Below are 72,089 nucleotides of genomic sequence, written 5' to 3' on the forward strand. Positions count from 1 at the left end.
AATCCCTTCCCAGAGACTATTATCCCCACTTCTACTAGAGGCACCATCTCTCCCTACAATACCTGCTATCCCACAGTCACAGTCCCTTCCCAGAGACTATTATCCCACTGCTAATATAGGCACCATCTCTCCCTACTATACCTGCTATCCCACAAACACAGTCCCTTCCCAGAGACTATTATCCCACTGCTACTATAGACACCATCTCTCCCTACTATACCTGCTATCCCACAAACACAGTCCCTTCCCAGAGACTATTATCCCACTGCTACTATAGACACCATCTCTCCCTACTATACCTGCTATCCCACAGTCACAGACCCTTCCCAGAGACTATTATCCCACTGTTACTATAGGCACCATCTCTCCCTACTATACCTGCTATCCCACAGTCACAGTCCCTTCCCAGAGTCTATTATCCCACTGCTACTACAGGCACCATCTCTCCCTACTATACCTGCTATCCCACAGTCACAGTCCCTTCCCAGAGTCTATTATCCCACTGCTACTACAGGCACCATCTCTCCCTACTATACCTGCTATCCCACAGTCACAGTCCCTTCCCAGAGTCTATTATCCCCACTGCTACTACAGGCACCATCTCTCCCTACTATACCTGCTATCCCACCAGGGGCTATGCGCCAATGAGGCAAGTTGAGAAACTTGCCTCAGTCAGCAGTGCCCCACTAGGTACCAGGGATGGCAAAAATGCCGTTCTTGGTACTTTAAGATCTGAATTTCCATTTTTCAAACTGGAAATTTGTCTCTTCTAGCGCAGAGAGTGCAATTATGCTCTCTGCGCTAGCGTACTGGCCCTCTCCACTACCCTCGTAGACCCACCGGACCCCTTCCGGCACAAATAGGCGAGCACGCGGGGAAGGGGGCGGCAGCAACAGCAAGCTGCCTCAGGCGGAGGAGGGGCCAGGATTCCCCTGCATCCCACAGTAAATAGTGATGGGTGAATTTCTCCCGAAAAATTCACGAAAAATCGTGAAATCGGAAAGTTCGCAAAAAATCGTGAAATTCGAACGTTTCACGAAAAAAACGTGAAATTCAAACTTTTTCACAAATAATCAAGCAATTCGAACGTTTTCACTAAAAAAAATCGATCAATTCGAACGGTTTCATGAAAAAAACGGAAAGTTACACCAGCAAATTTTCACCAGCAAATTTTCGCAGGAGATTCACAAATTTATTTGCCGGCAGTGAAACGCGGAAATTCTCTGCAAATTCATGTCAGGGGAATTTATTCACCCATTGATAAATTTCAATTGAACCGCACTCACTGTTTCTGCCCAAATTATAGTTGGGTGCACGTCATGTAGCCTGTTCACAGGGGCTCCATCAAGACACATGAATTTCCTTCCAATAGACAGCACTCCAGTTTCAATAAAACTGTCTTTATTATTTCTAGGACAGCAGCATGATGCAACGTTTTGTCAAGCAGAAAACACCTCACAAACACCTGACCTTAAATACCATGAGGCACAGTGCCCTCTGGTGTCATCATAGAACAACAGAGAAGTATTCGCACACCCTGGCCTTCCCGAAAAGTAGAGATCCCTGGTGCACAGCAAAATGGAGGAAACGGCAACCCCACGATCCAATGGCGACAAGAAATTCACCGGCACACAGGTAATGCAAGCAGGTTATACCTTGCTAGAAATTTATTTGCAGCATGCTGCAAATAAATTTCTAGCAAGGTATAACCTGCTTGCATTACCTGTGTGCCGGTGAATTTCTTGTCGCCTCTGGTGTCATCACACATTGTAACAAGGTACAAGAAAAAGTATCCAGTTATAGTTGCATAAATGTCATCATATGTCCATATGACTTCCTGAGGTACTTGTCTTCAAATGTAGTAGTTGTTTGTGGCTGGGGGGCTCGGGGGATGGTGTGGGGGGCCCTGTGAGGCTGAAGGCCTGGTGGGCCCTTGGTCTCCCAGTCTGACACTGCTTCAACTTATTTTCCTACTATTAAAGGGCCCAGGGCTGTGACTCTTGTTTGCATCCCATAAAGACTGTTGTGTTCAGACTTACTAATGCCATTGTGAATGTGTAACTAGGGGACCATGGGCCGGGGTGCAAGAACTGCTAAATGTATTGCTTAAGTCCCAAGCTAAAGGGAAACACACACACAACCCTTTCATGAAAGTATTTTATACTTCTCTTGACAGAGAATCTCATCTCTGGGCTCACTGGGAAGACACCTTTCTTCCTTCTCCTTTCTTCCTTCTCCAATAATTTTTAGTATTATTTGCATAATGGACAACTAAAGCTGATTAAGTCCCACATGAAAATGCCCTTCATTCCAATGCTGCTACTGTGTGTCCCATTTCCAGAGTGCACAATATTAGATTAAAAACTCCCTTTCTTCGGGATAGGGGCACCATACCCTGCCAGCCCTATTCCATTCCCTCCACACACCTATGACTTTTGACTTGCTCAGTACCTGGTAATAATTGGTTAGAAGATGGAGGATGTTTAGACTCCTATTCGATGTCCAGTATTCTGATTGTTTGCATTGGTTGTGCATTAAAATATGTTTTGATAACTGTGGGACACTTCATTTAAACAGACCTATTTAGGGGGAGGTAAGCGCCAAGGGTAATATTTGTTCTAGTTACTCATAGCAACCAATCTGATGTTTCCTTTGATTATTTTAGATTTAGCAGCACCCCGGAGAGTGCATCACATTGCCATCAGTGTCCTTAGTAGATAACATAGCTCAAATTGCCCCATGGTGCATCACACATCCTGACATTGCATCACATGATAACATGCATACTGAGTGGCAGGGGCAGGTTGAGCAATTGGGTAGGGACATTCAGACAGGACACTGGGTCATGTAGTATTAATGGCTCTGTTGGTCACTTGTTTAAAAGGAAACATCTTACTGGGTTTATTAAATATATAGGGGTTAGTCCATTGCAGTCCATAATGTTGAATCAGTACAACACATAGCCTACAGTGCCCCTATAATCATCATAGTTCACTGTGTTCTCTCTGGGAATAACATGGCTCAAATTGCCCCAATACTGTATTCCATAGGTTAGTTTGTACTTTTCACTGGTCCAGTCTCTACCTGCAGAACTGCACCACATCGGCCCACTTGTTTTTTGGGGTACCTTCAACCTAGTGGTGTATGGATGTCAGCAACTGATGTTGAAGGGGTTGACCGTGTTGAAAAATGTTTCCCCAGCTGTTCATCAAACTATCCATTAATTTTTCTGAAAATCACTATATATAAGTGCAGAGGAAGTGTTGTGTTTTGCTGCATCCTCTGCACTCTGCTTGCTTACCCAGATATCATTAAAAACCATCCCATCGGTGTTGCCTTAAAGGACCGGAGTATTGCAAAGCCTCTTACATAAACATTTGGAAATTAGGTTAAAATATGAGGAAAGGGCGATTTCTTACATCAAAGAGCAGTGCACATTTAAAACATATGAAGGAATCTCTCAAATGAAAATATTTTGTGTATAAATATCCTATAGTTTTCTGGGCCTTAAATTTTGGTTTTGAAAAGTGGCCAATTATATCCCGCAAAGATCTAAAATGGGCCGTGATGTAAGGATATCTCTGCCTGAGCTCTGTGAGTCAGGGAAAGTGGCAAAGGCAAAGCAATTGAGTGCCAAGCTAGGAGAATACGTCCGACTGGGCTCAGTCAGTGTATCAGAGGGACAGGCAAGGCCAGAGAGTGGCCCTCAGTAAAGCAGTACATCCCAACTATGTCCTTTGGACTTTTCTCATAGTACTTTAGGCTAGTAGGTGTGAACTATTTCTTTGTATTCCAACAAATGGAAGTACAACGGAGGCTGGAGGTCTTAAGGTGCAATTGCGTTCTATGACTAAAGCTAAAGCATCTGCTCCATCAATTGCTTATAACGGATCCCCAACCTTTTTTACCCGTGAGCAACATTCAGATGTAAAAAGAGTTGGGGAGCAACTCAAGCACGAAAAAGTCTTTGGGGTGCCAAATAAGGACTGTTATTGGCTATTTGGTAGCCTCTATGTGGACTTGCAGCCTACGATAGGCTCTGTTTTGCAAAACACCTGGTTTTTATACTAACAAAATTTACATCCAAGCCAGGAATTCAAAAATAAACACCTGCATTGAGGCCAGTGGGAGCAACATCCAGGGGGTTGGTGAGCAACATATTGCTCACGGGCTACTGGTTAGGGATCACTGCTTTATAATCTTCATTTTGTTCCAACACATGGAGGTACAATTGAGGTTGCTGCTCTTAAGATGCAATTGCAGGTTATGGCCTACTCCATCAAAGATATTTACACTTTTATTCCAATGTATGGTGGCAGGGAAGCCATGAGTGTTGTACAAGGGTACTGCAGTCACAGGGGCCCCAGGACACATAAAAATAAAGGGAGGGGTATGCATGGTATCAGTAGAATGGGTGGATGGATGCATCAGAGAATAGTCTGGTGTTCAAAGGGCATTTTTTTTTTTTTTCATTTTTATTGGGGCCCCATTCTGCTTTTTTTTGGCAGCAGCCCAAGGGCCAGGTGACCAATGTGATAATAACTGGGGCACCCTAGTAGTGGGGGAAGGAATCTGCCAACTTTGCTATGGCAACTAGAGAGAGTTCCTGCTCCATCTCCTGCTTTACACAGTGCATCTAGTTTGATGGAGCAGGATCTCTCTCTAGGGGCCATAGACTGCAATTGCATTTTCAGAGCAGCCACCTTTATAGTACCTCTATTTGTTGAAATAAAAGGAAGAGGGTATCTGTAAGAGGGTAACCACACCACATACACATGCATTCTATTACCCCACAACAACACACACATGCATGTTTATGAAACAGCCCACAGAAATGAACAGTGAGAGCAAGGCCTGAGATAATATTATGTGACAATGCCACTTGGGCGATGAATCAGACCCCTGCATGGGATGTATGTCACCATGGTCATGGGCTACTGCACCACCACTTGTAATGTAAATACAGTGATAATCTGGGTTGTGCCAGTGCATTAGTTTCAGTCTAAGTGCCTGTAATTGTGCTGGCGGTTGCTGCAGGCGTCTATTCCTGAGATGCTGCTGTGCTGTATGACAGCTCCAGTCTGTTATTCCTGGCTCAGCCGCCGGGTTCCCAAGCAATATGATACAGTGACAGCTCCCACATCAAGCTGAGAAAATATTACTTCTCAGAAATCTCCCAGCATGCCCCAGAACCTCAACTCCTAGTGCAACAGTGACTGGACCTGAGATCAAGGGCAATCTATGAAATCAAATGTTGCCTGTGTCGTTCTAATCAACTGTCCAGAATATATTCCGTTTAAAATGTCGGTTATTTAAAACCATTAAAATTGAATTAATGCAAATTACATTTCCTTCCATTAGGCAAAATATAATTTTGAGGTTTACATACATGCTTTTAAGGCTGCAGTTTGTGGCTTAAGTCAGTCAACTGAAAAGGCCTATAGAGACCAATGGGAAGCTCTCCAACCAAGCTCTGCACCCTAAATTTGGATTGACTCTGCAGTTCTGCTGAGCCAATGAGCTCCTTTCTAGTTTTACTAAACATATATGTCCCAATAAATACCAGTCCCAAGTATCAACCCATATTCCTCAGTGCTTTCATGTGATATATTACATTACTCTCTTTAATCAGTATATTATCAGGAGCCCCACTGTACCAAGTGATCACCTTTGGGTTCAGATTTACCCTTATTAAGGAAGCTTGTGGGCATAAACTTATAACATTCCTATTGATTCCTTCTGAGAATCTGTGCATTTGCAGTACCAACTGTTAAACAATATGGCAGCTCCTATTCATTCATATCACCAAATCAATTTATTGGGAGGTGGAAAATTATTTGTGTCCAAAAATCTTTGCCTTTAAACCTTTGTTGCCAAGACTGAAATCATGAATGCCAGATGAGAATGGTATGATTTTGTATTATACAGTGTAATGTACATATTGTACGACATAAATTAAAGATACAGGAAAAACCCTTCTTTTTTGGTCTGCTCAGGTAAAAGTGCAGCATATGCTAGTGTGAGATTTAGTGGAATTTACTGCCACCTTCAGGTAGAAGCTGAAATGACCACATCCAAGCCGCATGATAATAACTGTACCATTCTGTGCAGGCAAATCCCATCAAGGCCAGAAGGGGGCAGTGTCTTACTGAAAATGGTGAGATCCCCATAAGAGGGTATATATATATATATATATATATATATATATATATATATATATATATATATATATATATATATATATAGTATATATTTATAAATATATATATTTATATATATATAGTTTTTTTACACCCCAATTAAAATTGTGTTGCATGGTATTTTATCTCTAATTTTAACTGGTCTGCAGTTCCCTGACTCCCAGAAAAACCTAGACAAAGAAGTCACTGCAGTTACTATACTCATACAGGCAGGGCCAAGATCAGAAATAATAGGGCTTCTTACTACTTCCAGGACCAGCCCTTCCACACCAAGTAGCCCAGGTTATTTGCCCACTGGCTGTCTGGGCACCATGCCAACTACACAGGGCCTGTATTTTAAATAAAGTTTAAATAAATAGGATATGCCCCAGTACATATTCTCTAAGTTCCATTATTCCAAAACATGCCACTGCTCGTCTCACAAAATAGACCAATTCTCAGCAAGCTTGGCCCATTTGGTTCTGGTTGTTTCCCTCCCCCCATTGAAGTGATGGGCCCCTGACAGTGCTAAAGAGTAATAGCTCACGCACACCTGTCTGTGTAGATAAATCCAAATTCCCTTGGTGGAAAGCCTTGAGAAAGTCGCAATAGACGAAACGCGTCGGCTGAACAGTGACGTCATCAGAGGGAGACCAGGAGCGCGTGTCCTACCAATAAACGCAAGGCAATTAAAACATCTAGAGTGGAACGCAGGACTTGAGAACCCCAAGACGAACTGTTTTTATGCTTATTCTAAGCACACATATTTGAGTGCAATCTGTATTTTTATATTTTTATTATATTAAAGAAGTTTTTACACGATTTTAGCATATGTTTTTAGAAACCTAAAGCTAACCAGGATTGGGACAAAGAATCTTACTATACACTAGTGGCAAACCTAAACGTTTGTAAGTACCCATTACCCCACACAGGAGGTGGCCACATATATTTATAGAAATCACGGATAAAGGGCACTTGAATCCCTTGGTGGAAGACTTCAAACCACACTATATAGCAATTGCACAAAGGGGTGCATATCTTATTTGAAAATACTACACTATATTGTATTCTTGTTTCTTTTGGTGTCCATCCCTAAGCTTTTAGCGCTGGTATATCTTCGTATGAAGGAAGGGTTTTTCACATTGTGGTCGATCTGAGGGAGAACAGATCCTTTACCAGCAAAGGGAGTGAACTGCAGAACCTTTGGATTTCATTTACCTTCCACACCAAGTAGCCCAGGTTATTTGCCCACTGGCTGTCTGGGCACCATGCCAACTACACAGGGCCTGTATTTTAAATAAAGCTTAAATAAATAGGATATGCCCCAGTCCATATTCTCTAAGTTCCATTATTCCAAAACATGCCACTGCTCGTCTCACAAAATAGACCAATTCTCAGCAAGCTTGGCCCATTTGGTTCTGGTTGTTTCCCTCCCCCCATTGAAGTGATGGGCCCCTGACAGTGCTCCCAACTATCCCCCCTCTGATGGCAGCTCTGTATACAGGGGTGTGTAACTGCCAGCTGCTGGATTCCATAGCGTTTGTCCCTAGATTGGTAGTGGTGGGACCAGGCCTAAGATAGGAACAACCCCACAGTGGTGCCCTGTTGCTTCACACCTGGTTACTGTCTGGCATTCGAATGCTTAAATCCAGATCAATGCCTATGCATACGTCCCTACATTTGAAAAATATAAAGAGGGCAAAAAAGATCTGCCACGCATAGCGTGGCAAAAAAAATTGACTACACCCACATCCCCTAAATACCACATTCGTTTTACAAAATTTGACAGATTATGGAAAGTTTAAACACATTTCTGGGGGTTTTAGGATCAGGTTTTATGTGTTATTATAGTTTTGCTAATGAAGGTGAATTGCCCTTTAAACTGCAAGTCACAGTTTCCCCAAGAGACCTGCTTATCTTAAATAGTTACAATTGCATCTTTGCTTACCTTAAATTGTTACAAATGTATCTAAGCGCAGCTGCCCAGTATTCCGGGTTCTCTGCTAAAAGTCTGTTATTTAATTACATTTCAGAAACTTTGTATCTTTTTCTGGCTTTTCAGTGCATGAGATCAATCCGGGACTGCAGGTCAGGGACATTTGGGAGGTATGGAGTGATCATAGATAAAAACACAAGTAATATAAGATGAAAGTGGACTGTACTACTACAACTTGTAGCAGGAAATAAGAAGCAAATGGTCCAGTCTGCCCAGTTACATAGAAAAAACTTTACCAAAATCCGAATTTGCATAGATATATATATATATATATATATATATATATATATATATACATACACATAACAGCAGATGTATCTTTATTGCTGTAATACACCTTATGTGCCACTATTTTTGCATTACAGCCTGTGGAAAGTGACTCTTACATTGCCAGCTCTGACTCACATGCATGATAACAGATAGTGTATACCAGGGATCCCCAACCTTTTGAACCCGTGAGCAACATTCAGAAGTAAAAGGAGTTGAGGAGCAACACTAGCATGAAAAATGTTCTTGGGGTGCCAAATAAGTGCTGTGATTGGCCATTTGGTAGCCCCTATGTGGATCGTCAACCTACATTGAGGCTCTGGTTGGCAGTGACACTGTTTTTTATGCACCAAAACTTGTCTCCAAGCCTGGAATTCAAAAATAAGCAGCTGCTTTGAGGCCACTGGGAGCAACATCCAAGGGGTTGGGGAGCAACATGTTGCTCACGAGCTACTGGTTGGGGATCACTGGTGTATACCAAATGGTTTGAGCACACAATTAGCTATACCCTCATACTGTACTGCATTTGCCAAAATGTGACTATAGCCCATTAATACAAGTGATTATGGCACTTCTAATTAATAAATTACTATTATAAATGAAATGAGGCCTCTGTGTGTAATTATTAAGCAAATCTTGGGGGGTGCAGTCTGAGGGCTGATTACATACAACTGATTCCACTGCTGATAAAGGATTGTTTGTGGGAGGCAGAGTGTGACCAACAATGGGAACATCATCATCAATTTGTACTAATTAGCATTATAAAGCTGTGACACCAAAACATTGTGAAAGAAATATGACCCCCTACACTGCCCTCCCAACATCTGTGAGAGGACCACCCGTTCCCACAAGCCCCTGTCTCCTAGGCAAGCACAGCATTATTATAGGGGGAGATTCTACTTCTACTCTATGTCAGATGAAATCACAATGGAACCTCACAATCCTATGCGGATATAGGGCAGGGACAGTTTAGAGCGCACAGAATTAGAGGGCAAAAGTCACGATAAAAATGCAAGGTGGAGATTGTATTGTGTAACAATTGTTTGACATTTAGCAACTGTAGGTACAAACGGCTGCATGTAAGGGGCCTTATCGTAAGTAACACAAAGATGTATTATTCCCCCCAATGCCATTAATCTGAAAGGCTGGAGGCTTTAATAACACAAAGATGAGAATAAGTGTCAGGAGGGAAATTTGCCCTGTTGACCTTCTCACTTACCAGTGACCTTTAAAGGGTCTTATAAAGAGATATGCAAATACTGCTCCTGCTACAGTGGAGCCCAGACAGTGGCTGTGGTGGGCCTTGAAATGCTGCCCCCCTCCCTCTACCCCTTGGACATAAATGTGTTAATGTGTCTTTAGAGCCATTTAAGTACAATGACAAATGAGCTGGCTATTGTGGATAAGGGAGTAACAGATGTGTTAAGGAGTGTGTTGGCTTTCAGCCTGGTGAATTGGTAAGTGGGCAGACAAGATCCTCCTTCCCGACTTCTGGCACGCTGGTTCAATGCTGGGGCCGAGCTGGGACACAATTTATGGATAAAGTGATCACAGATGCCAGTGCACTTTCACTTTTCATTATCCTAATTACCTTTAACAGCAGGCAGAATGATGGAGTATAAAGACTGACCCCAATTAGCAAACTGGGAACTTGTGGCTCCCTAGGTGGGACATTAACAGAATGACTTGGAACAAGGCGACCCCTTTGGGTGTAAAATTAGTTCCTTATGCTCAGATCTCATCATTCATGAGGCTGGACCATCATTTGCAAAAGGAGGAGTATACAAATCTGCAAATAAATCTAGGTTTATAGATAACTAGTTTTCCGGGGTTTTCCGGATAATGGATCTTTCCAAAATTAGGACCTTCATACCTTGAGTACTGTCTGTTAGAAAATCATTAAATAAACCCCAATAGGCTCTTTGTGCTTCCAATAAGCATAAGTATATCTTAAGGTGGCCATAGACAAAGATTTGGCGATATTGGCAAAGGAGCGGATCTTTCCCCGATATGCCCACGTTGAAGTGGGAGATATAGGGCTGATCTGATCGTGGGCCCTAAGGCCCAATGATCGGATCATAATGGATGTGATACGGACAGTCAGTTCGCAGGAGAGCATACACGCATAGATTTTTTAACCTGCCAGATCGATATCGATCGGGGAAGCCTGTTGGATGGCCCCACACAAGGGCCAATAAACTGCAGCTTTTATCGGCCCATGTATGGGGGCCTTTAGTTTGTATCAAGTACAAGGTACTTATTATTATTACAGAGCTAAAGGAAATTATTTTTAAAAATTTGGATTATTTGGATAAAATGAAGTCTATAAAAGAAGGCCATACCCTAATTTGGAGCTTTCTGGATAAAAGGTTTCCGGATAACGGATATCATACCTGCCCAATAGCTAATTTTCCCAGTAGGGCTGTAGTAAAACAGTGCCATAGTCCAGTTAGTGCCTTTGATTGATATTTGGAATAACTTTTGAAAAAAGCATAACCAACACATATCGGTTTGGTTGCGATCCTGTTTGTTCTGCCACAATAATTCTGATGCCTCTCATATTAAATGACCAAATAACCAAATACATAATGGCCGGCTAACCTTGATGATGCATATCCTAGAAGGACAGATGACAGGGAAATTATACACAGTAGTAAGCTCCAGTGGGACTGAGCTACATAGTTGATAGATGGCACCCAAACTGGGGCTTCAGCCATAACAACATATAATATCATGAGTAATGCTATCCTAATGCATTTAGGAATAAAGGGCTCCATACAGCTGCCTGGTGACACCCTTGAGTCGAGTCCCTGAAACACAATGGGCCCACTTTGATGGGAAAGCATGGATTGTCCATCAGCAGAGCCATAATGCACAACCCTGGCCATTGAAATGTGGAGGCCCTAGTTCTCTTCTTACATCATTACTCCAATGAGAATCTTGCCCACGCTGTGTGCACCCTGTTCTGGGAACCTATGATGTTGGTAGGAGGGATTCTCATTGGATCGATCATCTTCTTGTGTCCATAATGAGGTTTGAGGCATACAATTATAGAAGGCACACATCCCCATTTATATGTGCTTTCAAATTGTGGCAAGTTCAAATGGGGGGTGGGTGTAGTTAATTACACTGCCAATGTTATATCGATTTTCAAATTTACCTGGAAATTAGGCACCTTGTCCTGACTCTGTAATATATATATATATATATATATATATATATATATATATATAACTGAGTCCTGTACTGGAGCACACATTCAAAAATAGCAACTGCCTGGGTGCTGGTTAGAATCTATAGCATATAAATCAAACATAATAAACCGCACTACACAGGACTTGTGAATGCAAAGAAAGTGAAAATGTTTATTTCGACGTTTCGGTTCAGATACGAGAACCTTCCTCAGGTGGGGTACACAGTGCACGAACAAACAAACTGAATTTAAACCCTAAAATGGCGCCAACCACTCAATCAGTGACGTCATATGGTCATTAGTGAGTCATGGTTAAGTGTGTATAAAGTTAGCCCACTACTCGGGCCACTTTCCCTTATAGTGCCGCAACACATACTTATCGTGAGTACTGCTAAAATACTATCCATATTCACCCATGCATGTGACAGTGCTCATGACTTTAACCTGATTGTGATCGTTCAAAACACCTAGTGTTCAGCAAATAAGTGTCTCGTGTTTAAAAACAAACCTCTCTCTCCCAATCACCACTAACTTCACAGAGTCGCCAGTCGGAGGAACAGTAGGCGGAAACACATCTGTCGCCGTGAGAAGCCGGCATCCTTACCCCTTACGTCGAGTGCGAGGCTCCCCTTAGACACTACCGCAACTGATCAGCCGATACCTCTGTGGGGAAAGCGTGCACACGGGTCAGGTAGGTACGCGAGTCATCTAGGGAACACCACTATTCACAACTCCTTATTGTCTGCTAGGACCACTCCAGAACACGGCCACGAGCCTGCCAGCGCCTCTTCACTCTATCCTGAGCGCACCTCTTACTCAATCGGCTTAGTGTAGGTGGTGTGACCACTTCATAACTCCCGATCATCTATAGTGAGCCCTCCATAGATGATCGGGAGTTATGAAGTGGTCACACCACCTACACTAAGCCGATAGTTAGGAATAGTTAGCTATAGGTGCAGATATGCCTGTACGATGGGTTATGTTCATTTGTGCGGATAAAGTTTGGATAGTCTTGAATCTAGCTGGGCTTAAAGTGGAGAGCATTATGGGAAGAAGAAATCGCTCTTGGAAGAAGCCTATTGGCGAAACGCGTCGAGCGGAGACAGATCGTTTGGAGCTGCAGCGCAAGACTGAGATGCGCAGAGCAAAGTAAAGGACGCTACGGTTTCATTTGAAAAGCGGACTTCACAGATTTTACATGCGATTTTAAAAGAGGCGTTTGTGAGTGTATTTTATATTTTTATTAAACAGCTTTTTTAAACGATACTGCACATGCCGCTCTATTTTCTGCCCAGCTAGAAGGTTGCCGGATGATTATTGGAAGGACACGGCTTGTTCTCTCAAAAGCGCAGATTCACTCACGTCTGTGAGTATAATATACCACCAGATCAGCACCGGGTGAAGATTTCATTTAAAAGAAACTAATTAAGCAATTAAACCAAAACTCTCTATGCTTGCTACCATTTGGTGTCTTTAGAACTAATTTGTTAATATATTAACTATAAGAGGTGTTTGTGAGATAAGGGTATTTTTACACATTATTATCAAAAAAAATTTTTTTTGTGCTTTTTTATTTTTTATTTTATTTTTTCACTGGTAAAAATAATTTTTTCTAGTCACTTATATCATTATTTACACTAATATATAAACTAACAGTGGTGTATATATATATATAAAATAGACACACAGTCGCACAATCGAAGTGTTTTAATTTTGTCACACATTGTTTGCACTTTTATATACGTTAAATCACGCACAGTTAAAGGTGCATTTATACTAATAATAGCAGAAAATACTGCACCATATTACGCATATCTGTTTTTTGTTCCCTTTTCCTTTGCTTTGTCAGGAAATACAGCGATTCCCCTTTACCTATATTTGAATTTCCTACGGGCCTGGGAGAGCCCTTGATAAGGACTCGCTGTAAGTTGGAACTTCACTGCCCAAAAGACTCAAAAACTTTTGCTGTGGACTTTTTGCCAATATTCTAATGACCAAGGAGTTAACTACTTCAGTACCACATGTTCTCGAAATAAGAGCAATAACACTGCAACTAAATATATTATATGATCACATGATTATATCATTAATACTACATCATCATCGTATAATAGCTTTCCTATAAGCAGGATGCTGTCTAGCTTATCACTTTATGGTTTCCTAAACAGGAATAAGCCATGTTTCATAAACATATATTAGCTTATTAGTCAGTACCCAACTGGGCCCCCATATATCCCAGGCCCCCAGCAGTTGAAGAGTCTGTTTCCTCCATAGTCACAGCCCTGACAGAATGATTGTAATGTCTGATGATGATGTTGAAATGGCATGCACCTCCCATTGGAGTCGAAAATGTAATTCTGTTAATTGGAGGTCAGGTGACTCCAGGGAGACCTTAACAATCAATAAAGGGAAAATGAAAATGTACTTTGGGTGATTAAATTCATGTACTCTCTAGATATTTAATTAAATACTCAAGGTGGATGCTAGATAGGAAGGAAGCTGTATGGGAGCCTGAAAACTGACAGCAGAATAAACGGGGGATTATTTCTTTTGTGGGGGGGTCTACTGGACAACGAAGAGACAATTCAGTCTGATCATAGCTCAGATGAACATATGCTGGATAACTGACCATGATGGTTAAAGTCCACAGACAAACTGTTAAATACAGTTTACTTAGACTGTAAGCTCTACAGGGCAGGGACCTCCTTCCTACTGTCTCTTTTACCACGTGGCACTTAAGATCTGTGTGTGCATTTATATATATATAAATTTATTGTAATTATTATACTTTTCATCCCTTGTGTATTGTAAGATTGTACAGCGCTGTATTTCCTTACAGTGCTTTATAAATAAAGTTATACATACATTGATATCCCATCAGTTGGCACTAGAGCCAAATAGACAGATACTGGATGAGCGCAGTATGGCCACCTTTCTATTAATCCATTCAATATGCTTAGTCATCCAAGAAAACTTTGCTGCAACTCCACCCCTGTATGTGATTTGTAGGGCTTAATATGTTTGCTCCATTTAGAGCCCCTAAACTGTCACATGCTTATCAGAGGGACCACAGGGCAGCTGTGTCCAGCCATATTGATAGACAAGTCCTAGTGTCTCAGGGATTATACATTGAAGGCTCACTGTGATAGGCCACATCACAAAATATCACTGTATCACCTTAGCCTTACTATTCCTATCAGTAGTGCTGGTTTTAGCTGACAGCTGACAGGTAGGGAGCTCAGACTGGGCACAGATAAATGGGAGCATTGCTGGGGAAAAGCCTCAGTCATAACATCTTTACAGCACAAGTGGCAATGGAGGATCCCAGAGGTGCACTTGCTGCTGCCCAGTTTGTGGGCTATTTGCTCATATATGTGCTGTAAGTGCTTCAGTTGAAGGTAAATGTGGATTGAAATCCAAAAGTAAAGGCTTCATTAAAATCACAAGAAACTAAAGTAAGAAGACCCTGAATATTATAGACTGGCAAACTGTGGATTCTGGCTAATGCCAGAGGGGCTGCTGTAAGGTGCCATAGAATGTATTTATTGGGTTGGTGAAGGGCTGTTTGGGCATCTCTGTAGTTGGAATGCCAGGGTTTATATTGAATCCCAGTCCAGACCTTGAGATTAAGGTCTGAGATAAAATTATATCTTTGCAAAAGAGATTTTCCCCATTTTCCCCAGATCAGGATTTTAAGATATTTAGCCATTTTTTTCAGAAAGAATTCAAACCTAATGAAATCCCCAACCAACCCAACAGGCACATAAACACACTCAGTATTTTCTGTGCCTGTGTATATACAATGCATAGAGCAATGCCATAGAAATTGCATTGTAGTATTTCAGAAGGCTTCCCACAAAATACATTTTCTTGACTTACACAGGAGTCATTTCAAGCAAAAAAAAAAAATTATCAAAAAAAGATCACACTGACCTGTATATGGAGCAACTATTTAAGAATTGATGGTCCTTCTAAAACTGTCTCTGCAAAGTCAACTGAGAGAATATATTTGTATATATTTTTTATATTGCTGAGGATAAAGAGACATAGAAACAAATATTGCTTTCAGTAGCAATTACATTTGCTTTTGCATATTCATTCACTGTGAAGAAAAAAAAAAGTTTCTCTTTAAAATTAATTTATAACACAGTAACAAGGTAACAGTAGCCAGCAGGAATGTTCCATATGTTAATAAGGATGTACTAAAGCTACACGTACAGCTGAGCCATCTGATAAAGTCTAGAGAAATGGGTACGGATACACTGACCTTTAGGAAGTAAATGGCTGAGTGCGAAGTGCTTATTTCCCTATTATAATAAATTGGTCATCTTAATGAGAAGTCTAACAGGGCAGCCCCAGCATTTAATGGACAACATCTTTATTAGTCCGATTATCTCAGTGCAGTACATGCTGGAGATAAAACACCAAGACATACTGCAGGGCCACCCATGAGCAACATGGCCATCACCCTTGTCTTTGTGCATCAAAGAACCAATGGATCAGTGGGGAAAACTAAACCTCTCCAATTCCTGTAGGATGTCTTGCACAAAATCCCATAATGAGCTTAATTTTTGTTGGCGTTCTTAGGATCCAGTATTACTTTGTTATACTTATATGAGGCCCCAGTTTTTGATAGTCGATATTTTCCAGTGAAAGTGTTATTTCCAGGGAAAACCCTGCAGGTTGCAGATGACCCACTAGGTATTGTTTTACTTTCAACCAGAAGCCTGCAGGAGAGCGTTGGGCATCTGGTAAGCAGTGGAGGGGTTAATGGTCTGGATAACTGACCTTGCAATGAGTTTAAAAACCTGTCAGCTTGTGGTTTAGAAATATCTACTAAATAAACATGAGGCTTAACCAGTTCATCACTTTAATGATTCCCCAGCAGCCTCCCTCCCCTGCCACTCTCCTGATTAACCTGCCACTCACAGCAATGCCGCTGCCTGTTTCCTTCTCCGCTACCTCCCCAGTCTTCTGTGTCTGACGGCACCAACCATAGGCTGAGGATGGGCACTGTGGTTTAAGTAGATATCACTGGGCCCACACCAAATATTTTTTGAGGACCCCAAAATGTGTAGAGGTTTACCTGTTTTACTAATATTTATTGAAATTGAATATGAATTAAGCCCTCATGGGCCCCTATAGCTCCTGGGCCCCCCTGCAGCCGCAGGGTCTGCTTCTTCTATAGTTACATCCCTGGATGGGCACTAAATACACAGTGGTAAAATCTAGTGCAGATCTACTGGGTGAATCACAGTGATCAGTTTGTGTGCCAGATCAGAGCTTTCTGAAAATATGTTTTGGGTGCCTTAAGCCATAAACGTGCCGTGTATATTTCTCTATCTTCATAAATAATTGAACCAAAATCTGTTTTGCCGCACAACTCATAAGGGCTCTTACAGACGAGCGTTTTTACCTGCGCTCCCCTGCGTTCCGTTTTTATGCGTTCAGCCGCAGGGGAGCGCAGGAATAGACGCATTACAGTTTTTCCAATGGGGCTGTACTCACACAGACGCATGTAGGCGCCGAACGCTGGTTGAGACGCAACATGCTGTATTTTTCCTGCGTTCGGCGCCTACACGTGCCTGTGTGAGTACAGCCCCATTGGAAAAAATGTAATGCGTCTATTCCTGCGCTCCCCTGCGGCTGAACGCAGAAAAACGGAACGCAGGGGAACGCAGGTAAAAACGCTCGTCTGTAAGAGGCCTTACTAGTAAAGAGGACAAAGCACAGAATCCCCCTTGATTGTAATTAGCTGTGAAACAGGGGCAAACACACTCCCACCAGGGAGAAGGATGAAGCCAGACATGTTCAGACCAGCAGGTCTGAGCTACAAGGATTCCATGTTAATAATTATCTTACTGGTGAAAAATGAACATTATCTTGTAAATGAGGTGCATTAATTAGACGCCAAGGTCTCCTGGAGCACTTTGATTTATCCATCTGTAGCACATGGGAATTCGACTTGGCAGAAAATGTATCGACTGTATTAACCCCTTGGGCTCTCCCACAGGCTGGACGAGCCCTAGTTATTGTGAAAGGAAGTTTCTGAGGGGAAATCCCAAAACGCTGGCATAATAAACATGCTGTGCCAGTTTGTGTTCTTGCATATTCCAGAAATAAACTGCCTGTGTCTGTTTTATGAATTTGAAAAACCAAGGCATGCCTCTCAGCCATTAACCTCTGCTCCCCACCTTCAGTGCCTCCACTATACTTTGATATGCCTCATGTTGCTGCTTGACAGTGCTAGATTATCGGCCTAACAATAATCTGTCATTGATAGTGCCACCTTTTCTGCCCAGGACTGTGAGTTGCCATGCAGTGGACTCCTAGTCACAATTCTAGCGACACAGATACTGCTGCATAAAAAAGAAAAAATGTGTTGTTGTCCATTCCTGGCCAGGTCATAAAATGTGCTGGGCTTCCTATAGCTAATTCCTACTGCGATGGTGGTTCTGAATAAACCTGCCTAAATACAGCTTTTGGGGACTTCCCATTGGCCGTCCCAACTAAAATCTCCCAGATATCTACTGTATTGGGCAAGTCTACATAAGCCCACAGCACGATCTGAATTTTGACCCTGCAGCCAAATAATATACTAAACTAGAATGTAATATACCGAACATAGTATAAATTATCCAAGTCAATTCTGTTTATGGTCAGCTCAAGACAGGAGTTTGGATGTTGGTATCCTAACCCTATATAAAATATGGTGACTAGGGTCACTTCTAATAAATGACAGTCACTAGCTGGATTTTTTGGGAGTTATCATTGATTTTTTACTTCCAATAACCTTACTATGAATCTTACATGCTGATTGGCCAGTTAGCAATTAGCTGCACATTATATGGCTGCAGCAAACATTAACAAAAGTTGTATTTCTCTTTAGGGGAATGATATCAGAAGCCCATTCTGATGCAGAATAATTCACAAGTAGACATCAGTGACCCAAGAGAGAGCATTGCTCATATCTCCGCTTGGGGTCCTATAATTCTTGCACACAAGCAATGCTCCTTTATCAGCTTTTCCTGGGAACTCGCACACGGATGTGCAATTTGCAGTGGGGCTAGGGATCAGGTGAGAGGAGGATCAATTAGCAGGTGACAAATTGCCTTGTTATCAGTTCACTGCAGCTCATTAACCAGCCATAACAAACCTTCATGGAGCAAGGGTTACACATTCCAGAGTCTGCCACATACTATTTCTAGCAGAAGAAATCCTCCCTTCATTTACTTGCTCTGACTGTTGAGGATAGGAAATTAACTGCTCTGCAGGGAAACTGATCACACTTTCAAACAGCAGGGCACCCCCCCTTACTTCCCAGAACTCGAGTAGCTTAGTTTGTTTCCCTATAAAGCAGCCGGCAACTGTGTAGAGATTTGTATCTGCAGACCCAGTGCAGTCTGCATATTCTGATTATTAATCAGTCTTGCTGTATAGGCTTCTATGGCAGAAATTATTTGACTTGTGCTGTTTTGATAATTTATGATGATCTCTAAGCTTAGCCTCCCAACTGAAGCCCAGACCACACTGAGCATGTGCGTAGTCTTGGTCTCGCAAAGATGTTTAAAGAGATACTGACACCTGAAATTAAACTTTTTTTTACATCTATTATAATATTGGCTTTGCAAGCTACTTCTAACTTTGCCATAAAGTATTTGCATGATGCTTTTACATTACCTGTCTGATCCCCCATGTTCCTGTATGAGGGGGCTGCCATATTTGTGCAGCAGGAGTCCGTTAGCATTAGAAACTGTAACTAACAGGCTGAGATGGGACAGTCAGGTTGGCAAAGTCAGAGTGTCAGAGAGTCAGGCTTAGGAACTTCAACTAACAATTATATGCAAAAACAAACCTCTCAGCAAAAAATGATCACAATGACCTATAGGTAACATTTAATGTACATTCATATGCTAAAATTCATTTTTTAGTGTCAGTATCACTTTAACAAAGTTATAAGATGATGACCTCCTTCTGCCAACTTTGAAATCATAAATCATTTGTTTTATTAGGCTTCTGGTGCAGTAAGTTCATGTTTATATTTAGTATACAAAATACAGCATTTCTAACATTATTCTAATTTAGAATTTAGTTCCCCTTAAAGGCTCTCTACTCATAGGCATTTCAGCTGGTATTTGACCTTACTTTCCCTAGTGCCACCAGCTTGTCCCACTGTTATTATTTTGCTCTACTGTCACCATCTTGCCCTACCAACAATTGGCCCTAGAGTTACTCTCTTGCTCTACTGTCTCCATCTTACTCTACTGCCACCAGCTCGTCCCACTGTTACCATCTTGCTCTACTGTCTTCATCTTGGCCTACTGTTATCATCTTGCCTTACTGTCTACAAAGTGCCCTACGGTCTCCATATTGCCCTGTTCTCTCCACATTGTCCTATTCTCTCCATGTTTTCCTACTGTCTCCATCTTACCCTTCTTTCACCGTCTTTCCCAACTATACATACTATACCTGATCTTTCTGCCAACAACTACCTACAAAAGTCCCACATTCAGATGTGGAAAGGAAGTGCTCGGGGCTCACCTCATGTACAGTATCCCTTTATCACTGCTATTCATGCATACAATCACAATAATAATGTCTGGAGACAGATTTGTGAGTCACTGAGCAATTAGTAGTATTAAAACAGGACATACACCGACAGAATATGAGCAGAATATGAACATGCTGAGCTTATATATATATATATATTATATATATATATATATATATATATATATATATATATATATATATATATATATATATATATACACTGTGCATATATATTGTGTATATATATATATATACACCGACAGAATTTGAGCAGAATATGAACATGCTGAGCTTATATATATATATATATTATATATATATATATATATATATATATATATATATATATATATATATATATATATATATATATATATATATATATATATATATATATATATACACTGTGCATATATATTGTGTATATATATATATATATATATATATATATATATTTCTGACGTAGCTAATGGTATTGTTGGGCAAACATTGGCTTTATGTACAGTCTTGTACCCATCAGCTCTTTCTGAACTACAGACTCAGAAGCCCCCAACAGACTGTGGATGATGAATGTTGGGATTTGTAGGTCAGCACATGCAGAGTATGGACATTTATAGCAATAGAGGCATACTTATGAACAAAACATGGGCCCTCTATATATATAAATAAAAAGTTAAATAGTAGCTGAAGTTGGAAAATGCCTCTTGTCCATCAAGTTCAACTGTTTATTTCTTTGGTTTATCTTTTTCCCCCTCTAGAAGTGAAATGGTTAATACGTAGAAGATTTGTATTTGTTTATTTTTGTCTTTTATTTATTTTTTGTTTGGTTATTTAAAGAGACTTTTCTTTTAAAAATGACTTTTGGGCTGGGAGGAACAGAACTTACACGGCTCAGTCTGATTTCCCCTAAATAAATTGGCTCTATATCAGGCAGCAGACAGGCTATAATAGGCTTTATTAAAGAACGGGGCGTAGCAGAGGGGGCGTTGGGAGAGCGGGCAAAGTAATTACCAGTCTAGTCAGTGGGTGGCCTCTCCATTCTCTTGTTCTGTTCTGTCAGGTACAAACTAATGTCACAAATTCCTTGAATAGAGGGTTTGTTAAAGGGGCAGTACAATGTTGAAATCCCTTAAATAGAGAGTTTGTTATAGGGACGTTGTATTGTTAAATTAACTTTTGTTGTGATGCAGCAGACAAAGACAACTTGCCATTCTTACTGATTTATTTAATATTTTGCGGATTTGAGATTTAAAATTGTATTTGGTTGTTACAGTCCCAGATGCTTGGAAGCGGAATAGGAGCCAATGTTATATTCTCCCCATTACTATCTTTCTTCTGCTGTCTTATTGCTCTTTCTTTAGAACATTTCAATTTCCTCAGGTCTTACCCCATTTTTCACCCCCCCCCCCCCACTTGTTCCATTCAATTTGCTGCTCTTTGCTCTGCTACTGAATCTTCTATTGTTCTTGGTCGGTTTGTAATGAAGAGTTAAAATGTTTAAAGAACATGTAGGACTCAGTTTTACTACTTTACTAACCTTCTATCCCTTTTCTCTTTTTTTCTACTGTCTATTTTAAAAATCTTATATTTACTTGATTTACAGTTTAGTTTCTACTTCTTTCTGAAGTTATATATGTGTGGATAATCGGTAGTGCAATGTATAGGAACCACTACACTCTTAGAAACACTAAGGGGCACATTTACTAAGCTCGAGTGAAGGATTCGATTTAATATACTTAAAATTTCGAAGTATTTTTTTGGGTACTTTGACCATTGAATAGGCTACTACGACCTTCGACTACGACTTCGACTCGAACGATTCCAACTACAAATCGTTCGACCATTCGATAGTCGAAGTACTGTCTCTTTAAAAAAAACTTTGACTACATACTTCGGCAGTTTAAACCTACCGAGGTACAATGTTAGCCTTCCCCATCAGTTTTCTAAGATTATTTTTTATCGAAGAAGAATCCTTCGATCGATCGATTAAAATCCTTTGAATCGTTCGATTTTTACTTCGATCGATCGTAGGATTTGCGGTAAATCCTTCGAATTCGATATTCGAATTTGAAGGAATTTACTTTGAGGGTCGAATTTGAGGGTTTATTAACCCTTGATATTCAACCCTTAGTAAATGTTCCCCTTAGATTGATGTAATGTGTATTTCTTAATGTACCTTGACATCTCGACAATGCTTACTGTCCAATAACTTGTACCTTGCTGTGTTTCAAATAAAAAGAGTTTGGGGGGGGGAAACATCTAGGAGGAGCCATCTCTTCCTTCAATACATTCAAGATGAATCTCTCTTTGGTATTTTACATTCTGTTGAACACGGCTAGGCATCCGCCACGTGTTTCCTGCTTGCACTATCATGTGACTTGGCAACCACCCCTCTGCCAATCATTAGTGGGGCCTCTCTTTTCTTGAGCCCCCTAGCAGGAGTGGAGTTTGCTCCTCTAATAGTTACACCAATGGTGACAGACCTACAAGAAGATGAGACAGCAGGTAAAACAACAGGAGACAGAAAGGTAAGACAGCATCATGAAAGCATGATAACTACAATAGTGCAAGATGAAGACACTAGGGCAAGACATCTATGATATGGAAAAAGATAGAGATAGTAACATTATTAGAACAAATAAAGATTCTAACATGTCTATATTGGCCCACTGTTTGGCCACAAATGTGAATGGCTCAGTTGTGAGAATCCCATTGGCAGGCATAGACAGGGATTATTTCTAATGCACTGATACCCTTATAGGTCTTAACCCTTATCTCCCCCCCTCTCCCACACTTTTTCCATTCAATTTGTTGGACACTTTACTTTATAGACTAGATTTATTTTCAGATTGTAAAAGGGCAACCACTGTGCTATTTTGGACAAGAAATTACTTACTCTAAGATCAGCCCTGATAGGAGACATGGAATGAAGCTGAGAGCAACTGACTACATTACAGTGGGATTTTATATTGATCAATTCAAATGGTTATCATAAATATATTTAATATCCTCATTGGATCTGAGATTATAATTTTGATGTTGTACAAAATCCCTGCCATTTCAGTATCACACAATAGCAATGTCTGCAAGATGTTAGCAAAGAAGCAATACATATGCCCCTATTGCAAACTGTAAGAATATATATGAAGTCACCAAGGTGTTCCATGTCCATATAAAAATGAGATGAGACCACAGTCTGGGTTATTCAGGTCCAGAAATGCCAAGTTTACTTCTTTTTAAGACTCTTGTAGTAACCAGTAACTGCACAAGGCTGCAGACTGAGTTAAAAAAAGGGGGGGGGGGGTTGATCAATGCACATTCCCTGCCCCCCTGTCTCATAAGTAATATAGTATCTATACAAGTGCATATATTTACAAACACAGGGATTTTTAATTACAAAGTTATGATCATAAAAGTGGTGGTCCCTAACTATTTACCTCTGGTCATAGTATTTAAAGGCTGGTACATCAGCCTATAGATGGAGGGATAATACCCCAGTATAAACTATATATATGATTATATATTATATAATCACTAAGAGGTTCTGTTACCATATAAAAGCACTCCATACTGTAATTTAAGGATATTAGAAGTCACTAGGGGGTTATGTGACCCTATAAAGCAGGGGTCCCCAACCTTTTTTACCCATGAGCCACATTAAAATGTAAAAAAAAGTTGGAGAGCAACATGCACAAGAAAAAAGATCCTGGGGGCCGAATATGGGCTATAATTGGCTATTTGGTAGCCCCTTTGTGGGCTTGAAGCCTATAGGAGGCTCTGTTTGGCAGTACACCTGTTTTTTTTTTTTTTTTTTGCAACCAAAACCCTGCTTTAAGGCCACTGGGAGCAACAATCATGAGCAATCATGAGCCACTGGTTGAGGACCATTGCTATAAAGGTACAAGGCTGCAGGCTGAGTTATACAGGGAACTCTGAGTATCACTCATGTATTATAAGGTATAATGTACCCCCCTACTGTAAATTATAAGGATATTAGATGTCACTGAGGCGTCCTGGGATCATATAAAGGCACAAGGCTGCAGGCAGAGTTATACAGGGAACTCTGAGCATCACTCATGTATTATAAGGGATAATGTACCCCCTACTGTAAATTATAAGGATATTAGAAGTCACTGAGGGGTTATGTGACCATATAAAGGCACATGGCTGCAGGCTAATTTATACAGGGAACTCTGAATATCACTCATGTATTATAAGGGATAATGTCCCCCCTACTGTAAATTATATGTCTATTATAACGTTACGTTACTGAGGATTTCTGTGACCATAAAAAGGCACAAGGCTGCAACACAGCTCAGAGATTTACAAAATGAAATTTATATATGAAAACAATAGTACATGATATGCTATTAAACAGAATATTCAGTGAGTCCTATAAGATAAAGAAATTACAGATATTGATGACATCACTAAGCATGATTTATATTAAACAAATCACAGATTATTGGTTCCCTCTATGAAATGATTACTACAAGTAGCTGGAAGGTGGTATTAGATCTGGGGGTAGATTATACACCTCCACCTCTTACCAACAACCAAGAAAAATAAATCTTGCTTCTCCTGTTTCTGTGCCTGTTCTGAGCATAATGACTGGCATGTAGACAGTCTGAATATGTTTACACATTGCTTCCAAACAGCCCTTGTCTTTGTGTGCTTGCATGTGAAAGGATATTATTTTCCATTGTTATTAGCGAGATGGCAGAGAATCATTAAACAGATAGGGTAAGAACAGCTTTTATAGGTCACCCTCTTTTTATGACTTTTTGATCAATAATAATACAAAAGACAACATATAAGCAAAAATCGATTATTAATTATAATATCCAAATCAACGTTTTTAATTTTGTTTATTTAAATGATAGGATTGCTTTGCCCCAACCCTTCACAGGGAAATTGTAACCTATATTTAACTGCCTTTTAATTGCTTTATGGTTTAGAGTATAAATCTGGCAGATGTTTATACCAGGGAAATTTCGTCAGTTAAAATTGATAATAGAGATATATCTAATAGGCTGTGGGGCTTTTAGCGCTCCTTGAACCTGAAACAAAGAGACATTGTAATTATCTAAACAACAGTTAGGGAACTGAGCAATAAACAGATAAAAGGGTTTATACAGCCTGTCTTTTTATAATTAAGTTTTCTTATCTTATTTGTGACATTGCAAAACGGTTTCTTTATTGCCAGTTAAAAGAAAACAGCTCATCCAATCAAAGATTAAACACCTCTTTAAACTGAATCAACACTCTATGCTGCTATAATTAACTCTTATTATACTCTGGGGGAGATTAAGGTATCAATGTCTGCTCGCAAGAGTTTAGCCTTGGATTTGACTTCACATGGAAATAGGAGAGAGGACAAGGATAAAATGAATTGATAGAAGGAGCATAAAATGAATATAAGACTATCTGGGCAAAGAAATGATTTATTGCAGGGCATTCAGCTATAAAAGAAATCAGGCTGCATCGGATTTAGATGGCATATTGGGAAGAGAGGTTACAATTGTACATGAATTAGTTATTTTGCTAAAAAATATAAATGATCGCGGATATAGATATTTCAAATATCGTTTCCCCGGTCATGATTAAAACGAATTCCATTTCACATTTCCCAATACAAATGCAGGAGAAAAAGTAAATGTTTCGTAAGAGCAAAGGAAAAAGATGTATCTAAGGTAAATAAATAAAAATATACAATGTTGCAGCGGAACATGAAAATACCATTTGCTTTGGGAGTAAAGGCAGACGCCGTATAGCTGTGAACATTCGGATAGAGACGAATCGAGCGCTCGAATGAGCAATATAATATAATATAATAGTATACTTAGCTCTACGGATGGTTTAGCATCATACAAAAACTGTCACTTCATTGATACGATTGAGACAATGAAACTATGCAATCGATATAATATAGTCATTTTAGAGTCTATTTCAACTAATTTATCTATCATCTAACTACCCCCTTAACGTACATACCCGTATAGCAATTCATTTTTCGTATTTCGTTATCTAAAAATGCATCTGTGCATTATCTATCGTCTATCCGTTCATATTCATCCTTGTGTTATTTATCCCTCTCTGTCTGTCTACAGTCTATCTGTATAACTGTCTGTCAATCTATCTGAATAAAACTCATAAGTTGTATTCATTTGGGGAAGTATTTGACAGTCTTTGGGCTTTATCTCCCCATCTATAAGCCTGGGATGAGATCAGGACTCGTGGGTAAATGGATAATTCCATAGCCGAATGATTGTGGGGAGGAATGATCAGTGATGGGGCTGGGGGCAGGCTGGAAATCAGAAGCTAATTAGATAATTAGTGAAGTGTAATATTGCCACTTGCCATGGAGAGGGAGGGGGAGTGGTGCAGTGATATTTGGGAACCAATGGGAGAGGAGCCAACAGGGAGAGGGATAGGGTCAGGGAAGGAGAGAGGAACAGAATGGGAGGGTTGGTGAGGGAAGAGATTACACGTTTTGCTCTGATACAGTAACAGGTAGCACTTTGCTGGGACAGTTGAGACAGTTCAGTTCACTAAAATCGGAGTAAATAACCCCAAAAGGGAGTTTTGGTTCACTCAGAGTTGTGGAAGAGAATATTAAGATACACACTGGCCCGGCTGCATTTGTCTGGTTCCAGCAGAAGCATAAGGATCTGGAACACGACCCTGGTGCTGTAACCCTGGTGCTGCTGTAACCTGTCTTTATTAATAATAGTGAAAACATCACCCTGCCCAGCAGCCCACACTGAAGAGGAGCACTCACCTGTGCTGGGAGGAGTAGGAGTTTGTCTGTCACCTTGCAGACAGCTGAGTGACCCTTCAGTGAGTGTCTATACCCGTTGCTCAGGCAGTGGCAATGCAGAAGACAATGGAGAACTCGCAGAAGTTTCGGATAGATGCCCTTCTGGCTGAAGAGCGGCCCCGCCTGTTGCCCCAGGAATACAGGGAGCAACTATTGTCGCAGCCGGTGTCTGTGTCCCAGCTCTTCCCTAAAGCTGCTTTCCTGCCACTGCCCGGGCTCTACCCTGCGACTCCCATGTATCACTTGCCTGCCCTGGGCTCTGCTCATCCAAACTTCCCTTATTCTTGTTTCTCCGCACCTCCTGCACCGGGGCAACAGCACATGAAGGCTTCTCTACCCCTGGAACACTGGCTGAGGGCCGGCCTCCTCCTGCACCGGGGACAGGACCTGCACTGTAAGTAGCTGGGGTGTCTCAGGGCTGCACAATAACATGGGTCAGCTACTAGTAATACCTGCAGGTGGGTGGGGTAAAGCTGGTTACAAAGTGCTGTAAGTTCCCCTGAGAGAGAGGTAAGTGTTCTTACCAGGTGCTATAGAATCCTAACATGTAGCCACTGAGCATCCCCTGTGCCCCTGGGATAATCCTACAGACACAACAGAACAATCAATGTGCAGGGCACTAGCCCTTATGTATAATAATAGCCTCTCATTTGCTGATCTCATAGTAAGGCTCAGAGATAAGAACGTGGTTATACTGACATAGTCCCAACCAAACTCATAGTAGAATATAACTGGAGACTCAAGTTGCCCTGTTAGCCTTCAGCCTTGGCTTCTACAAATATATAAATAGACAGTAGTCTTCACTCCAATACTCAAGCTAATTAGCATTCAGTCTGACCCCACCCATTTCTTAGGGGTCCCAAAGTGGGGAGGTTGCACAATTTAGGAACCTTTACTATGATACACGTTAATTTGACATTCAAAAACAGTCTGCTTTCTCTTTTAATGCCCACAGGCAGTAGCCAAAGATGTTGCTGAACTATTACTCTCAGCTGCTTTGTACTTTAATAACCTTTAAGATCCATTGTTTTCAATAACTAATGGCACCCCTCAGATTCTCTTTAGTCCAGGGACCTTAGACAGTGGGGGTCATTTATCAAGGCTGGGCCCAAAGGGCTGTTTCCTGGTTCAGGCGCATATTTCCAGAGTAGGGCAGCAGTGAAACTGCACTCAGTACAGGGAACTTGGCTCTGATAAGGGCAGGAAACATATAATGACAGGTGGAGTGTAGATAAGGGGAAAGGATTATAACTGGGCAAGGGTAGGGAATTAAAGAGACACTAACTCTGCAATATAGGACCTGGGCTGTCGGTAGGGACTCTTTATAAATGAGGCAACCTGTAGCTCCCCAGCTGTTGTTGAACTGCAATGCCAACCATTTTTATACATGAAAATGATGAAATGTTGAATTATATCTTTGAAACCCTGACCAAATGTACAACCCAACAAATAACTGGTCCCCGTGTGTATCTATATAATGGCCTCTCTTACTCTGACCTCTGTTGAACTATCATCCATAGAATTTACAGTCGTGGCAAGCTGTTTTCTGGGAGTTGTAGTTTAACAACATAGTATAGATCTACACATATGCAGGGTATACATGGGCAACGTTGAAAAAAATAAGTAATTTTATGAAAAAAAATTCTCATTAAATGTAATTAATTATTACTTATTATTATTAAACGGTTCTGCGAAGCTGGTTTTTTTTTTAAACATTTTGGCATTTCTCCTTCAATCAGAAATTACTTAGAAAGCCTATGGGGACCTTCCCCATAGGCTAACATTGGTGCTCGGTAGGTTTTAGGTGGCGAAGTAGGTGGTCGAAGTTTTTTTTAAAGAGACAGTACTTCGACTATCAAATGGTCGAATAGTCGAACGACTTTTAGTTCGAATCATTCGATTCGAAGTCTAAGTCGTAGTCAAAGGTTGAAGTAGCCAATTCAATGGTCGAAGTAGCCAAAAAAAATACTTCGAAATTCAAAGTATTTTTCCTTCTAATCCTTCACTCGAGCTAAGTAAATGTGCCCCTAAATTCTTTAATCAAAAATTACTTTGTATTTGTGCTAAAACTTAAAAATCTTAAATGTTTAGTAAAGTAGGCTAGTTTGGGAGGATTATTTACTAACTTTCAAATCTTATAATCGCTTTGGTTGCATAGTGAATTGCAATTAAATGGTTTATATTATACCTTCTTTAAAAAAAGCTAAAGTTTTGCCCTGCTTTATGGCTGAGAGTCTAGCTATCTTCATAACAAAGAATTCTGTCACAGATCCTATGTGATCCCCATCGTAATCACAGTGGTGTAACTAGTCCCAGGTTTGCTCAGGTACAGGATGAGCACCTGCCCCCCCACTACACATTGTGAGCGGCAATAAAATCTCCCTATGCCCTGCCGCCCCAGATAAAACTTATTGTGGCTCTATCGGGCCACGAGGCAGTGTGGGCCCAGGTGTGATTACACCCCGCGGTAGTTACAACATACAATAATTTAAAAGTTAACTTCCCTTTTTTGCATTTTGGTGTCCAAGCAGGCTTGATATTTGCTGAAGAGAAGCTTTATAAACAAGAGCAAGAGAAAGGAAAGCTTTAGAGTGCAACTCCCTGCATGGAATCCCAGGCTTTGCTTGTGTTTGGATAGGCTTAGAGCCATACCCTTATGCCCAGGTTACTCAGGCCTGGGCTGTGTGAAGCATGTGAAGAAATCAATCTATGATAAATCTGCTGTCATTTCGCCAGTCCCTGTATTATCCGCCTTTTAGGCCTGCTTCAGCCTGGTAAGAGATTTATATGGCCTTTACCTGTATGATACTCATAATAACCAGGATTACATGCTATAATACTGTATGTCTTCTGGACTTGTAGTAACGTAGTTATGTGGTTAATTCCCTTGCACTGATGATTAGTGCCTGAAAATAAATAGCAGGCATTTCCAGGCCATGATTGTAGGTTGTATTATTAATATGTATTTATAAAACGCCTACGTATTCCACAGCGCTGTACAATTGATGAGTGTTAAAGAGGGCCCTGTGCAAAAGATTTTACAATATATAATCTATAATCAATATAAATAAAAAAGCAATGCAAAATGATTGGCATATTAAATGCCCAGTGTCACATAATCCTAAACTTTGTACAAATAGTTTTTTTAATTTCTTTGCAAAAATAATGCAAATGCATTGAAATTGATGCATGAATTGGTGCCACACCTATGTATATAACTAGAATTTGCCGCTGCTGTGTGCCCATAGCCTGTGCACTAATTAGGTGGTGCAATATATCCAATACGCAGCTTTACAGATGCCCTAACGGCTCACATACAGTACCCAGCACTCTACACATGTGAGTATATCACTGGCACAATACTGTGTTACAGCTGTGCCAGTCATTCACCAACATTACTTTATTGATAGCGATACACCAGATACACACAGTTTTACTGGCAGCACTGCAGTTGCCTTAACCAGAACATCATCCAAGCCCACCGATGGACTCATGCTGCAGAATCCAGGGTATCACCACATAGACTATATTGCACATTATCATGATCATCATTTATTATATAATTTAAGAAGGGGGAGCAAAAGAGAGTATGTGCTGATGCAGCTCCAATTAAACACCCACAATAGAATCAGTTTAGGGCCCACATTAAACTTTGTCAACAATAATACCTCCCCCCTTATCCATATGCTGGAAAAGCAATATTATTTTACACTGGGAGCAGACCTGAGACTGCTAGGGGGGTCCTAAGAGGTATAGGGGGGCTCAGTTGGGCCATCAAGCATCCCCGGTTGAGTCCCCCGATACCTCTTGGTCCCCCAGAAGTCCCAAGTTCTGCTTCCAGTGTAAAATAATTGAGCATGCACTGAACCCTATGTTTCAGGATACCAAATCCCAAATTATTCTCTTTTTGATCCAGACGAATTATGAAACAAATCCAAACCCTTGTGTCGGGTAGAAATTACAGATGGTAGTCGAAAATTGCGTGCCCAAAGCAACTTTTTCACATTTAGTAGGTTTTGCATTTCATTCAGCCATGCTTTTGGATTCCAATCCTTATTAATAATATTGCCTTTCCAGCATTTGAATTGGGGAGAAGGTACTAGAAGGTCTTAGATGCTTTCCTGCTATCCTAACCTGGAGAGAGATGACGGTAATACAGCAGGGCCACATTGTTATTTATTCATTTTCTCCCTCAAGGACAATTCAATAAATTAAATGTGAATGGGCTCAGTCACCATAAATCTTGGGGATATGCTGTATTTGTGTCCCACATGAAAAGCTGTAAACCCCCCCTTTGTATTCCTTATTGCACTGCAGTAAGACTAAATAACCAAGGTGTCTTGGGCTTGCCCCAACAGTTTAACACATTCATCCTCAGAAAGTAAGAAGGCATTTTTTCATAAACCACAAGCCAGTCAAAATAAATGCATGACACTGACAAACTAGGTCACAAGGTATGGCAGCAATTGGAGGAGCCATGTTCATACTGTCAGTACAGGGTCCCTCACAGAATAGGGCCAGCACAGGATTGAAAAGCACAAATGACTGGCTGCTCAGAACTAGACAAAGAATCAGCAGCTGCATTTCCAAACAAGCAGACAATTAAGAAGCTCCATATTAGCAGACACAGTCAAATTCCTCTACTTACAACTGACCCTTGAAATCACACAGATTCATTGAGGCAGACCTGGAAATCATCTGATTTTGATTATTACATAAATAAATCCTTTCTACCCAGCTTTCTTTTTGTGGGTTCAGAATTTAGAATAATTATTAGTTTTAGGAATATATCCTATCAACTGTTCGTGCCTATTTTTGGAACCCGGGGTTAGAGTCTTGTGTCAATGAGACATTAGGCAGCAAATGTATATTGTGTGTGCATAAATAATAAAGGACAGTATTAATGCGACTGGTAGCCAATGAACACTCCCGTTTCAAAGTCAAATAGCTTATACTATACATGGGCCAATCAGACCATTTCCAGACTGGACAAACCGACTGCACTTTGTTAGGACTGTACATGTCCAGATGGTTACGCGGTCTCATAAACTGCCCAGCAAAATCTGTGAGGATACCTTTTAATCAGTACGGTCTGATTATTGGCATGGGGTCCATACAGAAGGCCTATGCAGGCCCATCTGGAAGGACAAGAGGACCAATGTTGTCTTGTCCAACAGCCTCATAAACAGGCTAATAAGCTGCTGACCTGGACTGAATGATCAGCTAATATTGGCCCCTGTATGACCAGCTTCAGTCTTCAATGACTTTGTGAGACAATCATCCTTTGAGAAACCAGCCCAGTAGTAAATGAGTTATGTAGGAGTCCCTGGGAACCAACAGGGACCTTGGGGAGTTAGAGGCTGGAGTGTGGCAGCAGGCAGACAATGGCTTGTTTAATTGTGTAAAACAAGAGATTTGTGTTTGCTTTACTGCCCCCTTGAACGGGCAAGTTACTCTGCATTAGAGACTTGTAAAACCTTCCTAGTGGGATGATCCAATTTCATGGCTCATTAGAGCCAATGAATGGCCCTTAGATCAGTTCCACAAAGCTGAGTGTCTGTTACTATCTAGCTAGTTCCCATCACAGCACGGATTAGTGGTCAGGGTGGGTGTGTGTGGAACCTACAATAGCACTGAGTTTGTACAAAAGGTGTGCAACACACCCAGTACTGTGCTACTTACACTTAATCCTCCAGCACTTTTATTGTTAATGTGTGCCAAGAACAATTCTCAGTTAAATCTGTGTTTTACTGGGCTAGGCACTAGGCTGCCCTCAGTGATGCCAGGGCCCCATTAATCATACTCCAACCTACAATATGCCAGCGAATGTCCTTATTTTGCCCACTTGACATCCAGCATTGCCTACATAAACTCAGCGCTCTGCATTCTGTAAGTGCCAAATGCTGGGCCCTCAGGTAGTGGGGGCACTAATGGTGGGGAAAGCTGTAAAATGCAAAAAAAAAATGCCACTGTGATTTCTCCCTATTGCCCTCCTGTTATAATGGGTCCTGGGGTCATTCGACGGGCTTGATCATAGGAACTTACATCTCATTACTTCTTTTATGAGGACTTCCATCACAACAGAAAGATCTGACCATGGTCCTTTTAATTCTCACATTGCAATGACCTCTAGTGGTTACAGATACTATAACTTTGTCCTTAAAGGAGCAACATGGCAGCTCCGAAATAGTGCAGATGAAAGAATCAAGATGTGTGCAAAAGGGTAGCTATTGTACTACACAATATGTAAGCGCATAAGGCTTTGATTAAATCATATTTTCCAGGAAAATATGTTATATGGGCCAGCACTCTTTAATAATAAGATGTAAATTTACTTTGTTATTAAGATGGCTTCTGCCATTTTTAATTGTAAACATTTTATTTAAAGTTCTGTGTGTGTGACATCCCAAGTTATTGATGGTTCTTTTGTGTGAGATCAAAAAGCCCAAACTGATTGGCTTAACAAACATTTGCAGTTGTAAAAGTGAAAACAGGTAATTGGTGAGACCTAACCATCTGCTTATTGTCTGCTTGGCTGGTGAATATAATCATCGAAAGCCAAACCTCTCAAAGGAACCTGTGTTTGTCCCACCCTGAAGCAGCTAAAAATACAATCAATATGACATCAAAGGCTGATGTTTTTCCCACTTTGCACTATCCCCCATCATCATTAAATAAGCCCTAATATCTTCTGCCTGACATTTGATGGGGGAGAAATAGTGGGTCACATGCTGGAAAAAGTCTGCTGGCACTTGGTTCCCACATCCCCCTTGTTTCTATGTGACTTTTACAAACATTGAGGCTAATTTACTAACATAGGTGCACCAATGCAGAAAATTTGCCAGCTTATTAGCATTACTTGTAATAACAGATCTTTCTTTATGCACAGACTTCACAAATGCTTTAGACTGATGTGTATTATTTTAATTAAAAGGCAGTGACAATGACATGTCAATCAGAATGGGTGAATATATGAACAAACCTATACATATATTTGTTTTTAATTATTAATAATGGAGCTTTTGTTGAAGGACATGAGGGTGTTTAACAAGTCACAAAGCTCCTTCTTTCATTTAATAAACTGTGCAGACCTGGCCGGTTTAATGATTACAACCCTCTCCAAACAACTGCTGCTCAGTACTTTTTCTGCCCGTTATGCTCAGTGCTGGGTGCAATTAGCCCAGGGTTATTAATGCAGATATTAATTCTGTACATGTGTGGTCACTAGATAAGACTGTTTGGTTTTCCAGTGAGCAAATCAAGGGTATATTACCTTCTGTGATGCTAGGTCATAAAATAGATTTTGACACTGAAAGACTGCTTGCAAATAAACAGATTAATGAGAAATCCTGGAGACTTTGTCAGTCATTTTCATTCATCACTGGTAGTGGGGGCAAAAACCTGTGGTGGCAAGGCCAGGTTCTCATCTTGTTTCATGGCTGGAGTGGCACTGATTTGGTTGGAGCACATAAGAATGGGGTGAATGAGGAGCATCGAGTTGGTCATATCGGTGGCAATTTGTCCAGAAATATCTTTGTTGGTGTGCCATATCCATTTCCAAGTTATATCCTAAGATAATACCATTGCATCCACATTTCTACATGCTATAGAACTTGCACCCAGCAGATTAAAAATCCGGTGCAAGGCACATATTGCAGCACCAGCAGGCACAAGACTATCCTCACTCTGCGCCTATGTGTAAGGCAATCCCGTCCTTACTGCCATAAGTCAGACACCCTGTGCCCACAGTACTCCCTAACTTGTGTCTACATGCCTACTCCTGCCCCCCACTCATTAACACAGGGCTGATGAATGATTGCAGCACCATATTCACTTGGGGAGTGCAGGTTATAGTTACATAGTTAAATTGGGTTGAAAAAATGAAGTCCATCAAGTTCAACCCCTCCAAATGAAACCCAGCATCCATACACACACCCCTCCATACTTTCACATAAACTATATATACCCATATCTATACTAACTATAGAATTTAGTATCACAATAGACTTGGATATTATGCTTGTCCAAGAAATCATCCAAGCCACTTTTAAAAACATTAACAGAATCAGCCATCACAACATCACCCGGCAGTGCATTCCACAACCTCACTGTCCTGACTGTGAAGAACCCCCATACACTGCTTTAAATGCAAGTTCCTTTCCTATAGTCCGAAGGGGTGGCCTCTGGTACGGTGATCCTCTTTAGGTTAATGTCCTCTAATGTACTTGCAAAGTGTAGTCATGTCCCCTCGCAAGCACCTTTTTTCCAGAGAAAACAACCCCAACCTTGACAGTCTACCCTCATAATTTAAGTCTTCCATTCCTCTAACCAGTTTGGGTTGCACGTCTCTACACCCTCTTCAACTCATTTATATTCCTCTTAAGTACTGGAGTCCAAAACTGCACTACATAGCCCAGGTGAGGCCTTAACAGGGACCTATACAGAGACAAAGAGTTATTTGCGGTATGTTCTATAGCACACACATAAGTTAAGTGCAAGGCATGGTTTAAAGGTTAGAAACACATGGTGGTTTGCATCCCATTTTGGCACTTTCCTCCCTGCCATGCACTTAGTAAATGAGGCCCTATATGTGATGCATTTTGGGATATCTGAGTCACAGTTGGTTGCACATTTGGACACTGTGACAAGACACAGGTGTCTACAGTCGCGATTCTGAAAAGTTTGAGTTAGGTGTTGCAGCACAGCAACCCAGCCCAAAGTATGCTAACTGAAAGCTTAGAGCTTAATCAAAAAGACAAGCTGTGCTTATCAGCAGCACAATAATGGATGATTTGTCTACAAACACAGATAGACACCCAGTATATATAACTGTTTATATAGTCTTATCGGGATCACCCTGGGCCGGGTCAGAGAGCAACAGAGCACAGAGGTGCCTGGGAAGGGGACATTTTTTCCTTTGTGCAAATATTATTATTAGGTGTGAATCTTCTGTTCACTAAGCACCCGGCATTGTGTGGCACCCACCGTGCAGCAATGAAAGGCTGTCCATTCTTTAATATTTTGTTTGAGGGGCATGTGGGTATTTGCTGAGTAGGTATGATGTGTGTATTGTTATTTATATAAAGCTAACACAATTTAATGCTTTCTTTCAACTCTTCTTTCTTTTATAAATGCCTGTTTGTATTTTTAAAATCATTATGGGTCTGAGGTGTTTTTAATAAAATTCTCACGGGAAGGGTTGATATGTGTGGCATGCATGTGATATTTACATTGGAATAAATAGTTACAATTAGCTGTGATTAGGGGAGCGGAGCTTAATTTGTTTTAATATTTATTGGGGAAGGTTTATTACAGTTATATATTCATGCTTAAATTTACCTTTTTAGTATTATATATTATGGACTGCTTAAATCAGAGCAGGACTGTTGCTTAGATTGGGCATCAGATAGGATCTATATCAGTGTGACAGAATGCTCTGTTATACAGATAGCTAGAATCTCAGCCATAAAGCAGGACAGGACTGATGCTTACAATTGGTATCAGATAGGATCTATGTCACTGTGACAGAATGCTCTGTTAATTATTAAAAATACGTTAGGTACAGGGAGGAGAGATGCCACAGGATAGTGGGTTTAAAACAAATCTCTGCGGCAATATATATGCCGAACAATCCCACAAAATAATATGGTGGCGTGTTGTTGTGTACTGGTCTCAGCCTTATATACATAGACATTACCTGGGAGGGTTTATACTGTGGGCAAAGGGGTTGGTTCTGAATGGTTGGGAAACAGAACCTACTTCTGCTACTGTCACAATAAATCTAAGAGTCGCACCTAGATAGTGCCTCTTTTGGTCTAAACGCAGCAGTCTGCTACGATATTAATATTTTAGATGTTATATGCTGCGGTAATATCAAATTAAATGTATAAGATGCTATGCATGGTGGATTACCATTGACTATGTATATAAGGCTGATACCAGTACACAACAACACACCACCATATTGTTTTGTGGGATTGTTCGGCATATATATTGCCGCAGAGATTTGTTTTAAACCCACTATCCTGTGGCATCTCACCTCCCTGTACCTAACGTATTTTTAATGGTGTTAACCTGGACTTTTTTCTTTCTCTTTCTTAATGATATTTATTAAAAGTTATGTTTTAACACATGTTGTGGGGTAGACATGTGACTGTGCTTTTGGACTAAGAGGGATGGGAAGGTGCAAAGCAATAGGTCAATTATTTATCTTTTTCTTTTCTTTATTTGTTTAATTATTTGACCTTGCACACCATTGGTTGTTTTCTATTTGATGAGAGGTGCTCCCCAATACTCCTTACTTATTGATTAAGTGCCCCCTTTGCCTGCAGCCTCTGCTCAGCCTGGACTGATGGGAAAATGTCGGCGACCGCGGACAGCTTTTACCAGCCAGCAGCTCCTTGAGTTGGAGAACCAGTTTAAAGCTAACAAGTACCTATCACGACCCAAGCGCTTTGAGGTGGCTACATCTCTCATGCTGACAGAGACACAGGTAAGTCCATAGACTTACAGTAAATTATCTTTATCATGTGATAACTTAATATTCATAAGTCAACAGATGATGGAGATACATTGGCTTTTTTGGGGGTGGAAAGGGGGTTGATCCTGTAAAGCAATGGTTAACAAATGCTGGACTAGCTCACCTAGAGGTGGCAAAGACCAGTGATTGTGGGTTTTCTGACTAGGGGGAGATTTGTGGTGAACATTTATTTACATATTCTTGGAACTATTTCTAAATGGCTGACAAATCCTTTTTCATATATAAATTTCCTTGTTATGAGCCATGGGACCCTGAACATATTTTTACCTTAAAAAGGGTCCTGAACCCAAAAACGTCTTTAAATCATTGCCCTAAAGTTTTGACCTTGATTAGGGTAAGGTGGTCTTGACCTCAACACTCCTGCCGGAAGGCTGTTCCAAGCATGCATTACTTATTTAGTTATATTTCCCAATGGAATGACTTGAAATTCTCTCTTTTTTTCTTCCAGGTAAAAATCTGGTTCCAGAACCGCAGGATGAAATGGAAAAGAAGTCGTAAAGCCAAGGAGCAGGTGCCATCAGAGCAGGGTGACAAACTAAGAGCAGGAGGAAAGACCTTAAGCAAAGAGGAGGAAGAGGAGGAGGATGAAGAGGAAGGAGACTTACAGCAGGCAGACAGGAGCATGGACATGCTAAGGCACACCACACAGCTCAGTTACAGCCCAGAGTCTCTGAGTTCCGAAGAAGAAGAAAACACCATGGTGCCTTCTCCATGAGATAGGCAGATTGGTACTGAGTGGTACTGGGGCGCTACAGTCCACTTTATTTATTTATCACAGACGCTATTTACCATCCCAGTTTGGGACTAGAGACATACAGTTACTTGGCTATTTAATTTATATGTATTTAACTACTAGTTATCTAAATGGGCATATGGGCCGGTTGGGGGAAGTATGGGAGCATTAAACTGAATCTTGGATACAAGAACTTTGCTACACTGCAATTCCATAAAATCATTTATACAGCACTTGAGCAATGGGAAGGACAGGAACATTGCACTGCAATCTCGAACACTGGCAAAGGCCAGTACTGAAATTCACAGGATGCCACCAGTTGCCTGTAATGCCAAACAGCTGGAGGGCTGCAATCCATGAATCCAGTGGTGCCAAATCTAGCCCATTGCTATTAGGATAATTCTGCCATCCCTGTATATACTGTGCCACTATTAGGGGCCCCTGCTTTCTCACTGCCATTGACAGCAATATTTAGCACTGTTTAATAAACACCAATGTACAATACTTTTTACTACCCCAGAGGGCCAGAATTGTTTCTGATCACAGTTATGTGCCTGATCCCACATGGGGTCTATATTGCTCATGCATTTTAAGGGTTATACAACAGCATGGGCAGCATTTTCCCTGTCAACTAACCCACAGCTACCAACAAGCATACTGTTAAATGGTTGTCATACAGGATCAGAATTACTTCTCTACTGCTAGTCACTTTGCTGTTGAAGGGAAAATATATACTATATAAGTAGTATTTATTTTTCAGTTAATTTCTTTAAAATACTATAATATGTGTATATTGGCAGGGACAGTTGAATTAAAGGCTGTTGGGGCTGCTGAGGGTTGTAGCTGAACAACTAATTGCGGGTGACATTTTAACAACACTGAATTGCATACTTATATACCCCCAAGTGATTATTGCTCCAGTTATGCCTGCAGACCCACATTTTTATCTCTGGCCCTGGGTGTAGCTTACTGTGTGCACAGAACATTCCTTCTCTGTGTGTTTGCTTCTATAACTATAATGGGTTCCCTGATAAATGCAAGGACCACAACGGCCTAAAGATCAGCTTTGGATATCTTGAAAAATCCACCATTATAAACAGAGCATAGTGATGTCATCAGTTATAATCAGTGTTGAATAACATGAATCTTAAACATTTGCATATGTTCTTTATAGGGCCATTGTGTGATTACTTTTATTCCATAACTTACAATAAATTACAATAAGGGGTACATAAATCCATATATAAATAATGTATGATTACAGGGAAGTCATGTTCTATACACACAATAGGCTTGTCATTTACACTAAATGTTTTTGTTTTGTTCCCTCTGAATAAGGGGCATTTTCTCTTGAAACAAAGTTTGGGAGGATGAGTGTCAAGCAGAGGAGAGGGAGGATAGATGGACCCTAGGGATCTAAATTGTGCACCTCAGTGTGCAGTGACAGCTTTAATTTGCAAAGTACAAGTATTAAAGTGATGGATGGAGTGCTGTAATTCCAGCAGAGAGTGTGGAGCTGCCATTGCTGTTGCTCAAGCTTTGCAGTAACTGCTATTATTTATGGCTCTTCTTGGGGGAATATGGGCACGGGTCCCAGTTTTGGAGCTTGCCTTTTGCCTACTGATTTATGGTACCCTTGGTGAATGACTCACTGTGTACACACAGACTGATCTCATTAGAGTTTCATTAATCCCACTTATCCCTGGGACTTTACACTATTCCTTCTTCCCTTTATAAAATGCACCTGCCCATTGGAATGCACCGAGTCTCACCAGCTGTAGTAGGGAAGGGTTAAAGGGTATGAATACTAAACCAGGGCAACTCAACTATTATTTAATAGAGATTTATTAGCAGCCTGGATCAATGAAGTCCAGACTGCTAGGCATATGCCTGGTCTAAGCTTTTGGCAGGGGGAAAAGAATCTATTCAGAATTTTTTTGTAAGCTCTCAAAAGTTATAGATGTGATCCCCAACCCAGTGAAAGTCTGAGCTAAAGGAAAAGAAATGGCAACATTTGACAAAATAAACAAGATAGAGAATAGGACTCCAGCTTATGTCCACCTGTCAATACATAAGCGAGTGGGAGAATATAAATTGATTCTTGTGCCCATTTGCCAGAATACATAATTGTCTGTACTTCGATATATGAGCTTCTTTTTTCTGTCTGCATCATTTGCTATGGGATGAGCATTATGGGACATACATAAAAGCAAAGTTAGAGTTTATTATAATACAAAAATATGATGCTGTGGAGTTTCTTATGGAGACAATAGCATATCCATGGGAAAGCTATGTGCAGAAAATAACAAAAGTCAGTCTTCTGTTCATAAAATAATCTAGGCACGAGTGGTATAACAGGCCTGAAAGAAAGAATTGAAGTACAGGTGTGGGACCTGTTATCCAGAATGTTTTGGACCTGGGGTTTTCTGGATAAAAAGTCTTTCTGTAATTTGGATCTGCACACCTCAAGTTTGCTAATAATGATTTACACATGAATTAACCCCAAGGATTGTTTTGTCTCCAATAAAGATTAATTATTTCTTAGTCAGGATTAGGTACAAGCTATTGTTTAAAGGAGAATTCAACCTGTCCTGAAAAAAACTCATACTCCCCACCCCAGGTAGACCCCCTCCCTCCTCCCCGAAGGCTAACTACCCCCCCCCCCCGGGGAGATGCCCCATACTCCATACTTACCCCTCGCTGCAGATTCTTCAAGCAAAGTTCCACACGTCCATCTTCTGCGTCCTCTGTAAGCCGACTGCAAGATCGGTATTTCTGCGCATGCACAGTTGGAGCAGTTTGCCGGTTAACAGAGAAAAGGGAAAATTAAAAAAAAAGTTAATTATTTGATTAAAATGGAGTAAATGGGAGATGGCCTTCCCATAATTTGGAGCTCTCTGGATAATGGATTGCTGGATACCTGTAGTATTAAGCAGTTAATAGGAAGGGGTCACACCAGCTACAGTAGCTAAACATGGCTTTGTACAGGCCCCCCTTGACATGTGGGTAACCTGAACCCACATAAACACAAACCACCACAAACTGCAGACAGGGGTTTCCTATCCCCTCTCATTCAACACTGAGGAATAGTTGCACCTCTGTGCCTTGATAGTAATGGCCAGGTGAGCAACAGAACCACCACAATATGTTCAGTTCAGTCAGCGAGGATGAACCTCCTGGGAATATCATGTGATGGTACCACAAACCAGCTTAACTGTCACTGGCTCTGGTTAGGGTGATTTGCCAATGTGTGTGATCCTGGCTTTAAAGAGTTAAATTATGAGTGGTGGTATAAAAAAATCATACATTAACAGGAGTGTACAACATAGTAACCTAGTAACATAGTAACATAGTAAGTAAGGTTGAAAAAAGACACATGTCCATCGCGTTCAACCTTTTTTTTTTTTTATTAACTACCTATCTGCCAGTTGATCCAGAGGAAGGCAAAAAACCCATCTGAAGCCTCTCCAATTTGCCTTAGAGGGGGAAAAATTCCTTCCTGACTCCAAAATGGCAATCAGACTAGTCCCTGGATCAACTTGGACTATGAGCTATTTCCCATAACCCTGTATTCCCTTACTTGCTAAAAAGCCATCCAACCCCTTCTTAAAGCTATCTAATGTATCAGCCTGTACAACTGATTCAGGGAGAGAATTCCACATCTTCGCAGCTCTCACTGTAAAAAACCCCTTCCGAATATTTAGGCGGAACCTCTTTTCTTCTAATCGGAATGGGTGACCTTGTGTCAGCTGGAAAGACCTACTGGTAAATAAAGCATTAGAGAGATTATTATATGATCCCCTTATATATTTATACATAGTCATCATATCACCCCTTAAGCGCCTCTTCTCCAGCGTGAACATCTCCAATTTGGCCAGTCTTTCCTCATAGCTAAGATTTTCAATACCTTTTACCAGCTTAGTTGCCCTTCTCTGTACCCTCTCTAATACTATAATGTCCTGTTTGAGTGATGGAGACCAAAACTGTACGGCATATTCTAGATGGGGCCTTACAAGTGCTCTATACAGTGGAAGAATGACCCCCTCCTCCCTTGACTCTATGCCCCTTTTAATACAGCTCAATACCTTATTTGCCCTTGATGCTGCTGACTGGCATTGCTTGCTACAGCCAAGTTTATCATCTACAAGGACTCCAAGGTCCTTTTCCATAATGGATTTGCCTAGTGCAGTCCCATTAAGGGTATAAGTGGCTTGGATATTTTTACATCCCAGGTGCATGACTTTACATTTATCAACATTGAATCTCATTTGCCACTTAGCTGCCCAGATTGCCAGTTTGTCAAGATCATGTTGCAAGGATGCCACATCCTGGATGGAATTAATTAGGCTGGATAATTTTGTGTCATCTGCAAACACTGATACATTACTTACAACACCCTCCCCTAAGTCATTAATGAACAAGTTAATAAAAGTGGACCCAATACTGAGCCCTGGGGGACCCCACTAAGAACCTTACTCCAAGTAGAGAATGTCCCATTAACAACCACCCTCTGTACCCGATCCTGTAGCCAGTTTCCTATCCACGTGCAAACAACTTCATTAAGCCCAACAGACCTTAGTTTAGAAAGCAGTCGTTTGTGGGGCACAGTATCAAACGCTTTGGCAAAATCCAAATAGATCACATCTACTGCCCCCCCACTATCCAGAATCTTACTTACCACATCATAAAATGCAATCAAATTCGTCTGACATGACCTATCCTTCATAAAGCCATGCTGATTGTTGCTCATAATGCCATTCATTAGGACAAAATTTTGAATGTGATCCCTTAACAAGCCTTCAAATAATTTGCCCACCACAGATGTCAAGCTTACTGGCCTATAATTGCCAGGCTGAGATCGTAATCCCTTTTTAAATATTGAAATAACATCAGCTTTTCTCCAATCCATAGGCACCATACCAGATGACAGTGAATCTGAGAAAATCAGAAATAAGGGCTTGTCTAAAACTGAACTAAGCTCTCTTAGAACCCGGGGGTGTATGCCATCAGGCCCTGGAGCCTTGTTTACATTAATTTGTATTAAAGCTTTTTGAATCATATCCTGAGTCAGCCACTGACTAGATTGAGCTGAACCATTCGTGCAGTTATTAAGTGAGCCTGTGAACCCAGACTCCTCAACTACAAACTACAAAAACTTAAGTGTCAAGCTATAGAAAAGTGCAACCATGTTAAGAGCCTGACAATTTTGAAAAGGTTTGTATTAATAATGGGAGATTGTGTATGATTCCAATGAGCAAAGGTCTTATGACTTATTTGGTTCCCCCCCCTTCCCTTTGCTTTGTCCAAACATCTGGTTGGGCCACCTAAACTAATAACAAGGTTACACATATATAAAAACATAGTCATTGTAATCACTCTACTATTGTTCTATTGTTCCACTGATAGACAATATTGAAAATTAGCATTTGCTATAACTGTACTTCATAGTGGCCCTTTTGACTCTGATTTGGCCCCTCTAGAGGGTCAGCCACAAAGTCTAAGTACCACTGCATTAAAGAGTGAGTAGCAAGAAATAAAGGGGAACAAATTTAAAATGCTGTGAAAATGTAAAATATGTCAACGACGAGTGTTAACCTGGCCATATAAGGGACAACATTTGGGTGCCCTTATTGTTTTCAGTCAGTGGCATACTAACCATTATAAGTGGCCAAAACGATGGTGTGCCCAGTGATACCAGGCCTATAAGGCAATAAATGCTGGGCAACCTTGACAAGTCTGATTCTGATTTTAGATTGTGTGAAACGTTTCAGGCTACATATGGGGTCACTAGGAGGCTCTGTTCCATCAGACAATGGGGCTACTTGCTCTTTGTAGTGGTCTTGTTGGCATGAGAACAGAGCAGTGATGTAGAAACTGTTCAAATCTAAGGTTGAACACTTTACTCTCACCGCTGTAAGAGTGAACAAGGAAATATCCATTTAATATATACAATACTCATGTAATGACAATATCTAGTAAGAGAAGGACATCCTCGGCAATGGCAGCATCCAGCAGTCTTCATGTACTTCAGTAAAAGTTAAATATGGAATGTTAAATTGGAAATTACAGTTATCCAATCTCTGGAGGGTTGAGTTATATATGACCAATCTAGTTTGATTAAGGGCAAGCCTTGGTAGGAATTCACAGACAGTATCTATTAGTGTATGAAGGGGTGGCATCTGCTGACCTGACCTGCACCCTGAAGATCTCTGCACTGGGTAATAAACCTATGAAGCAAGTCATGCACCCTGACCTCTGACATAGACAAGGACTTTAAATTCAATCTGGGATATTGGCAGGTCTGTATATCTGTGTAATCTATAACCATTCTGTCCTTTCATTTGCCAAGTTTCTGATTCTGGCCTCTTTATGGTTTTCAAACCTGGTAATAACTACTCTGAATTTTAGTCACTCTTACAATTAGGTACATAAATATTTGGACAGAGACAACTTTTTATTCTAATTTTGGTTCTGTACATTACTACAATGAATTGTATATGAAACAACTCAGATGCAGTTGAACTGCAGACTTGCAGCTTTAATTCAGTGGGTTGAACAAAAAGATTGCATAAAAATGTGAGGAACTAAAGCCTTTTTTTAACACAATCACTTCATTTCAGGGGATCAGAAGTAATTGGACAAATTAAAAAATTGAAATAAAATGTTCATTTCTAATACTTGGTTGAAAACCCTTTGCTGGCAATGACAGCCTGAAGTCTTGAACTCATGGACATCACCAGATTCTGTTTTTCCTCCTTTTCAATGCTCTGCCAGACCTTTACTGCAGTGGCTTTCAGTTGCTGTATGTTTGTTTGTGGGCCTTTCTGACTGAAGTTTAGTCTTCAACAAGTGAAATGCATGCTCAATTGGGTTCAGATCAGGTGACTGACTTGGCCATTCAAGAATATTGCACTTCTTTGCTTTAATAAACTCCTGGGTTGCTTTGGCTGTTTGTTTTGGGTCATTGTCCATCTTTATTATGAACTGTAAGGACTCACCCTAGTGGTCTAGTGGGTGGCGGGGTCTGCCTTTCCTCTTCAGTACCCTAGTCTCCTATGGTGTGTGCGCTGGCGCGGTTCCCGGGTTTATGCGCCGGCGTGATGACGTAATGCGCAATGGCGAGAAATTCAAATAGCATTTAAGTATTAAGTATTTAAGAGGAATTCAGTGTACTGCACATTGCCCGTTGTTAGGTTCAATTAGTTTGTTCCTAGTGCCTTTCTTAGTGATTCTTATTGATCCTCTGGTTATTTGACCCTTGCCTGACTACTCTGATCCTGACCATTTGCCTGTCCTCTGACAACGCTCTCCAATCCTGATTTCGGCCTGTCTGACTACTCTCTGCTTGTGTTGGTCAGGCCTGCCTGTTTTCCAAGTGGTGTTCTTCCTTCCAGTATCCTGGTGAGACGATCATGCCCCTTTGCTCGTCCAAAACCGTTTGCTTTGCTCCTCTCTCAAATAAGACCTGGCGGCATCCAATTAGCCAAAGGGCTAATTTGAGCAGACAGCGTCTCTGAACACTTCAGAATTAATTTGGCTGCTTCTGTCCTGTGTCACATCATCGATAAACACTAGTGTCCCAGTGCCATTGCCAGCCATGCACGCAGTGGAGTAACTAGATTTTACTGGGCCCCACAGCAGATTAATTTTACGGTCCCCAACATATCCAGAGGTTGTCCTGTTTTACCAATATATATTGAAATTGCTCAATAATTAGGGTTTCATTGGGCCCCCTATAGCTCCTGGGCCCCCCAGCAGCCGCAGGGTCTGCTTCCTCTGTAGTTACGCCCCTGCATGCATGCCCAAGCCATCACACTGCCTCCTCCATGTTTTATACTGTAAATGATGTGGTATGCTTCTAGATGAGACCAGGGAGAAAACTTTACAAACGCTAAGTAAGTTCTATACCCACAAGACTTTGCATAGAAGCCTATTTATGGTTTGCCTTTCCTTCTCCTTTAAGGGTGGCTTGTTTCACCTGCATGGAGAGCTCCTTTGACCACATGTTGTCTGTTCACAGCAAAATCTTCCACATACAAGTACCCCCCCCCCCCTCAAATCAACTCCAGGGCTTTTATCTGCTTCATTGATAATGAAATAACAAAAGCATTTCCCACACCTGCCCATGAAATAGCCTTTGAGTCAATTGCTTTTGAGCCCCTGAAATGAAGTTGTTTAGTTCCTCACATTTTTTTTGCAATCTTTTTGTTCAACCCACTGAATTAAAGCTGAAAGTCTGCAGTTCAACTGCATCTGAGTTGTTTCATATAAAATTCATTGTGGTAATGTACAGAACCAAAATTAGAAAAAAGTTGTCTCTGTCCAAATATTTAAGGACCTAACTGTATGTACATATCAACAGAAATATTTGTTGTTGCTGCTAGAAGCTGTCAGGAGACAATTTAACCACACAGCAGTCAAGGGTCCGTTTACTAAAGTGCGGTAAATCTGACTTTAAGTTTCCGCATGTTATCGCTGAGAATATTTTTACTCCAGAATATTCACAGCGACTAAGATTACTAAACAGCGATGCACTCAGAAGTCATTGCGATCACTTGCGGTAACTACGTTAGCGGTAATTTTAGCGAGTTGTGAATTTTCTGGTGAAAAATTACGTTTTTGCGAATATTTATGCTATAAAATAGTCTTGTTTTACGGCGGTTATTATGTCAATTTTTACTGTGACATTTATGGCTAGAAATGCATCTTTAAAACTCATAGGGGCAAATTCACTAAGCGCCGAACGCTAGCGTTAATTCGCTAGCGTTAATTCGCTAGCGTTTGGCATTTTTGTTACTGCGCAAATTCACTAACGAACGATGGCGTAGTTTCGCTAGTGTTACTTCGCACCCTTACGCCTGGCGAATTTTCGCTAGCGACGTAACTACGCAAATTCACTAACTTGCGCAGTGTACTGAACGCTACCTTTTACGCTAGACTTCCTTCGCCACCTCAGACCTGGCGAAGCGCAATAGAGTAGATAGGGATTGTTTCAAAAAAAGTCAAAATTTTTTCTAAGTCCCAAAAAAAGCTGGCGTGTTTTCTACATTATGGGTGATAGGCTGAAAAAGATCGGCTCCCCTCCTTCCTCCCTACATTTCCTGACTCATGGCAACTTACCTAGACAGTGGGCACATGTGTAGGGCAAAATAAAATTTTTATTTGCTGATTTGAAGGTTTTCTAGGCATTTGTAGTGCTGATACGTATTCCTCCATTGAAATTTGAATTTGGCGCACTATGCAAATTAGCCTTCGCTAGCGTAACTTCGCTTTACATAGCGAATCAACGCTAGCGCAACTTCGCAACCTTACGCTACCCCTGAGCGCAACTTCGGCTTTTAGTGAATTTGCGGAGCGCTGGCGAAACTACGCCTGGCGAAGTGCGGCGAAGTGCGGCGAAGCGCGGCAAAGTTGCGCCGGGCGAAACTACGAATGTTAGTGAATTTGCCCCATAAACTTTATTGACTGATGATTATACCATCCAACAACATTACCAGAGTGACACCACAGTAACACCAATCAAACATGTCTGCATCATATATAAACCCTTCTGCCAATAGAATCATATGAACAAGAAATCATACCAGTCAATCTTTTAGCTTCATAGAAATGCACTGTTTAATGTAGCCAATCACAATGAAACCAAAAAAGTGTAGAGGCTGACGAATCCTTGGACTGTGATGCTGCTGCCAATAATACGACTCTGAGCTGAAACTGCTGCTGTTGCAACAGAAAGAAGCAGAAGCCAAAAATCCTGTCAGCAATAGCTACAGATATGTAGAACTGTAATGTAGATGTGGAACAGGTCCAAAGCGGCAGTCAAACTGCAAAAAATCCGTTTATTGGGGAGTGTACAACATGTTTCGGGACGAGCCCTTTATCAAGTGTAAAGGGCTCGTCCCGAAACATGTTGTACACTCCCCAATAAACGGATTTTTTGCAGTTTGACTGCCGCTTTGGATCTGTTCCACATCTACATTACAGTTCTACATATTGATTTGGGTTATCGGACACAGGATACCCGTGGACAGGTCTGACCTAAGCATGTGGTGAGCTCCTTTCATACTAAATTGAGCAATAGCTACAGATCTCTCTCCTGTCAGCAAAGAATGATGGGTAAAAAAAAAAGTATTATGGGATATTTCCTGCCCCTTGAGAATTTTCTGGCGAAAAAAATACTTTTACGCCACTACATAGGTGGCAGTAAAAGTTTGCGAATATTCTGGCGTTAATTTTGTCTTTAGCACAATTTGCTGTTTAGTAAACCGGCCGTTAATATGTACGTAGCGTTATTTTCAGCAAATGCGATAACTGGCGAAAATCCGCAAATTTATATTTAGCGCAGGTTAGTAAACTGGCGATAACATATTTGGCGAAAATTCTGTCTATATATTGTGCGGATATTTTTAACGCACTTTAGTAAACGGACCCCTCAGTATCAATCAATCTGCTTTTTATTGGCACATTGGCATTTCAGCCCTGGTCTACACAGTCTGTGCCAAGGTATAAGGGTGGACAGCAGTTATTGGGAAATCACAAATAATTGCTTTACAGGCAGATTTAGAACTCTGTTAGCTCATATGAGGTTACACAGAGTAGTACCTCGGTTGGACCAGTATGTGGATGGGCTGCTGAGATGTAATGAAGTGTAACGTTAGACGGGGCTGTTTAGGAAGCAATTTAGAAAGGCAATATACTGGGAAGTAAAACCTGATAGCCCGAGCCCAAAGATTATGTTTCCTTAACGCGAACTGCTGCCCAGCTAACAAACACTGACCGAATTCAATACCAGAGGCTTCGCCCTTCTTAAGAAATGTCCCTTCCGCGCTCCCGTGGTTGCCTAGAAACCCGTAGATTGGACGGCCGCGTCCCGTTGCCGTGGTTACGAGTAACATGGCGGCGTCGCAAGTTTAAGAACGGAGAATTTATAGAGGTGAGTTCGACACCGGAGCGAGGATCTGTAACCTGCTGCTCTGCATCGCATATTCCGGCTCAAGCGGAATGTTTGTAACGGTGGTTAAGCAACACGTATATATTAATTATATGCTATAGTGTGGTGTGAAGGCATTTGTGTAGATCCAGGTGCTCTAGGAGCACCATTTGCTCCTGTACCTATCTCACTCCGCCCACACAGGTGTAAATATATTAATATGTCATTTTATTGTTCACTGATCTGTATAACTCAACCTGCAACATTGTGTCTTTATATGGTCTCATAATCCCTCAGTGACTTCTAATATCCCTATAATTTACAGTAAGGGATACATTGTCCCTTATAATACATAAGTGATACTCGGAGTTCCCTGTATAACTCATCCTGTAGCCTTATGCCTTTATATGGTCTCATAACCCCTCAGCGACTTCTAATATTCTTATAATTTACAGTAGGTGGTACATTATCCCATTCCCTTATAATACATAAGTGATACTCGGAGTTCCCTGTATAACTCAGTTAGTAGCCTTTTGACTTCTAATACACTTTGATTATAGTGCAATTCATTTGTCCATACAGTTGGGAAATGTTGCAGCCTGTTGGCTATTTTTATTTTTACAGGTAATTGATCTGACAGTTTTGCCTTAGAAAAGACAGTATGATGCTAGCACAAGTTCAGCCACGTACTCTGGATACTGGGGTGTTCGTTGGAAACACTCATATAAAGCTGGTAAGCGAAGGACTATATGTTTAAATAAAAATAATAAGCTGAAAAATGTTAAAGGGGTAACCGTACAGAAGGCTGTACCATAGTTCAGTCGCAGTTTAAAAACTCCCATTATAATCCGTTATGGGTAAATGCATAATCTTTATGGCTGCATTCCTTTGGGAAAAGCACTTAGAACAAATAAAAATATGTGTGTGAAATAAGTGTAACCAGTTAAACAATCAAGTACTCCTTGATCCATTTGAATTTCTTCAACACAGAACCACTTCAGTCTTTCAACAGTGCTTACCTGGCTACAGAGTTATGATTCACTTTACTTTCTGCTCCTGGGCTGCTCTCTCGTGTTCAGACAAGAGGCTGAAGCTTAGGCCTGCTTAAGTTGACTTTACATTATCAGCTATCTCTATGGACCAGTGGGAAGCAGTGTAAAGAAGTCTGATGGAGCAAACGTTCCCCCTATTGACCAAAGATGTAGTGACCAGCTTTGAATAATATTGGAGTTAGAGCAGCTCAACAGCAGGAAGTAAAGAAAAGTTTACTAGTTAATAGAATGGGGGATTTGATGGGTTTCATGGTCCCAGGATAAGATTTATATAAAAGATATATATCTTTTATCCCTGGTGGGTTGCACGCATTGACGTTATACACTATATAAACCAAATAAAACATAATTTCTATGGTAAAAGAAATACATGTGCTTTCTTTTGGACATTGATTGAAGCCAACTGAAGATTGCCGAGTGCCACTTTGGGTTGTATGTTTGAATGTGCCTTTGTGAAATAGGAATAGAGATAAATTAGACCCTCTTTGTTGTGTTCCTTTTTAGGGCAATGTTTCCTCTCAGATACATTCTCTGTCCCAAGCACAGAAGAAGAAGAAAGTTAAAGATAAGAAGACCATCATGCTGGGAGTTGAATTCTGCAAGAGTCTCCAGTGGCAGAACTGGGAACCCGGGAAAGAGTTCATTAGAACCCTCACACTGAAAAACGTCAGGCTGAAAACACAGAAAATCAGATTCAGGTGTGTACAAACTCATTTGTCTTAAAGGAACATTTCCCTAAATTATTGGGATTTTAAAACATTGGAAATTATTCACAAATTATTTTATTTGGTGAAACATTGAACATGTACAGTATGTGATGCCATAATTGCTGCTGTGACCTTGTTTTTCCTTGTCTGCTCCCCCTTCCCTTCTTTTCTGTATCCCCCCCCTATTTGAAAATTCAATAAAAAGAACACCTGTTAAAAAAAATAAAGCAGTCTCCTCTTATACTCATAGCCTGAACTTTTGTCTTACTTCAACAGTACTCCAAGCAGCAATTACTTCACCACTCTGTACCCACAAACTGTTACTCTAAATGCAGGGACATCCTTCTCTCTTCCTGTAACATTTCGCCCAGTGGAAAAGGTAAGCATGGCACCAGAGAGCTTGCTAGTCACAGTGTTGGACTGGGATGCAGGGGCCCACCAGAAAACTTCAGGCTGAGGGCCCACATTCCAAACTATTATATCTCTCAACCTCTTAATTCTCCTAGTCTCTTTTCTCTAAATACTATACTCTATTCTTCCAGTATTACGCCTCTTTATTTCCATAAAGAAACAGGGAATGACCATGAAATAGGCCAAATGTTTAGAAGCAAGAGGCCCACTAACACCTGGGCTCACCGGGAGTTTTCCTGGTATCCCAGTGGGCCAGTCCGACACTGGCTAGTCACATTGGCTCATGAACAAACTTTTTTTTTTCCTATAACATACTAAAGTTATTTTAGAGGTGAACAACACCTTTTAATTTACATGGAGTCCATGGTAGCGCTGGTAACCTCTTTCAACCAGTTATATGTTGGCCCTGTATGAATGATACAGGGCAAGATTATCACCTTGCCTATATATATATATATATATATATATATATATATATATATATATATATATATGCGGAAAAGAGCGACACTCACAGGTTGTTTTTCAGTGCAGATAAGTTGTGCTTTATTGTGGAATAAAGCACAACTTATCTGCACTGAAAAACAACCTGTGAGTGTCGCTCTTTTCCGCAAATATTTACCCACGTTGGCTGGCACCCAGGACCTGACTGAGTTAACGGAGTGCACCTTTGGATTTCGAATATATATATATATATATATATGTATATATTTATATAATATTATTGTTGTTAATAATTTTCTAGCGAGATTATGAAGATTCCATAGCGTTTGATGTAGAGGACGGGACATTCTCAGTACCTTTGCGTGCTATCCTTCCACGTCACCATCTGCACTTCCAGGAGATTCTGCAGCTACCCAATTGTGCTGTGTGTGGCACCTCTGAGGGCTCATTCATCCTGCAGAACACTACGTAAGCATACCAAGGTTGCCTCTAGATTAATTTATATTAAATAAATGAACAGTACTAAGAAGTACCACTGGTTGCTACAGCCCCATGTTTGCTACTGACCCATTATTTTTATGTAGCTGAAACATGTTTATGTCTATAAAACCTACAGTGAGATGCCAGTGGTTTGTTTTATAAATAATAATAAAGTTCACATGGATGAATCTTGTCTCCTTGGGTGAGCAAACTCACCCTAATACTTAAGCATACATTAACCTTTATATGCCCTGCTCATAGGCTGCTCTGTTCCCCATTGTCTGGCAGGAAGGTAAAGCTTAGTTTTGACTAGCTCTACCTGTTGGGGTTCACCATGGTATTAATGATTATTGACAGCAGTGAAAGTCAGTATAATTGAGCTCTGGGAACTAGAGGAAGCTCTTGCTACTGATATTACTGGGAGTGGATACTTCAGGTTTCTAATGTGACTAATTCCTTTGGCCCATGATATATAAAAAAATACTTTAATGCTAAATTTCCAGATATATAAAATTGATCCTTTTTTGTTCTTACATACCAGTAATCTTCAGACTGTGTTCCGATGGGAAGTCCCACAGCCGTTTGTCCTACTTCCAGCCAGTGGGGTTCTAGAGCCTAAATGTGAGATTCAAATGAAGGTCCTGTTCCAACCGCAGGCTGCCCTGGTGTATGATGGGATTGCAACATGTTGGTTTGGAGTAAATGAGCAACTTGAAAGGAGCATTCGCCTATTATCTATTGGTGAGTATTGCCTTATTGTCTAGTCCTATGAAGGACTGGATATCAAATTGGAGTTCCTATTGGTGGAAATTTCTCATTTCGTTTTCGCTTTCAGTACATGCTCTCCTTTTTTTCTATCCATTTATTTCCTTTCCAGGATGTAGCCTTATAAGAAATAAATTCACTTTACCACTATCTTCCTCCCTCTTGTCTCAGCCAAGTATCCCCACCTAATTGTGAGCATCCCAGGAAACACCACAGAGAGTGATGGGGGTCCCGGGCCAACGCTGCACTTTGGCCATGTTGGAGTTGGCACAATGTTGGAAAAGCACATAGAGATACATAACCTTACAATGGTATGTTCCAGCAAAGAGTTTATATTGTTTGTGATATATACCCTGTATTCAGCTTGTTTCCATTTCTCTATAGCTAACCCCACCCACACAGTCCCAAACTTCTCTGCTGTAGCATTGGCACTCTGTCCCCTCTAACCTCAACTTACTGTCCATCCTGTGGCCTGTTTCACATAGGCATTTCATTAAGAAAAAACTGGTAAACACAGTAAACTGACCAGCCTTCTTCCTTTCAGGTAGATTCCCCTTTCCGTATAGAACATGCAAAGCAGCCCTCCCATTTGGACAGTAACTTCCACTGTGAAGTTGTGCATGCTTTGGCACCAGCCCAAGGGAAACTGAAGATCCCTGTGCAGTTCTGTCCACGTGCAGTTGGTGTGGAGAGTGTGGATTATTTCCATCTGATACCAGCTGGTAACTTCACCAAGACGGTAGTTAAGGTTTCAGGCACATGTCAAGGTAAGAAAGATCCTTACTATTGATTTTGCACATGTTAGCAAGCAAAGCTTAATTGATTTGCTGTGTTATTCTCTTCCAAGGTCCTCAGTTGTCTCTTTCGAAGCCCATGTTGAACTTTGATCTGGTGAATATAGGGAACAAGGTTTTGCGTACACTGGAAATCACCAATTCTTCAATTGTGTCTGCTCACTATCAGTTTGATATTGACAGCAGTGAAAGTGTCTTCTCTTTTGATCGATCCTGCGGCACACTGGGTCCAGGGGATACCCATAGTCTGCATGTTACCTTCTCTCCAAACCACACGATCCCTTACTACAGAAGGGTTGCATGTCTCATCCACCATCAGGTCAGGCTTCATTTTATAGATGCCATCCATTATTTTTCTGTGCCTAAGTCCATATTTATCTTATTAATATATTATCACTGTCAACAGCTCAATTAATATTGTTGAAAGGGTATAGACAGTAAGAATCACCATGAAGCTCCACAAAAAGCCATCAATGAGAATTCTGACAAATATTAGTATATCTTGAAATATATGTTGCTATGCATTTTCCCTAGGAACCTCTTTTTCTGGATTTAATTGGCACCTGTCACTCAGATTTGGACACACCAGCTGTTCTTCTCCCAAAGCATGTGTCATTGTACAAGACAAACAGGGCACGTGGATTTACTGGCTATCCTCCTGATATACTGAGTGCTATGCTGCAAGAAGGAAAGCTTAGCATTGATGCAGAAGGAGCTCTTGTACCTCTAACTCAGGTTTGTGTCTGGATAGCAAGGTGGCTCAGTGGCTATCCTTGCTGCATTACACTTCTGGTGTCATGGGATCAGTTTTGACCAGAGCACTTCAGTGAAATATTTTCTTCCGATGTTTGTGTGGGTAGGGAGCTAGGTTCTCAAAAATGATATTTAAAGAATAATGGCACATGGATGTTCAGTCAAAACATACAAATACAAATACAAATCCCAGTCTTTTTTTCCAAATGGGAAGTACATGCTTGTGGAAAATCAGAGCTATTTTCAGGCAAAATGCCTGTATTTTTGGCACTGATTGCCCAGTGTGCTAATTCATTTTATTATTTATTTAGGATGAAGATGAGAAGCTGGTGGAAGGACCAGTTGACATAGATCCTGTGTCTGAAATCTATGATGATGGCATTAGCACGTTTCCATTCCATGTGACTGCAAGCACCCGCGAGTTTGAATTTGGCTGCTTTTCCATACATTCACTGGGCGAAAAGCTCCCTTTGTCATTGACTAACCATACAAAGGGCAAGCTCATAGTAATTTGGACCTCCAAGCAGCACAGTCCTTTTCGGGTCAGCCCAGAGTATACAGAAATCCCACCCCTGAAATCCACCTCCTTTAGAGTTGTCTTCCATCCATCACAGCCAAACACACTCTATGGAGGAGAACTAGAGGGCTTCATGTTTTATAAGGTAAATATGGAAAGGGATATATGCCTGGAGTTGGGGAGCAGTTGAATTCTAAATTATGCATATCCCACAGACAATTAGTTCTCAGTTTGCAATCTCAGCAGTCTGGTTGCTAGGGTCCAAATTACCCTAGTAACCATGCAATGATTTGAATAAGAGACTGGAATATGGATAGGAGAGTCCCTGAATAAAAAGATGAGTAATAAAAAGTAGCAATAACAATATATTTGTAGCCTTACAGAGCATTTGGTTTTTTGAGATGGGGTCACTGACCTCCATTTCAAAGCTGGAAAGAGTGAGAAGAAGAAGGCAAATAATTCAAAAACTATAAAAAAATAAAAAATGAAGACCAGTTGAAAAGTTGCTTAGAATTTGCCATTCTATAACATACTAAAAGTTCATTTAAAGGTAAACCACCCCTTTAAAGGATGAAACACTTTAGTGATCTCTTTTCTTTCCCAGGTCTTACGGGATTACCGAAATGTGGAGGATGCCACAATCTGCCCACCATGGTGCATTACATTGCGGGCCAGAGGGCACACTTTTGAACTGGGACACGAACACTTTGTCGCTACCTGTGTGCTTGATTCTCCTAAAATGGTAATAGTCCGTGCTGGAATACGGCTGAACTCCCCACACCCCTGAGTGCTACCTGAAGCTAGCATCGATCATTATACTCAACAAATAGAATATGCAATGTCTCGCTCTCTCTCACTGTAGTAACTTTTCTCTTATCCCCTAAAATACTGAACGCAGTGCGTTAAATACCAGGACATATTTCTAGTGTTATATTTCTCTTTGGAACAGGTATTTCCACCAGTAAATCAGAATGGGCAGGCTCTGCGTACCCTCTTGCTGCAGAACACCGGGACCTCTGCTTTGACATATTTAATAGACAATGAAAATAGCCCTTCAGTCCAAGTGAAGCCAACATCAGCACTTGTGGCCCCAGGATACCACCAGGTTATACTTTTGAGAACTGAGCCCAATGACAGAATCCTCACTAAGCATTGTCTATCAGTCCAGTTCAACTACAGCAATAACTACATCCAGGTAAAGATCCTACAAAACACAGGGGTCTGGCTGAGAAATTAGGTTTCCTCTCACAAGTTCTGCAGATCTTTTGTTGTATCTAGTGTAAAGAAAGACTAAAAGCCAGGCTGTCATGGGTTGTTGACTCAGCTGCCTCAAGTTTCCAATTTATTGCTTGCTGTATAAGTCCAGAACCAGGGCCTGATAGCTTATCATGGTTATTTTATGCTTTGTCATTTAGAGAAAGTTTTCTTTTAGCTTTTTCCTTGTTATTTATTATTTCTTTTTCCTTTCACAATAGAATATTGTTCTGTTTTCTCGTGCTGAAACCCCCCAGCTACTCCTAGAGCAAGAAGGTCGGCTCTATTTTAAACCCACCTGTGTGGGTTGTGAGTCTCAGCACTTGTACACTTTAAAGAACTGCTCTAGGGTGCCACTGAACTTCAGATGGAATATACAACATGAAGACACGCCATTTTTTTCAGTTAACCCAGCCAGTGGCATTATCAAACCCAATGAAACAATGGTAAGGTGTTGTAAACAACATACATTTTTCAACAATCATGCCTAAAAATTCCACAGCACATTAAAGGAGAAGGAAAGGCTTGGTGCACTTGGGGAGCCAAATATTAGGCACGCTCAAGTTATTGTATTGACTTACCTGAAACCTGCACCTGCCCGGGGTTATACCAGTGAGTACCACGGAGCGATCCACTTCCGTCTTCTTCTTTCTTCAAATTTCCTGGGGCAAATGAATGTGCAGTTGAACAAATAGCTGACTTTTTAGTTAAAGTTCTGCTTTTTCGTTCTACCTCCTATGTATATATCCCATTCATGGAGCGCACAACCATGAGTTCAATAATTGCCTGGGTGCCAGTCTAGTTATAAATAAAGTTAGTTATAAATAAAGTAAATCCCAAGGTGACGGCACTTGCAGGAAAATTGCAACAACACAATAGAGTGAAACCAAGGAAGGTTCATTGTAATCCTACGTTTCGGTTCCTTATAAGGACTGAAACATAGGATTACAATAAACCTTCCTTGGTTTCACTCTATTGTGGAGCTTTAATGGTGCAAGTCAACGTTTCGGTTGACAGTTTTTAATAAAAACCAATGTTGTCAAATAAGTTTTTAATAAAACCAGTGTTGTCAAATAAAATAAGCTGAGGCATCATTAAAATGTCTGAATCTGAATTTGGATTAAACTCAGTTCTATGTTTTGTTTTTTTTAAGGCCCAAATCTGGACTTTTGTGCCACAGGATGAAAAAAAATATACTGCTAAAGCAACAGTGATTGCATGGGTGGCCAAGGATGGCTGGGAACCAATAAAAAAATGCCGTTATGTCCTTCGTATTACTGGGGATGGGTGTGTTGGAAGCATATTTGTAAGTATATGATAGAGTGCAACAGAGCAGTTAATACAAAGCAAATAATACTGGTGTATTTAAAGAGCCACTGTCTAGGGCAGTAATCCCCAACCATTGTTACTCTACACTCCCATTAATGTCGCTCCCAGTGGCCTCATTCTGGTCTTAAATTCAGGTTTTGGAGGCATAAAGGCACATGTTTACTCCAACAGAGCCTCCTGTAGGCTAGCAGACCACATGGGGCAATTAATTAATGTGTCACAGCCTTTATCACAGTTTTTACATTTGAGTAGGGCTCATCCGTAGTATGTTCTAGAGCAGTGATCCCCAATCTGTGGCCTGTGAGCAACATGTTGCTCACCAACCCCTAGGATGTTGCTCCCAGTGGCGTCAAAGCAGGTGCTACATTTTTGGATTCCTGGTTTGGAGGCAAGTTTTGGTTGCACTAAAAACAGGTGTACTGCCAAGCAGAGCCTCCTGTAGGCTGTCAATTGGGGCAAGCAAATGGCCAATCACAACACTTATTTTGCACCCCTCAGAAACAATTTCATGCTGTTGGTCACGGGTAAAAATGGTTGGGGACCCCTGGTTAACAGTATGAGCTATAAGGTGATCATAAATGGGCCAACAAACATGACTTTTGGCCTGTGGGATGAATGGACAAGGGGCTTTACACATGCATGGCAATCTTTACATTGTCCCATTTTTTTACTCCAGTTAATAGGAATTGCAGAGATGTTGCTCCTTTTCACTTCCTTTCACCCAACCAACAGAAATTTACCATCACAGCTGATAATCCTTTATACACCACTATTGATAACTAGCCATACATCAACAGATGGTCAGGCAGTATTTTTGAAATGAGCCCAACCAAAACTGCCCAACCAAATGTGAAATTACAAGGCCAACTAGTTACTTAGACAGCATAAACTTCCTATCACAGTATAGCTGACTAGCTTCAGGGCTAGGAGCTTTACTATTTTTTATCCATCTCTTCTGTTATTGATATTCATGAAATTTATATATAAACAACTTTAATTAGTGAAAAATAATGTTTTTTTTTTTTTGTCTTTAGACGCAAGAAGAGCAGGTTGACCTGGGCAACATTTTGGTTGGAAGCTTTCAGTCATGTGACTTGATGCTTTTAAATAAAGGCGACTGCACTCTCATATATTCTCTCAGTGCAAAGCAGGAAATAACGGGCCCATGTGACCTTGATGAAGTCATCAATGACCCAGTCGGTGAGTGCCTATTTATGCATGTTAATCTTCTGCAATGACTTTATATCTGTAAATAAAGAGTGTTTGATTTGACCTTATGGTTGGTGAGGTGCACTTTGGCACAACATGTCACACTATTCATTTTGACTGAAAGAAGTGTGATATGATATGTTTAAATAGAACTGCATGATGAGCCCTCCCAGCCAAATGTCTAGATAACGTTTGCCCTCCGTCTGTAAGTACAAAGAGCAAGTCAAAGCTCAGTGACCCCATTGCCTATGGCTAATGATATTCATTATGTTTCTTGTATCAGCCCTGGAATTTGAACATAAGGAAGGGCAACTACCAGCCAGAGCCAAGCTCAGTTTTACAGTTACTGCACGTCCTGCCCGCAGGCTACAGTACCAATGGACAATAAGCTACCGCATTCTCACCCCTAAAGGTAGGCAAAAATATGTGTGCTTATCTAATCCTGTACAACTTGACTTCAATATGGACTTCTATTTATCTTACAAACAGCAAAACATTACTATGGTTAAAGACTTAGCAAAATAAATCCACACAATATATTGTGTACAATGCATATTATGTGTATAATTTGCAGATTAATATTTCTCACCACAAGATGGCACAGTGGGTTAAAAGTATATGTTGACAGTGTTTTCTCTACCTCTATGGGCACACAGGCTGAAGGCTCTGGCTGTTGTCAGCCTGCGGATTTTTGCAGGCTAAGAGAAGCAAATCTGCTCAGTGCCCCTGCTCCGTTGATCTGAATCAGATCAGCCTGTGTGCACTCACTCACAGTGGAGCTGAAACTGTGGTCAGCCTGGAGATGCCTCCTTTCACGTATTTGCTTCAGCTCCACTGTGTGTGAGCGCACACAGGCTGATCTGATTCAAATCAATGGAACAGAGACGGAGCATTGCTGCTTCTCTCAGCCTGCAAAAATACACAGGCTGACAACAGCCAGAGCCATCAGTCTGCGTGCCCATAGCCTTAGGCACCCCTGTGCCTGCTGGGGGTGCCCAATAGATAACAGTCCCTACCCCAAAAGTAGCTTTCACTAGATAATGAACAAACAGCAAACCATACACAGAAACATTCTGATTGGATAATGATAAAGTAATTATTTCCATGTAATCACGTGTTAAATGGGCATGTGCCCTAAATGTATTCAATTTATGAAATAACTAGAATATACTGACCTCTTCTCAGCCCAGGATCCAGAAAATGCAGTCGGCAAGGAGCAGTTTCTATGCTGCGTGACAGCCCAAGGAGTTTACCCTTCACTTACTATTGTGGATGCATGCCCCGCTGGCAGTGCCAGCTCTCTCAGCAAATTCCAGCTCTGGAGATTTTTCTCATTGGAGAGAATGAATACATACCTTCAAAGTGACCCCACGCCAGAGGAGCTAATATACAGGGTGCCTACTCGCCACAGGTAAGTAGGGCTTGTAGTAAACATTCATTAATTCAATATGGGGCAATTAATAGTTTTTCAGAGGCTATGTATCGCACTATAATGTGATTCTGTTTGTTAAAATGGGACTGTTTTTTTTTCTACTTGATGCACAGCACCAGCAGACGCCCTCACATAAATACCCCAGTGCTGCTTGATTTCAACTTCGGGGCTGCACCTGTAGGAACAGAACCATTTGTAGCTCTGCTCTTGCTGGAAAATAAAGGCATTGTGTCTGTGACTTGGTGAGTATTCACAATAGGTGGGTGGTCTCAGCTGTTCCCTCATTCTGGCCAGTTGGTACAATTAGTAGTGAAGCAACATATAAAGCTTTTCCAAATTTAATTCAGATTGGCAACACAAAAACAGTTATCACATCTGTGCTTCCTTATAAAACCCAATCTGCTCTACTGTCCTACCACAAAATCATTTCAGTATACAGCCTTTACACTAGCACAGTGGGATATAATACCTGGACCCATGGTACAGTATTGTCTCTGGTGCATGCAGTGGAAAACTTTATAACCTTGCTCCATGGGTCCTATAGCCATTTTTATTATATCTTTGTACACTTGGTTATCAAATGTTATATCTGTATCTGTCCAGGGATTTCTTGTTTCCTGCTGATCAACAAATCGAATTGGAGTACTGGGCTGAAACCTGGGAGTTTAACCCAAGTGAGATCCACCAAATGCGCATTCAAGATAACAAACTGTTTTCTGTCAGTCCCAGATCTGGAGTTCTTAGCCCCGGGCAGCAGCAGAGAGTGCAGCTAATGTACAGGTGTGTTACCTACAGGGCAGCTTTGTCCTTCTCTTGTGGTTGCATCTCATGGTCATGTGACTGCATGGAACTTTGTGAAACAGCACACATTGTTGTATATTGTATTTATATTGTACTGTAATGTCTGATATATATCAGATGACTCATGTCTGAAAGTTCTGGGAACACAGAACTGGACCAGTGTAGACCTATTCATAATATACTGCTGCCAATGTATCTGTGAGTGTGTCTACACCAATGCTTGTAAATGTAAATGCATTCTACTTCTCCTTTGCTTGCTTTCTTCCAACAGCTACCTAAAACTGTTAGCCCTGTATTAGTATGTATAAAATGAAGGGCAATACACTGATGGAGACTGAAGGTGGTAATACATGACTTCACTTTTTCCATGAAATGAGGTTTATTTTTCCCTTTGGAACAGATGATATTAATATATTACAAATTAGTTACAGAGAATGTGTGTTGTTTGTTTCATCTCTGTATTTTATTCCCTGTGCTGAAGGCATGATTTTGTTGGCACTGACCGCCTGCCTGTCCTGCTAAAGTTATCACATGGTCGGGAAATTTTGGTAAGTTGTTTTAAATAGTTATAATATATAGTCATGTATATGATATTTCTGGGAATAAACAGGGGATAGAGATTCACTTTGCCTCTGCATGTGCTTATTTTAGCTGAACTTTATTGGAGTGACAGTGGAAAGTGGGCAGCGCTATGTGCATTTTACTGGCACTAAACACACCTTTACTCCCATGGCCATAGGAAGTTCCAACCCCTCCAAACAGGTATTTTGATAATAACATCTCACTATTACATTCATTATTATCCACTACTACTGTTGGCTCAGTATATACTGTATTATTATCTTGCCCTAGTGCTCTTCTATGTCAGCATTATCTTATCTGTGGTTGTCTCACAGTTATGTTGGTCACTTTCGATTTCTGCACTGCTCTCACTGCTTTGTGTTAGCACAGTGCACTTCTGTACAACATATATTTTCATACCACATCTCTGTACCTGTATCACACAATCCCATTTACCACTCTGAACTTATTATGGTTACACTTCCATATTACTAGTCCCCTTGCCGTGCCTTTCTCTGCAGTAGTCAAAAGTCACCTTTCTCTGCATCATTTCACGTTTCACACATTAAATTACTGAACCCCTCGTTTGCTTTTCTCTCACTTCTAATTCCCTCAGATTTATGAGCTGTTCAATGGGGGCTCAGTTGCTGTAATATATGAAATTGATCTGGAACCGCTGAGAAAGATCCAGGAGCAGAACTATCATCACCCCATATTCCAATGCCTGAACCCCAGAGGGGAAATCTTGCCAGGTTCCACTGCTTGTGTGGAGTGGATATTTTCCCCACTGGAGGCAAAAACATATTCAGTAAGTACATGACTGTTAATCAGCAGGTTCAGAGCGATTGGCTGTTTGTAAGCTGTCTAGTTTTACTCTGTGTGACAATCTGTCTTAGCACCAATAATGGCCGATGTTCTGGTGCCTTCTATGGCACCCGATCAAAATTTTCTGACCTGCCGATATCGGTTGGATTGTCTCCCACCTTACATGCACCGAATATCATACGAAAATTTGTTTTGTACGAAACCGGTGTGTCTATGGCTACCTTTAGTCACCTTTTCATACCATATCCTAATTCTTTTATGGATCTTTCAGTTTTTCTGACTCTGCTCAATAACACTCAGGTGAACGTTCCTATTCATATTCTTGGGGGAGACTCTGCACTTATTACATTTGAAGGGATTGGCTATGATCGTAACGTCCTTGGTGAATCTGCTGTGTTTGAGGTGTCGTCTCCGATAGTGACCACACCAAGGCTCAAGGTGCCAGGACAGGTGAGCATGTGATATGCATGGTGCATATATCAGTTTTTATACATAGCTGCTGAGCTTTTTAATGGCCCTTTTTCCCAGAATCCCTCCTCAGCTAATATAACTGGCAGTGGCATTTTGTGGTACTCATTTATGAAGCCGCTCAACCACATTGAGGTGCAATACTGCTAAATCTTTTTCTGTATACTAATACTTTCACCTACGCCTGTGCAACATCCCACAAATACTTGATAACTTGTGGACAAGGGATTGCACCCACTTGCATTGACAAATGTTTCTGGTTCTGTACCAGTATAAACACTGGACAAATTTGCACCCAGACAGTAATCCATCGATGTGATTATGTCTTTTCAGACAGTTGCAGGTAGAACAGTGACAACAAATATCTGATTGGTGGCCATGGGTCACTGCCATGTGCAAATTTGCCCAGTGTTTATAAATCACCCCAAAGAAGTGAAGGGAAACGAAGTGCATATAGGAAACAAGTCTACACTTGTATAGCCAGTACATTTATTACTTTTCAGTAAAAACAAAATAGTCGAATGAGTTACAATCCCACTAAAACAACAAATGGGCAGCTTAATTCCATGATTATGATGAATACTGTGATCGGTATATCAACATTACAGAGTTCTAATACTTTTCTCCGGCACAACAGGTGGTTTATATAACCCAGCAGAAGGTAACATTTGGGGATATGCCTGTGTTTTGCAAATCCAGTCGTCTGCTGTTCCTGAATAATCCCTCTCAGAGTGAGGCAGCCTTCTTCACTTGGTACGCTGGGTCTGCCAATGCCAGCCAGGTGAGAAGTAAAGTAGAGGGCAATCTTCTTAGCTCAAAGTAGCTTCTTCTAGGGACAGTAATATCTTGGTAATTTGATGCACACAGTAAGTAGTATCCTCATAACCTATAGGCTCAAATTATACTGTGTAAAGGGGACATATACCCTTCAACACAAAATTATGTAACAGTGATTGAAGTACTTTTCTGAGCAATTTTGCCATTTACATTTTTTTCCCCTTTCATTTTCATGACTAATATTATGCAAGGGCAGGTCAGAACTTCAGAACTTTAGATCACTGATGCAAAAGCACCTCCTGATGCTTCTTTGCTTAAATCTATTTAAATATACAGACGTGTTTTATTTACCTGCCCAGTTATAGTATGTTTGCTATTGGTTAGACTACACATGTAATGGTGTTTATAACTAAATGATCTCCTGAATTACAGACACTGCAGGTCTCTCCATTATCTGGAGTGGCTAGACCAGGTGAGAGCACAAACATCACAGTGACCATCCAGACAGGGGAACAAGCTGCATTCTATATCTTGGACCTTGTTTGTGAGGTTTGTGACCTAGTAACCCCAGTATAGACTATGAGATGAAGAAAAATAAATTTGTCTGAAAACATTTGGTGAGATACGGCACTTCTGCTTCTGATTGCAGATTTATATGGAAAAGGCTTTGGCTATGTATGAAGAGGAATTGGTAAGGTGGGAGGAAGAAGAGGAACGTCAGTCTGTGGAATTTACAGTCAGTGACACAAAGATGCAACCTTCTGGGACAAGCAAGGTGCACTATGGGATAACTGCATGGCCAAATATAGCCCCGGTGGCTGCAGTGGGCTAGTGCTATGGAGCAAACAAACTGAAACTTGTATATCAACTCAAAGTATATACAAGGTTCAGTTTGGTTTCACTGAGCCCATGCTGCAAAATCTGTGCGCTGTGGCATAAAGGCTGCCTCATGTTAGTCTCCACTCTTATATAAGTTCTTTTTTGTTCTCCCCAAGAATATCTTGCCATCAAGTGGATTTGTAGAAGTCAAAGCCAACCAGCGTCTAACTGAAATACAGAGGTACAAGGTGAGCTGAATACTGTACTTTACTGGCTGTTCCCATTGCTCCTGGAGTCCATTACTGGACTTTACAGACCCGTTATTGCACGAGTGCATTTAATTTCACAGTATTATAGTATTGAACATCCAATACTGAGCATTTAACAACACAATGCCATGTCAATGCCCTATCTCAAAGTGCAATAGGTGCAGGAACCCCTGTGCTTCCATGCTATTTAAGACTGGCTACTGGTATGGTCAATACACTAAGCATAGTATCCCAGTGGCTGGACTGGTTCCCTATGGGGCTTGAAAGGGTTGATGGGGTGACAGCAGGCCAGATAGGATAAGATTTACTGTTATAGATATGTATGGAGGGTGACTAACATTGCAGTGTTAAGAGTTGAGGACTGCCTAAATACTACACCATAAAGGAATGACTGAAAAAAAGCCAAAAGTACTGCACACTCACCTATAAAAAGCATCTGATCCAACTGGCCCAGCAGCTCCAGTAGATTTTAAAAATGCCCCATTTTTGCTTTTATTTCATTGTGTAGTAAAGGCGCTGTGCTTGATGTCTACTTTCCCTGTGCTGTTTATTTCCCTGCCAGACCCTCCCACCAATCAAGAATGCAGAAGCAATTCCCCCACCTGCCAGCAGAGACAGGAAGAGTCGGAGGGCAGAAAAGGAAGCACAGAGAGTTTGGTCCAGACCAGAACCTCCTGCCCCATTGCAGCTTCACTTGTTAGTGACTGGAAGATCCTATTACATCCCGGATTTTCTGAGCCAATTCCAGAATGACTTCCAGCGGCATTTCCAGAACCAGTAATGGACATTCAGTGTACTATAACATGTATTGCTGACCAACCAACCTATTTCTGAACTATTTCAGAACCATTTCCAACCAGTGATGGTGGAAGCTCAGAGTTCCCTGACCTGTAAAACTCAATAACCTGCAGCCTTGTTCCTTTATATGGTCACAGAACCCCTCAGTGACTTCTAATATCCTTATAATTTACAGTGGGGTACATTACCCCTTATAATACATGAGTGAAACTGTTCGTTCCCTGTGTAACTCAGCCTGCAGCCTTGTGCCTTTATATGGTCACAGATAATATGTAAGCAATACTCATAGACCCTAACCAGTATAAATCAGCTGGTCTCTTCAGAATGTATTAGCATACATAGCACTGACCATGTTAACTAACTGTGTACTCTTTCATTCAGTAGATTGCCTACTAAGCAGGCAGAGAGACCTGCCTATATGAATCTTCAACCAGAGACTGGGGAATCTGAAGTGAATCCAAAGAAGTTGTCCCCAGAGACACAAGAAATGGCCACAGACATCATGGCTTCGATAATCAGGTACGGCACATTAGCTTGTTTTTCCTTTCTGCATTTCATTATAAAAAAAGGTGGCTCAAAAGTGTCGGATGTAGTATGCCACTGACTACTGCTTATCCACCACAATGATTATCAATTTAATTAACTAATAATTATCTCCTGCATTAGCAATAAGGCCAAGCACTTAGCCCCTTGTTGAGTAGGAGCTCAGGATGTTCAAATTCAGCTCCCATGCCAGTGGCCTTCATGCACATGTGCACTTCATGCACAGGATAGAGGTTGAAGTGAACAGGGGATGATTTTTAGTGTTTTACTTCCATTGCTCAAGCTGCTAATTGCCGCAGTGGCAAAATTCTTGAAATTGTTCCCAAGGCTGCTGAGGTTGGTATAGCAGCATATTGATTTGTAATTTAGTGTTTGAAATGCCCAGATGACTTCTTCTTTTAGGAACCTCTTGGATGATACACATTTCCATGAAGAACTGGCACAGACACAGAATGATCCCCTGCCTTACTTCAGTCAACTGGGCAGCCAAGGAAACCTCCCTGCAATGGAAACAATTACAGGAAATGTAGAATTGATCCCATCTGAGAGAAAGGCCAGAACTCCACCAGCCAGTCAGGAAGAGCAGGAAATGGAGGGCATAACTACAAATTCTCACAAAGCCCCTAAGGAAGAGTCCCATGTAGAGTCCCAAATGAATCAGCACCCTTTGCAAGATGAGGAACTGAAAGAGAATGCTAAAAGGTTAGATTGCAGAAATTTGCTTTCACTAACCACCAGGTGGCACTGCTGCACCACACTGGCACCTGACTGACTTAATTTTTTGTTCATTGTATTTGAGATTTTTGTCTGTTCTCATAGACCTGTGTTATGCAGGGTAAAGTCTAGTGTACACTGAATGGCACATCTTGGTCTCTGTGGGCACCCCTTGTACCATTGTTTCATCTATAGCCTCTTCAAGCACTGGAGATTTTGTTTGTACAACGTGTCAGTTACATTGCATATCCTGATTTGGGCGGATAGGGCTTTCCTGAACTACACATGACTTGGAGAAGCAGGATACAGGATTCTTGATCTCAGAAATCTAAATCCACGACTTACTCAGCTGTTCCAGTGACTACACTGGCTGAACGCTGCAAAACATAACATATAAATGGCTCTGGTCTGACTCTGGTTCTTACTCTTGTCCTTAGTCAAATTGCTTGCAATATAATACTCTGATATTGAATTGAACTGAGGTTTGATCTTTACCTTTTCTGTCCAGGACTCCTGCATTCAGTCAAATGATAGAGTCAGTTCTGGAGAACACTCTGCTGAACATTCTGGTTGAAGCCAATCGAGGAGAAGTGGTCCTTACAACCCGCCCCCGAGTCATCGCCCTGCCACCTGTCACCCCAAGGTACAACTCTGCCACGTTATATTGAAGCAAATAGTGCTGCTCTGCAAAATGCAGAATAAAGGAGTCAAAAGCTGGAGACTGAGCTTTGTGTCACACTAGCTGCAGGTGCCATTTTGCTACAGACATGATGTTATTCTTTGCTAGTGTAGAAGGTTCTAGACTATATCTTTCCCCTTATGTCTAACATGTCTAGAACCCCAGCAGGGAACAGTTAGAACACAGCAAGGCCCCATCCATTACTCAGGTACTTCAGCTTCCCTGAAATATTCCATTTAGAAGGCAAATTGGTCAACAATTAAACAAGCTGTAAACATGACTCTTGCAGGTGTTTGTAGTTGAAACAGATGCAGCAGAGCCAGCTCCAACTGCCATCCCCTCCCCCCAGCCTTGTGACACAGGGTTTTCTGCAGATTCTGCCCTGGAATAAAAGCTTTTCATTTGTGTGTAACAGTTGTCCTTTTCTTTATTAGGGGGTTCAGCCCAACCTCTACAGCACGGAGCATTTCCTTGGGACAGAATATGGCAGGCACACCAACTACGAAACAGCAGACTGTCGCAGACAGTCCAAGACCTTTCCCTTCAGCAGAAGGCCAATAATCAAGACTTGGGGCTCATTTACAAAGGTGGTGTCTGTTAAAGTGTTTGCAAAAGTGCCAATAGATGCCATGACATTAAGCACCGTGAGACATATGAGAATGTATGTAATTAACAGCTGCCTTTGACCAGTAAAGGCAAAACTAGCTCTAACAGCATTTGTGCTTGCCCTTATTGACTTGAGTGGCCAGTGCCAACCTGCTGAACCAACTTTGGGTGCACTAGGTGGCTACTAGGTATATGGCTTGTAATAAGTTGTGACATTGCCCTTCTCCTTCAAGCCTGGAGCATAACATAACTGCAGAGTTCCTAGGAGTTCAGGGTACTTGATATACCTGCACACTGGTATACTGCACCCAGGGCCACTTGCACTATGCCCTTATGGAAGGATAGGAGGAAGAAGAGGTCCATGATGAAGAGTCACTTGGTGATAAGTGGAGGTGGCACTGGTATCTGAAAGAAGTGCCAAAGAAACCATATTCCCGAATACAAGACAAGTGAAGTTTTTGCATTTGTAGTGATGAGCCTTATCATGTCTATGAGTCCCTTGAGCATTTTTGGATACTGGACATCAGTGCATCTGGTCACAGTACCAACAGGAATTCTGAGGCCATTTTAGATTCATTCTGACTCTGCAGCATTAGCACAGACAACTAGATTCACTAGCCTGGCATAAAGGGACCTGATCTAATGATTTTGTCCCCTCTTGTTTAACAGGAGGCCCAGATACATGCATAGTGCATTAGTCTAATACAAATCTTTGTACAGGACTGTGTGACAGCTCCAGTGAGTGCTACATTGAAATGCCAGCATAATGGCCAAAAGGGGTTTGTTTGGTTTGACACTCATAAACACAGGTGTCCGATTCCATTTGGCATTGTATCTGTGTGCTGACGTTTCATTGTTTTACTGCAGCTGTTTGGGGATGCCGGCCTCCAGAGACAACTTAAAGGAAGGACAACTTTAGTATAAAAACTGGGTAAATAAATAGACTGTGCAAAATAAAAAAAAATTCTAATATAGTTAGTTAGCCAAAAATCTATAAAGGCTGGAATGACTGGATGTCTAACATAATAGCCATAACACTACTTCCTGCTTTGCAGCCTTTCTTGGTTTCCACTGATTGGTTACCAGACAGTAACCAATCAGTGACTTGGAGGGGGGCACATCGGTCATAACTATTTGCTTTTTAATCTGACCTGCATGATGAGGATCAATTGCAAACTCTCTGAAGAGTTATGTCCCATGTGGCCCCCCTTCAAGTCGTTGAGTTAGAGAGCTGCAAAGCAGGAAGTAGTGTACTCTTAGACATCCAGTCACTCCAGCCTTTATACATTACATTTTTTCCAAACTATATTAATTACATTATTTATTTTGCACAGCCTATTTACCGTTTTAATGTTTACACTGAACTGTTCCTTTTATAGGAGAGGCCTGATGCAATGTACCCTCTAATTCATTCTCAGCTATATGCGCAAAAAAATTATTTTGTGCACACATTTTAAACTTGTGTGGATACCGGATATTACTGCCCCACAGCAACATCATTTTAGGGACCCCCAAAACTTTGGGAATAAGACATTCTTCTTAAACATATTTTGATGCTACTTATCACTCAGCCCCCATATACTTCCTATCCTGATTAATCATAAGGTCTGCTCTGTGCCTGAGTGCTAGTGGTGTGAACAATATATCTTTACATACCCCAGTCCCTCCATGTTCTGCTCCAGTGTGTGCGCCTGGAACTGTGCCATGGCTCAACCGGATCTGGAGAAAGGCCCAGTCATCATTACAGGACAATTTGTTCCAGAAGGCTTGGGGCATTGTGCTACAAGTGTAGATCTCTGATAGTTACACTCCAAACAACAGCACCCAAGAGCCTCTTATCTATGGATCACTTGCTCACCCTCTCAGAAGCTTTATGCCACACCTATTCACACTCATCACCGCTCCTTTAACATGGAACATACCCCAAGACTGCACTGATTTCTGTGCAGCCATTCAGGGTGTGTCCCAATGAAATGCTAAGTGGACATGTAGTATGTGGATTGAATAAATGCCTGGATTTACACAGAGTACAGTAGCCAATGTCTCATCCATGTTCCTCCACCCCACTTTCCACTGGAGATCCATAAGACTTGCTAATAAATATAAATATAGGCCTGCACTCCCCTGTACAGACCTTTAGGCCAGTGGCTCATGGGGTATCATTACTTCTAATGTTATCTAATATAAAGCTCCCCATCTGACCCCCATCAAACTGCAGGGGCACCTGTTGCTGCTCTGGGTGCATCCAATAGGGCTATTAAGACAAATCACAATATAGCAGGTGTGCCACACTGGCAGTGAAGGGGTTAATCTGCTAATCGCAGCTAATCATCTGATGTATCCTGAGGCTTTTCCTTTAACGAAACACCATACACATACCGCTCCTGGTTTGCCACTGGGGGTGGGGAGAGAGCACTGGGCTGGGCCAGTGCCTTGTTTTTTTGGCCGAGATTATCCCTGACATTTTCTGAGCTTTACTCTTTTTCTGTGTTAAATCTGGATGAAACAAAATACCTGTCATTTTCCTACCCTGCCTGGTGCAGCCCAGGCCCGGACTAGCAATCCGTGGGTTCTGGCAAATGCCAATACAGACAAGAGCTGAATTGTCAGATAGTCCCTGCACTGTGCTGTCCTGTCTTGCAGGAGTTGTATATTTTTGCACTTGCACTTTTTGTCTGTTGTCCAGTACTTCTATGTTGTGTGTAGCACCATGGTCCAAGAGGAACGTTGTTTCGTTTCACTGTGTACTGTACTGTATATGGATGAAATGACAATAAACTCACTCTTGACTTCTCTTGATACAGGTAGAAACAATAGAATTCTACCTGTATCTGACAATTCAGCAGTAAACAGCGGGCAATCAAAATTTTCTGACCTGGCCAATCGTTGAACCAACTGGTATCCAAGTCTTTTGCCGATTTCAGCTTGTCTCCTGCCACACTTGCACCAAATATCATACGAAATGATATCTGTGTATCTATGGCCACCTTTACCCTTGTCTCCACCATTGGGTTTGCCAACATGCTGTATACCTTTATTTGCAGATACTTGTGAATAGTGTAATGTTCTTTCAAGCCCCCCAATTAGTGATAATCCATAAATGCCCCTGATTAGGGCCCATTATCTTTTTTTTTGCTACCACCTCTGTGGCTAAAGGGTGGTGCAAACTCTAGGTATTTAATTTCCATTGAAACAAATCTCTTTAAAAGCAGGATAGATTTGCATGAAAACAGGGTGTGCAGTGAGTCCGGGACTAAATGGCAGTTACTTATTTGCCTGCCATGGGTGGAACTTATTCCTGCTCAGCCTTTATCCTACCCCTTCCCATTAATGCCCTACACTCATCTTACCTTCTGAGGCCAGTTACTATGACATAATGATTCCTATATCCATTTCCCCCCAGACAGTGAGCAGTTAACTCTAGATCCCTCCAATTTAGACAAAGCTAGGGATAAACAGAAAGATCTGCTCATTTGGTGAGGTCACTGAACAAGGGGATCTTTGACTGATTTGGTCTCCCATGTCTGGCTGGGAAACTCTAAGTATCACTCATGTATTATAAGGGATAATGTACCCCCCTACTGTAAATTATAAGGCTATTAGAAGTTACTGAGGGGTTCTGTGGCCATATATATCACTTATTTATTATAAGGGGTAATGTAGTCCCTACTGTAAATTATAAGAATATTAGAAGTCACTGAGTTCTGTGACCATATAAAGGCACAAAGCTGCAGGCTAGTTCCTTTTATACATAATGAATAAGGTGAACACACAAACAAAGTCATATAATTTCATATTTGAATGTGTATTTTTGTGCGTGTGTATATTTATTTAAACAGTATTTATACAGTGGTATATGTGTGTATGGAGC

At 41.0% G+C, this 72,089-nt stretch overlaps 2 protein-coding genes across 5 annotated transcripts; both read left to right on the forward strand.

Annotated features, from left to right (window-relative positions):
• Window positions 1-26,446: 26,446 nt before the first annotated feature.
• Window positions 26,447-39,452, forward strand: LOC108701296 (motor neuron and pancreas homeobox protein 1). The gene is made up of 3 exons (XM_018235716.2): window positions 26,447-27,402; window positions 37,340-37,500; window positions 37,997-39,452. Exons 1-3 carry the CDS (start codon window positions 27,063-27,065, stop codon window positions 38,261-38,263), a joined length of 768 nt encoding a protein of 255 aa, XP_018091205.1. The 5' UTR covers window positions 26,447-27,062; the 3' UTR covers window positions 38,264-39,452.
• Window positions 39,453-49,110: 9,658 nt separating this feature from the next.
• Window positions 49,111-68,320, forward strand: LOC108701297 (cilia- and flagella-associated protein 65). 4 transcript variants are annotated; one of them, XM_018235717.2, is made up of 33 exons: window positions 49,111-49,214; window positions 49,836-49,944; window positions 50,768-50,961; window positions 51,247-51,349; window positions 52,127-52,293; window positions 52,847-53,046; window positions 53,242-53,381; window positions 53,615-53,837; window positions 53,918-54,183; window positions 54,399-54,599; window positions 54,929-55,279; window positions 55,739-55,876; window positions 56,084-56,329; window positions 56,610-56,834; window positions 57,542-57,694; window positions 58,752-58,917; window positions 59,210-59,338; window positions 60,112-60,337; window positions 60,472-60,600; window positions 60,962-61,138; window positions 61,641-61,707; window positions 61,811-61,921; window positions 62,337-62,528; window positions 62,846-62,995; window positions 63,651-63,794; window positions 64,223-64,339; window positions 64,440-64,565; window positions 64,786-64,857; window positions 65,441-65,655; window positions 66,058-66,195; window positions 66,622-66,921; window positions 67,442-67,576; window positions 68,047-68,320. In XM_018235717.2, exons 2-33 carry the CDS (start codon window positions 49,873-49,875, stop codon window positions 68,171-68,173), a joined length of 5,400 nt encoding a protein of 1,799 aa, XP_018091206.1. In that variant the 5' UTR covers window positions 49,111-49,214; window positions 49,836-49,872; the 3' UTR covers window positions 68,174-68,320. The 4 variants fall into 4 exon arrangements, with proteins under 4 accessions (XP_018091206.1, XP_018091209.1, XP_018091207.1 ...); XM_018235720.2 differs by having other exon boundaries at window positions 66,061-66,195; XM_018235718.2 differs by lacking the exon at window positions 49,111-49,214 and adding an exon at window positions 49,242-49,294.
• Window positions 68,321-72,089: the final 3,769 nt, after the last annotated feature.

Source organism: Xenopus laevis, chromosome 9_10L, assembly GCF_017654675.1.
Source record: "Xenopus laevis strain J_2021 chromosome 9_10L, Xenopus_laevis_v10.1, whole genome shotgun sequence".
In the NCBI taxonomy this organism is placed as follows: domain Eukaryota; kingdom Metazoa; phylum Chordata; class Amphibia; order Anura; family Pipidae; genus Xenopus; species Xenopus laevis.

Bases quoted from the DNA above. Each gene is read 5' to 3' on its own strand.
- LOC108701297 (XM_018235717.2), top strand. From the start codon at position 49,873: ATGATGCTAGCACAAGTTCAGCCACGTACTCTGGATACTGGGGTGTTC. The intron at 56,835-57,541 runs GTAAGGTGTTGT...GTTTTTTTTAAG, and splicing joins TCAAACCCAATGAAACAATG to GCCCAAATCTGGACTTTTGT. The intron at 66,922-67,441 runs GTTAGATTGCAG...TTTTCTGTCCAG, and splicing joins CTGAAAGAGAATGCTAAAAG to GACTCCTGCATTCAGTCAAA.
- LOC108701296 (XM_018235716.2), top strand. From the start codon at position 27,063: ATGCAGAAGACAATGGAGAACTCGCAGAAGTTTCGGATAGATGCCCTT. The intron at 27,403-37,339 runs GTAAGTAGCTGG...CTTTGCCTGCAG, and splicing joins CCGGGGACAGGACCTGCACT to CCTCTGCTCAGCCTGGACTG. The intron at 37,501-37,996 runs GTAAGTCCATAG...TTTTTCTTCCAG, and splicing joins TCATGCTGACAGAGACACAG to GTAAAAATCTGGTTCCAGAA.